The sequence below is a fragment of the Myxocyprinus asiaticus genome, chromosome 20 (assembly GCF_019703515.2).
Source record: "Myxocyprinus asiaticus isolate MX2 ecotype Aquarium Trade chromosome 20, UBuf_Myxa_2, whole genome shotgun sequence".
Taxonomy (NCBI): Eukaryota; Metazoa; Chordata; class Actinopteri; order Cypriniformes; family Catostomidae; genus Myxocyprinus; species Myxocyprinus asiaticus.
Window position 1 is genome coordinate 26215735 of NC_059363.1, and position 72089 is coordinate 26287823.

At 40.1% G+C, this 72089-nt stretch overlaps 1 protein-coding gene across 4 annotated transcripts; it reads right to left on the bottom strand.

Moving 5' to 3' along the window:
• Positions 1–331: 331 nt before the first annotated feature.
• LOC127410882 (prospero homeobox protein 1-like) lies at positions 332–42249 on the bottom strand. Of its 4 annotated transcripts, none has more exons than XM_051646110.1 (5): positions 40614–42249; positions 34208–35999; positions 30004–30109; positions 24186–24380; positions 332–4502 (listed from the first exon to the last, which is right to left on the bottom strand). In XM_051646110.1, exons 2-5 carry the CDS (start codon positions 35929–35931, stop codon positions 4317–4319), a joined length of 2211 nt encoding a protein of 736 aa, XP_051502070.1. In that variant the 5' UTR covers positions 35932–35999; positions 40614–42249; the 3' UTR covers positions 332–4316. The 4 variants fall into 4 exon arrangements, with proteins under 4 accessions (XP_051502070.1, XP_051502069.1, XP_051502068.1 ...); XM_051646109.1 differs by having other exon boundaries at positions 39130–42249; XM_051646108.1 differs by lacking the exon at positions 40614–42249 and adding an exon at positions 38253–38393.
• Positions 42250–72089: the final 29840 nt, after the last annotated feature.

Sequence of the window (72089 nt, forward strand, 5' to 3'; positions counted from 1 at the left end):
CAAGTCTTTTGTTAAAGATAACTTAATTGAGAAACAACTGCGATGAAATCTGATGAAGTGAACACACGCCAGGCCAGTAAGCCTGTGACAAGGAATAAGGAAACATACAAATAACAGGTTTGATCATGAATTTGATTTGCATAGGGAAAAAGGCCTACACGCATATGATGGTTCATATCTCTTCAGTTAAATTAAAGCAAAAAAGGGTTATAAAAAATATAGATAGAACACCTGTGAGAATATCTCTTCCTTCATTTTTTGGGCTCCTCTTTTATATCTAAATAACACACTGCTCTTAATTATAACAAAGGGCAAAAGGAAACACCTGATCTAGGACTTTATGTTTTTATTTTGCACAAGCTTGCATATATACTGCACATACATTCAGTTCTGAGGAGATGGAAGGCACACGAGGCACTTTGACTACTGTATTGTGTAGGTGGTAAAAAGCAAAGGTAAAAGTCTGATTAAATGATTAGAAAAAAAACCCAAAAACTTAAAACACAATTTTTTTCACCTTCCAAACAAAATAGAAGAAAAGTTTTGTTGAGCAATTTTTTTCTTTCCTTTTTTTCATCAAGCATCTGACTACAGTTTCTGAAATTACAATGGCTACCTAGACATAAGTGTCTCTTTATGTCTCTAGAGAGTTCAGGAGCTTATGAGGGCATTATGTTGTCTCGTTCTGCCAAATAGTATTACAGTACATCCCCAGAAATACCAAAATTGTACACAATCACCAAATAAATTATGATAAATTAAACCAATAAATTATGAAACTTCTGCATGACAAATTGACAACAAAATCCACAATGCTATCCCGTTAACAATGTATGTGAACAGATCAATTAAGTCATGAGTATCCATCAAAACATATCAAAGAAAATTGTAACAGTATCAGCTGGAATTACCATACTATATTCAAAGAATTCTCTCATACAAAAAAGCATAACAATGCTATTTACATCATATTGCTAAATCATGGAAAGGCAGTGTTTTTTTTTTGTTTTTTTTTTTTTCATTTTCTGTTCATATTTACATATATGTCTAGTGAAGTCATGTTTAAAACCCTTCAGGGAGCACACACCTCATAAATATAGCATCAAATCTACAAAGAGTCAAGAATCTTGTACAACACATTGCATTCAGTACAAATAATTGTCCCCCTCCCAGAAATATAATCATATACAAAGTGTCTTTCTTTCTCTTTGTAACTTGTCTTTTTTTGTTATAAAAAACAGTCCCAAACAGTGTTTGGCAATAAATTCAGATTTTTACAGATTTGTGATCACCACATAACATTTTTAATTTCATGAAAACAACTAAAAAGATTCTCCTAATATGTAGAATGTAAAAGCCCAATAGTGCAGCACAAGTGAGATGAAAGTGTGTATACCCAAACAAGAATCAAGGTTATTCAGAGAGTTGCTATTCTTTTTGAAACTCAAGTGTCCCGAACAATTGACCTTAATGGAGTGCGAAATATACACATCATCTACATTTATGATTTTAGACTAAAACAACGCAACACAGCAAATGACCCTGTGTAACAATGCAAACAAATTAATCTAATTTCTATTCTCAAATTAATGTAGGCTGATCGTGAACACCTTTGATGGGCAACCCTGAAGTGGTGGTGGTGAGAAGAAGGGGTGTAAAAATATTAACAACCAAACTTCACCACTCAAAACACTTAAAACATCGTAACACTTCTAGAAGTACAACAGCAATTACATGAATAAAGAGTTGAGATGTTGAACGTATTCTGCCTCTGGTTTCCTTCAAAGATGCAGTACAGTGATAAACACAAATAAAACATTTAAAAAAATAAACTTTTAAAAAGGAAACAATAGATAAAAGAACAAAAATCAGAAATGGGGAGCTAAAACTAAAGTTCTATCATGCGTATATTCACACACTTGCTGCGATCACGCACGTGCACAAGCACACACAGACACGCTTATGCTGACATATTGCCTCTGAGCTACGTTAAATGGTTTAAAGTACATCGGATTTTTAGGGAACTTTAATGTCATTCTTAAAAACACACTGCTTTTTCAAAAGGGCTGTCAAAGGTCTTTGTATATAGATAATTACCAAGAACATACTGCTGAGGTTATTTATTTATTTTATATCTAGAAAATATATCTTGCTATTTCAATTTGTGTTATATTTCACTATCGACATGATTACTTCAACACATATGAATCTAGAGTCAAATGACTATATTTCTATTACATTTTATGTTATCAATTCTTTTGGAAAAAATGTTTTTTGCTGGTGTTAACAACATTACGCACAGGCAATTATCGTATTTATTAAGTGTGTAAAGTACGCAATGCCTGTTTGTATAGAGATTTACACCGCAACAGCTGAATATGTAAAGGAGAACGGCACAGCCTTGCAAGAGACTTGAGAATTGAAAAGGGCCAAAACACTTCCTTTTTAACTCCTAACTTTGTTTTGGTTTTTCCTCCTTTTTACAATGCATAGTGAATAGAGTGCCATTTTGTGCGATGTCTGCGGGCTGTGGATGATGCCAGCCCTGGCGACAGAATGACAGCACCTCATGCTCTTTTGTGCCCATTAATCTAGAAGTCAGCAGGTTTTTTAAGGCATTGTGCTGACAATAATTGCCGGCCTGCGTTTTAATTCATCAGCTGGATTTGCCAATGCAAACGGCACAGGCTTCCAGAGCAGATCACATGTCCAGCCCTTGCCCTCTATTGCCGTCTCTTATTTATGAACTAGGGGTGGATGCACAAAGAGTCTGAAGGCCCTCTTTCTTTTTGTGGACACTAAGCATAAACTGTTATTTTTTCTTTATTTATTTAGGGTAGACTAATTGTTTCTGGCACATGTAACTGGGTACATTACATAGATTCCTTAGCAGGCTTAACTACTAAAATTAGATTCCTTTTACTAATGAATTTTTTCAAAAGCATATGGAGACAACTTCAAATCAAAGAACTAAATATGATTCATATACATGTACAATTTAAATCAACAAATAAAGACATGAAATTTTCTCTACTAATAAACTGTATACTGCCACAGCTTAATTGGATGATTGTAAATATTAAGCAAATCTGTACATTTCTAACAAATAAACTTTGAACAATCCAGAAAGTAGAAAGATTTTGTTTTATTAAAATCTTCGCTAATGCTCAAATTGTTCTCAGTCAAAATGGCTATTGTGTAAACCAAACTTTAGATAGTATTCCAGATTTACAGTCCAATTATAGAGGTGTTCCCAGCAAGTAGGTGGCAAAATCAACAACAACAATTCTCTTGTCTTGATGCCCTAGAGCACATGTTTGACTGAGTGAGTGTTTGTGAATTAGAGTGTATGTATGAGAGGGATGTGTATTTTGGTGTGTGTGTGTGTGTGTGTGTGTGTGTGTGTGTGTGTGTGTGTGATTATATGAGCAGTTGTGACAGTGTGCTTTTTATGAGAAAGAATGGTTTCTCAGTGGGAAGGCGTCCATCTTTTTTGTGCCGAACTGGCTTGCCCCACTATGAAATGGCCATGTTGCTTAGTTACAGGAGAGGCTGCTCCGTCAAGGAAAAAAAAACCTACGAGTAGGCCTCCCTCCCTAGAGCCAGTGCTATCAATGTGGACACAAAACACAAGAACATTGGACCCTTGCCAACATAGAAGAACGGCTAAACCAAAAAACAGTTAATGCTGTTCCTTTCAAGAATAACATAATATATATATATGAATTTCCCACATAAAAAAATTTATATCCCTCTTTATTATTATTATTATTATTATTTTGTCCAAAGAATAAATTATTTTATGTAGCATTGCCATGAGAAACAAGAATACCATATGTTATTTTTTGTATTGTCCTTTCTTCCTTTTTTTTTTTTTTTTTTTTTGCAGCAAGCATTAATAACATTAATGGTAATAATTATATTAATCATAAATAATAATTACATCTATACAAGCTACAAATGCAAGTCTTATTCAGCAATAGTAAAACCATCACACATTGCAAACATCCTTGGATAAAACAAAACCCTCAACAAAATGACCAATAAAAGAGAGAAATTTAGGGTGTCAGTTCCATTTGTTAACCATCATGTGGTAAACATAGTAATGCCCGTTTTAAAGGCAGGAAAATGGGGGAAGGGATTTAATACAGTCAAAACAATCAAGAATTTTATAGACTTTCCCAAAAAGAAGCACAGAAAAATGAACAGCTAAGTCGTTCAAAAGTAGCTGGGACTTAAAAATAGGAATGCTACCTCTTACTTCGTAAAGATTCAGGAAAAGAAGGGATGTTGATACTGGTAAGCAAATTAAATCTCTACTCATGCAGAAGCTCCTGCAGACAATTGGGAGATTTGAAAATGTCTGGGACCTCACTGTCCAGCTTGCAGATGACCTTGTAAATGGCCTTCTTCCAGGAAGGATCAACATCTTTGCCTGCCACAATGGCATTGAAAAACTCCCGTAACGTGATCTGTGCCACTTCCAGGAATCGCTCCGGAACCTGCTGATACACAAGGAGACAATGATAATAATAAACATATTATATTTCAATGCCAAGTCTTTATTTAAGAAAAAGAAAAGAAAAAGAAAAGAAAAGAACAGAATAGAAAAATAAGGGCCGGCACTGAGGCTCAAACAAGTCAGGGGAATAAGGCACTCCAAGAGCCTGAAGCCCTACTGGCAGAATCCATGTAGGGGAGTATCGGGCTGCCAAGTCTGGGGGGACACGCTGAAAAGCCTCAAACATCGTCACTACACTAATTCATCTTTGTTTCAGTTGCTGAAACACATTCTAATGGTGCTGACCTGAATACCCATGATAGAGTGGGACACTTCACCAATCGTAAAACAAAACATATATCAATTGTCTTGGGAGACTTGCATTGACCCGTTTAAAAAAATGCTACTTTTATGGTTACTTGCATGGTTCCAGTAAAAAAAGGGAAGAAAAAAACAAGACATCTCTGTTTGCATTGAAATGAGTCAAGCCACCCATCACACAACACCACCTCCCATTGAATAGTGTGGTAGGATTTTAGAACCTGGCAAAATTCACAAGGTAACCAAGAGGAACTCATTGGGTTAAACATTACCTGAGCTGTTCCTCTTTTATAGACTACTTCCTAGAAGGAACGAAACATAATTTGTTGACTTCCCCTTGTTTGACACAAGATTGTTAGCAACGTCTCATAAAATGCCTTTTCTCTCAATATGCTTCCACTTCTACATGGGGAAGAAGATGCTTCTGGTACTGACAGTGGCTAATATAATTCTAAATTCTGCTTTGCTGCTTAACAGAATCTGTAACAATCACATGGTTTATTGTTTGGGCACCATCTGAAATATAAGTTAAAAACCAAAGTCAAAGTGACTTTCTTACTTAACAGAGAATGCATTGGCTTGCCCATGTGTATTGTTCATAGCAAATCTTATAAGTGCTCTGGGACAAGGTCTGTACCTCTAACCCCTGAATGCCTGCAAAGCAATCAGGTAGTCAAGAGTGCAGTATTGAGGAGTTGCTCTCTACAACCAGAACACATTCTCTCCAGCATTGTTTTGTGAAAGAGGGCCAAGATCGGGGGCATACTGTAGACTGGCCGTGTGATCTCTTTAGCACCAGTGACAGTCCCTCTCTGCTAACACTATGGAGATGATTAGCCAAGCAAAAACTAAGTAACCTCCCCTACAGCTAGACAAGACACTTCCCAGGCATGGTGGCTTATTGTGCCACACACACTCACTCACTAACACCCGCACAGTCAAACACAGATGGGGAAGTAGGCATGCATACAGGTGCATCTCAATAAATTAGAATGTCGTGGAAAAGTTAATTTATTTCAGTAATTCAACTCAAATTGTGAAACTCGTGTATTAAATAAATTCAATACACACAGACTGAAGTAGTTTAAGTCTTTGGTTCTTTTAATTGTGATGATTTTTGCTCACATTTAACAAAAACCCACCAATTCACTATCTCAAAAAATTAGAATATGGTGACATGCCAATCAGCTAATCAACTCAAAACACCTGCAAAGGTTTCCTGAGCTTTCAAAATGGTCTCTCAGTTTGGTTCACTAGGCTACACAATCTGCTGATCTGACAGTTGTCCAGAAGACAATCATTGACACCCTTCACAAGGAGGGTAAGCCAGAAACATTCATTGCCAAAGAAGCTGGCTGTTCACAGAGTGCTGTATCCAAGCATGTTAACAGAAAGTTGAGTGGAAGGGAAAAGTGTGGAAGAAAAAGATGCACAACAAACCGAGAGAACCGCAGCCTTATTAGGATTGTCAAGCAAAATCGATTCAAGAATTTGGGTGAACTTCACAAGGAATGGACTGAGGCTGGGGTCAAGGCATCAAGAGCCACCACACACAGACGTGTCAAGGAATTTGGCTACAGTTGTCGTATTCCTCTTATTAAGCCACTCCTGAACCACAGACAACATCAGAGGCGTCTTACCTGGGCTAAGGAGAAGAAGAACTGGACTGTTGCCCAGTGGTCCAAAGTCCTCTTTTCAGATGAGAGCAAGTTTTGTATTTCATTTGGAAACCAAGGTCCTAGAGTCTGGAGGAAGGGTGGAGAAGCTCATAACCCAAGTTGCTTGAAGTCCAGTGTTAAGTTTCCACAGTCTGTGATGATTTGGGGTGCAATGTCATCTGCTGATGTTGGTCCATTGTGTTTTTTGAAAACCAAAGTCACTGCACCCGTTTACCAAGAAATTTTGGAGCACTTCATGCTTCCTTCTGCTGACCAGCTTTTTAAAGATGCTGATTTCATTTTCCAGCAGGATTTGGCACCTGCCCACACTGCCAAAAGCACCAAAAGTTGGTTAAATGACCATGGTGTTGGTGTGCTTGACTGGCCAGCAAACTCACCAGACCTGAACCCCATAGAGAATCTATGGGGTATTGTCAAGAGGAAAATGAGAAACAAAAGACCAAAAAATGCAGATGAGCTGAAGGCCACTGTCAAAGAAACCTGGGCTTCCATACCGCCTCCGCAGTGCCACAAACTGATCACCTCCATGCCACGCTGAATTGAGGCAGTAATTAAAGCAAAAGGAGCCCCTACCAAGTATTGAGTACATATACAGTAAATGAACATACTTTCCAGAAGGCCAACAATTCACTAAAAATGTTTTTTTTATTGGTCTTATGATGTATTCTAATTTTTTGAGATAGTGAATTGGTGGGTTTTTGTTAAATGTGAGCCAAAATCATCACAATTAAAAGAACCAAAGACAAACTACTTCAGTCTGTGTGCATTTAATTTATTTAATACACGAGTTTCACAATTTGAGTTGAATTACTGAAATAAATGAACTTTTCCACGACATTCTAATTTATTGAGATGCACCTGTACTAGCAGAAACAGACACAAAAACCACAAATGTTCTGTGGGGACCAAAAACATTTTTTAGTCTTGAAAATTTCACATTCAAATGTTACCATATCACTAAGAGTGCTTACATATTTGAGATGGAGGAATGCATAAGACATGTTTTGAGAGTGTGGAAAGAGCCAGTTCAGTTTGAAATCAAGAGGCATACAGCGAATTGGATTCCCAAAAGCACAACTCAACCAGCCTTTCTGAGACTCTCTAACACTAGAGCTTGCACGTCTATGCATTTTTACTAGTCGACTAGCCACCCAGGTATATGGTATATGTGCGGCTGCACTCTCATCACACAATGGAACAAGTGCAACTGAAATTATGTCATCCAAGAGTAGTCCGCTTGGACCCAACACATCGTCAACTAGTGGCAGAACTAACTGACTTACTGGCTTGTCAACTAATCTGTGCAACCTGTAGTTAACGCAAGCTTACATAACAGTGACTTGCAGCAAAAGTTACATTTTCTCAACTTTTGGTCATGTGATGGAGTGTCACTTTCACAAATCCTTGCTTTTTTCCTCCACGTCCTTGCGATACACCATACCCTTTGAAATCATTGGATCTTGTTCTCTGACACAGCATAAACTCTAGTGTGTAGGTGCTTTAACTTGTTTTTACTTTGATTGCTTCTAGCACCATACAGTATTTATCCTACCATGCAAGGTTAAAGTGCTGTAGTTGGTTTTATAAATGCAGCCCTCTCCCATGGATTGGGATCAGCGAATAGTTTGGCGTTAGTATTATCAATCAGCTCCTCAAAGGCCCTGCCAGGTGAGCAGTTGTCTGGACAAAGAATCTTGTCCATTTGACCCACACCATACCCAGCTCCCTTTTTTCCATTAAGTGTGTTAAATATACTGTCATCAAAGGCATAGCCTTGTCTGGAAAGCCTTGACTGCTGTGTATGCTTAAGATGTTTTACACTGCTGCCACAGTCAAAAGTGCCTGACTTCTGGTTGTGATGCAGCCTTAAATTAGAGTGTGGCTATAAATACGGAACTTATAAATGGTGTTAAACTAGATGTTATGATTCACCGGAGTGTAGCTAATGGCTTGATTAGCTACACCTCCCTTTTATGCTGTGCTCAAACTCTGTCTGTCTCGAACGGGTGACATTTTTGTACAGTGCAGTACAGTAATTTCTCCCCTCCTCCACTCTTTCTCCTGGGGCAAGATCATAGGGAGGGAGGGGGAAGAGAAGAGGAGATAAAAAAATCCTGCCCAAGTGCTTTTGGCCAGAGCTCTGTCTCCTTCTCCTTCTCCCTCCCCGAGGGGCACAGCCTTCAGGGGTCATTTGTTTGATTATGCTGACTGTCCCCAGCCTCGGCACTACACAATAAAGGCCTGACATAGCAGCCTGCTTGCCTTCTGTGTCCTGCAGATACTCATCATGAGTGTCAGGACATACCAAGGTTAGTGGTCACTGGGATGGCGCTCATAGGCGAAGGGCTTGCCAAATGCACTTGGCTGATGAATGAATGTCACATGGAATGGAGGGGGTGAGAAAGAAAAAGTGAAGAGAGGGAGGGGAGATTACAAAGGTTATAGAAACCCAACCTTTCCCAACACCCCAACTCTCAACATACCCTTTTCCCCATTTTTTACCATTTGTAAGTCTCCCGCCCCCTTCGACAATGGCCAGCAGCTCTCTGGAAAACAACTGAATAATGTTGAAAGTGGAAAGAAGGAAACAAACCGAGAGGGGTGCCTTTCTCAACTTCTAAGGGAGTCAGTACAGGTGTGCACACCTGTTTATTGCTAATACGAAGATTTTATAGCTAGATATCCATTTAGCATTTTTGGCTGAGATACAATCAAGGATGAAATCTAATTTTCAAGAATGGGGGGACCAAATGCAAAAGTTTAAGAATCTGTGATTAAAAAACTTGTATTAATCAAACCCCAATCTGAATATTGGGAAGGATGTGTTCCTCTCAATGTCTATATGTAGTTATGACCCAGGACATGTTCAAGTCAAAATCTGCTTCCTTTGTATCGTCAATGACTTTAACATAGGGTAATGCCAAGGAGTGCTGCATGGCTAAGTATATTCCTGTGAGGAATTTCTCCAACTCGTTTTTTTTTTTTTTTTTTTTTTACCATAAAAGGGCAGTAAAATGCTGACTGGGGAAGAAGACAATGTCAAGGAGAAAAGGGTATTGGTATTTTGGATCCTCTTGACTGCTTGCCTTGGAAAGAGAGAGATAGATAGATAGAGATAGAGAGAGAGAGAGAGACAGAGACTGAGAGAGGAAAAGAGAGAGAGGGTGAGGGAGAGTTATTCTTGTCACAAACCCTTTTGTCTGCATCTGCTGACTGCTTGCCCATAGCCAGCAGCATGCTTTAACTGTTTTGTCACCTTCTCGCCTCACATGGATCAGCTGTTGTTCTTTTGTTACGGCTATTGTGTAGGCTAAGCCTCTAAGGCCACTCTGCTGTGCGGTAAACACAGCTGAATCGCACGGCAGACAATTCCACATCAATATTTCATATGCCTTCTTTAGGACTCCTGATTCAGTCAGGTTGAGAGGAAAAATATGGAGAGAATGGTTTAAATGGTTCGCAGTGCCCTCTGAGAAAATGATAACTAATAAAGGAAACACTACACGTATCAGTGACTGCTGTGTTTTGTGTTTGCTGTTACACATCGTTTCGGTTCTTGGCTCTGAATGTTGTGAAAGTGCGAAAGCGTAAGTGATGTCTCAATTACTTCCAGCAGTTCCAAGTTCCGACCATCACTTTGCAATCTGTGTTAATGCGTAACATTAATATCATAATGTCAATGCAACAATGTAAATGACTAAAGAGACAATTCTGTAATCATTTACTCACCCATGTTGTTCCAAACTCTTTACAAACTTTCTTTCTTTTATGGAACACAAAGTGAAATATAAGGCTCATGTTAAGGGTGAGTGTATGATGACAACATTTTATTTTTGGGTGTATCACTTTAAAGGGGACATATTATGCTATTTGTTTTTGAACATAATTATGTGTCCCCAGTGTGTGTAGACAGCCATAAAATATGGTAAAAGACCATCATTTCTTTCCTGTCCCCATCAATAAAAAACAGTGTCTCCAAATGAGCCGTTCAGGTTTGCAGCCCCTTATGACGTCAAAAGGGGAAAGGTACCGCCCACGGCTGGCGAAGAGATCCGCCCAAGGAGCTTAGATCTGTCCTCATTAAAACCTGAGCGAGAATCGCACAGTCCACCATATTTATCTCCTCACTAGAGCCGCTTGTGCTAACTCGGACTGCTTCATCAACGATGGTCAACACAAGGCTGGATTTGCTTCAAAGCTAAGGATCAAGGATGGATCGATACCAACTCTCTGTGACCCAAGTCATAAGTTTCACACTTTATACTTTATTAATGTTTGCAATTTGGCTTTCTAAACTTGCTTGTTTACACGTTGCGTGAAAAACGCTTGTTGTGAAAACATTGTGCTTTGTGTAACGTAGCAACTAGTCCCTAACTACCTTATTCCATAACAATGAAGCTGTAGCTCTGTTTCGGTTATGATATAAACTGATTGGCATCCTCCACAGTCCTGCTTGAGTGGTCATGCAATGAAGATTTTCCGTATAATAAAACCGGTCATTATTTCAAAAACTATTATTTTCGACTATAGCTGTATATAACTATAGCTGTTTTTCATATTTCATAACTCGACCTTTGTTATGCACAATACAGTAAGATAATTGACTTTTCTCCGTGTTATTTATAGATATTTAACTGTTTAATTTCTCCTGCATTGTTGTCACAGGGGTTTCCATTTCACCAGCAGGAAAGGCACAGTCCAATTCCAGCTCCTTTGCATTTAAAGCTACAGACACTAAAACAGCCTGTTTGGAACAGGGCTACAAAACAGGGGTATAAAGGCATGGTAGAATAAATGATCTGTGAGTTATTTTGAGCTGAAACTTGACAGACACATTCTGGGGACACCTGAGACTTATATTACATTGTATAAAAAGGGGCATAATATGTCCCCTTTAAGACTAAGTTTAGAAGACGCATAATAACAAAAATCTAATTTGCATTGGTCATACATTTGAACGTGTGCCCTCTGCATCACTAAAAATCACTTAAGAAGGAGTTTTTCTATCATTTATTTGAGTATCTTTATGAATAAGAGTTCCTGCCCCACAGCTTGATCTATTTTCTGTCAGAACTGCTCCCTAAGCTCTGCTGTTGCCAAAGATGAGAGGATAGAGAGACCGTCTTATGAAAAGAGGGATATTATATCTCCCCTCCACTGTGAAACACAAAACAAGAGGTGAAAGTGAGGGGGCCAGATTGAGAGACGTGTAGAGTAGTCATGATCAGTGGCCCTGGTACTTCAACCAGCATTCATTCACCCCACTGTGTGTGCACTTGGACCTTCTAAACAAACTGCCCCCAAATCTACTCTGTTTGTTGGGCAAATATTGATTGAGGAGAGACTTACCTCCTGATAACTGCCATACAAATCAAGGACTACATGGGTAGGGGAAGGAGGGGTGAGTGAATATGTGTGTGGGAAATGTCATGGACAAGTGCAGCAGAGAAGACACGGTTTGTGAAACTTTTGTATCTCACAAGGCCACAAGCGTGGGGAACTGAAAGCCCTCGTTGACTCTGTGTCCCTGCTTGGAGTTTTTCCTTGGGAGGAAAGTCCTGGTTTCCTCACCTGAGTTAATCATTAAAGGGGAAGAGTCTACTTTCCCTTTCATTGCGGCTCCTGTTTGATATTTGGCTCTGTTTGGAGCTGCTGTATCTCACTGCTTGTATTTGCTCAGGCCAAGCCATCAAGTCAAAGGTGATAAATTCACCTGCAGGCCAGTAAGATTTCTCAGAGATTGTCTAAGAGCAAAAGTACCTCACAAGTCTAATATATTTAGTTTCAATGTTCATGATCCAGCATTATTCTTGATATAATATTTGACCTTAAAGGAATAGTTCACCAAAAAATGAAACTTCTCTCATCATTTACACACCCTCATGCCATCCCAGACGTGTATGACTTTATTTCATCTGCTGAGCTCAAATAACAATTTTTAGAAGAATATATTAGCTCTGTAGGTCCATACAATGCAAGTGAATGGGTGCCAACATTTTTAAGCTCCAAATTCCACATATGGGCAACATAAAGGTTCTCCAGATGACTCTGGTGGTTAAATCCAAATCTTCTGAAGCTATATGATAGGTGTGGGTGAGAAACAGATAAATATTTAAGTTATTTTTCCTTCACTTTCTCCTTCTTCTGTTTTTGGTGATTCACAGTCATCGTGCATATCGCCACCAACTGGGCAGGGAGGAGAATATATGACAAAAAATGACTTAAATATTGATCTGTTTCTCACCCACATCTATCATACAGTTTCTGAACACATGGATTTAACCACTGGAGTCATGTGGATTACTTTATGATCTCTTTATGTGGATTTTGGAGCTTCAAAATGTTGGCACCCTTTCACTTGCATTGAATGGGCCTACAGAGCTGAAATATTCTTCTAAAAATCTTAATTTGTGTTCTGCAGAAGAAAGAAAATCATACACATCTGGGATGACATGAGGGTGAGTAAATCCTGAGAGAATTTTCATTTTTGGGTGAACTAACCCTTTAAAGTAAATTGACTAATATGCACCGATTAAGAATACTTATTTATTATATTTGCCATTTCCCCATATCGACCTGAAGTTTTAAATCTGCAAAATTAACACTTCCCTTTCACTACAATTGTGGCTCCTAAAAAGTTCAATTTGTAATGGAATTTGTGCATTTAAAATGTATTATACAATAAAACATTCTAATTTTTTGTCATCTGTTTTTATATATAATAACAAAAAATAGCCAGTAATAAATATTTAAATAAATTATTTGAATTTTCTTTTAAATAAACATTTCGGAAATTAACTTACATTGTGTGTGGGAGTAAGAATTAGACATCTAAACATCTACAGGCAGGAAGGCAGTGCAGGAGGTTGAGGTTTTTTTTCAAGAGATAATGGATTGACAGAGAGAAAAAAAGTCTCAAGGCCAGGGGGCTGAAAGGATAAGAGTCCTCTCCACTCGCCACCCACCCCCTCACTCACTCCCTCCAAGTTTCTCCCTCTATCATTCCTTGCCTAGAGTCAGGGTACTAGACTGAACTTAAAAGAACAACATCCCATTAAACAAGAAACATTTAATGGAACGCTAGTCATTCAGCTCCAGCTAATCAATAGCACATAGAAAGCAAAACCTTGCAGTTTGATAAACTCTTGGCTGAAGTGTCAATCAGGCAAACAGATTGCATGTTTCCCTCTCTGATAAAGATTCTTTCAAAACCCACTGTGATGCAACTGAGCCTCACAAACTGTCCTGGCAACCTTGAAGCACGGTGCAGGTTCTCGTTGCAAGTGCTGGACAAACATACGCACGCTGCTGCTGATTCTGCATTGGCCTTGATGAAAACTATTTTTCATACTTAAGAAAATTTGAGCAAGCACCATATGCCCATTTCTCAAGGCACTCTGGCACATAGTGTGAGCAGCTATATTTGCACTCACCTTTAATAAGGTTATTTGGTGGTTTGTTTTTTTTTCCACAGAAAACAACCATGAAACAAGCTTATTAATCAAGAACTTTGATTATGCCTAGTCTTATTTGCCACCTACATGAGTGCAATACTTTTTAACCATAATGGACATTAGTCAGGGTTGACACCATATTTAATTAGATATGAATAAAAACGAGGTTGTGAAGTACAGTCCAATTGTTCCGCCAATGCTACATTGAAAATACATTTTTCCAAACAATTTCAAGTGGACAAGATGACATGACCTAGGAACAGAGGTGGGTAGAGTAGCCAAAAACTGTACTCAAGTAAAAGTAAAATTACTTGAAAAAAAGAATTACTCAAGTAGAAGTAAAAGTAATTATGTTAATAATTACTTGAGCAAGAGTAAAAAAAGTATCAGATTAAAAGAATACTCAAGTGGCGAATAACTAGTTACATTCATATGTAACATAATGGACCTTTAATCTCCAATATTCTATTACATAATACACATTTAACATGTATTACAGAATAATAATAATAGTAATTACATCATTATTATTATTATTGGAAATGATTTCATCTTTCACCCTCATGTTGTTCCAAACCTGTATGACTTTCTTTCTTCAATGCAACACAATTAAGGAGATGTCAGACAGAATGTTATCCTCAGTCACCATTTACTTTCATTGCATGTTTTTTTTCCATTCTTTCACATCTTTTAGGTTCCACAAAATATAGAAAGTCACGCAGGTTTGGAACAACATGAGGGTGGGAAAATAATGACAGAACATTAATTTATGGTTGAACTATCACTTTAAGGATGTTTGTCAGATTTGGACGAATCTGTCAATTAGAAGAGAAGTTTGGAAACCAGTTTCTAGTAATTATTACGGTGAAAAACGTGAACGATATCCCACAGGACCAATCATATATAATGCTGAGTAAAAAGAAACAATATCATTATTAATGGCTACCTCCGCTATTTCACAGCTTTTTAAAGTCCTGAATGGATTCTTAGTTCAGTTACAATATTTTCAGTGTAGAAAGAATTTAGATCATTAGTTCTGTACAGTAAGGGTAAACTGCACCTTATCTCTGTATTTGGAAGCATGTTAGGCTTATTTAAGGTCAGAGCTTGTTCTCTGTTGTCCATGAGAGAAATGCGCCGCATCTGTCAAACGCAAAGTTGCTGTGCAGTGTGCACGCACAGAGATGCGCTCCAGTAGTCACGCACACGCGATAGGCATAGCAAAAGGCATTTACACTTAATGCGGATGTTTATATGTATTTATACAGTAGGCACTGATACATTTCAGCACTGATATAAAAATGTATACTTAGAAACTGAGGTCATAAGAGTCCACAGTTACAGAATCACCCTGAAAATGATCATCACCACAACACAGACACGCTCATGTATCACAATTGCCAAACTCACCACAACAAGTTTTCTTAAGTTGGAGCTGCAATTCTAATTTTGAAATATCCACTTGTCTTGGTGTAAAATGAAGGCATTGCATGATGACAGTGTTTGTTTGGTGCGCTTGCTGCTGCTGCAGTCATGAACTGGACTCGAGTGACAGAGCGCAACTGTAAATTTCCGCTGTCGTAAAAGTCCCATTCAAAAATCTCTCAATAAATGATGCATTTATTAAAACGTATTTAATTAAAACCAGTAATGTAACGGAAGGAACTTTGCCCATTGTAACGGAGTAAAAGTTACACATTTTCATTAGAAATTTATTCGAGTATGAGTATTTTCTCCAAAAATGTACTCAAGTAAATGTAACGGACTATATGTAGTGTGTTACTATCTGCATCTGCCTAGGACTTTAAGAGGCTGTTCACACAGGACACATTCTTATGTCCGCCTGCACTGGTTTTAACTGTTTTTCAATGTAAACATGAACTAGATGGACATCTTCCACAGTTGCAATTCTGTTTTGTAGCGTCTTGAGCATGATCGGCACATTTTTTGACAACATGACAAATTCAGCTCAACTTTTAAAAACTTTGAGAACTATGGAGTTTGTTCCATTATGTTGCACTCTTTTTAGCTGTTTTAAATGCATGAAAGCATTTTGTGTAAATGGCCCCTAAGACTGTACAACCTACTGAACAGACTACCTGTTTATTCCTCACAGCCTAGCTTTCATTTTAACGTAATATTAAATATAGTGTCTACCCTGACTATGGTCTATATCATTGCGTTTACTAATGCAAACAATGCCACAATGACATGTGCACTTCAAATTCAGGGGCAGTAGGTCTCTGACCTAGAGGAGGGTCTGGGCTCAGGTCTGCTTGGGCTTAAGGTTATGAAGTCATTTGTCTCAAATTGCAGTTGAACCCCATGAAAGAAGAGAGTGTTTGAGGGAGGGAAAGAGAGAAAGAGGGACATCTGGAGAAGAGGGAGGAGGGAGAGGGAGGGCAGAATGGCCTAAGGACGGGAGCAGGCAGGAGGAGGAAAAAGGCAGCTTGGAGTTGGGTCTTTCTTGTCTGGCTGAAGAAAGGATCTGGCACCGAGACTAATGACAAGAAGAGGGAGGGAGAGACAGACAGGGTGGTGGTTGGGAGACATGCCAGGGTTTGGAGAAAGCCATGCACGAGTGCTACAGATGTGTTCGAACCCCCTGGTGCAAAATAATGACATAATCACAAGTAGTGTCACTGAGCAGACTGCACACAAGGTGACATGGGAGAATATGGATAGAGTCTGGGCGAATAAAGGAAGCCCATCGTGTCCGTCAAATAACTTTCCATCAAGAGCTATTTGTAGAGAGCTATAAAGACACACACTGGCAGGCATTTCTCAGATTGTGCCACTCTGGAAACTTATCTTTAGGAGGAAGGAGTTCTAGTGAGCTAGCAGGCCCTTTAGGAACTACTTAAAGAACTGTTTATGTTCTGTCACAGGTCCCTTCATGACAACAAAATTCCAGCCCATGGCAGCCACCATTTAATGCTGAGAGGCAATTAAAGGAAGTGGATATTCAGCAGCACAATGTCACTTTAGGGCAGGGAGCATATGATGCTTGTTAGTGAAACACGGTCAAGTTCATTCTGTGTACTTAGTCCAAAAATACCCCTTAGCAGTACTTTCTTCCAAGATGTTCTATAATGAAATCAAATTAATGATTTATGTTGTGATGATTTCTGAATCAAAGCTTGGATGTGTAATAGTTTCCTTTGGCTGGTGCTGAAGTCTACAGGGCTCAGAGATCCCTCTGTGCAACTTAGTGACCATTAATAAGTCATTTTGCTTGGAAAAAAAACATTGCCTGAAAGCATCACACACACTTATCTATTATCTGTTTCTGTTTCTCTGAGTAATAGGGAATATAGTGTGCCTACAGCAGTTTGGCTTTAAGTCCCTTTGAACTGCCATTACCAGACATTAAGGGTAAAAATAAATATAGAATTAATTTAAAATGTGCATTGAATATGTAGATAACTACAACTTCTTATTGCTATTTGTGCTATTAACGAACAGTAGAAAATACTTTTTTAATGCAAATTTGATGGCACTGATTATGCTGTTCTTTGCAAAGTACAGTGAAGGCCATTGGATGTAATGTGTTGTACTGTACATTTCTCCAGGTCACCTCCACTAATGATTAACCAACACGCCAAGGAAGTTCAGTTCCCACAAGAGCAGCATGAGAAGAAATCACACAGCCCCTGCTAGTGATCTCATCAACAGAGATATGGGAATAAACTACAGATAACACGGAATGGTTATCTCCTCAAATGGGAAGATTTTTCATCTCCAGGAGAAGTATTAGGCCTATTTCAAACATGATTAATGTTAAACATAGCCTGTCTAATGTTAAAAGATTGCCTAAAGTGCAACACAGTGCATTCGATTAAGACATAACGAGTGTGAAGGCTTATTCTGTCGGTTGGCGCATTGGGAACAGAAGCCAAGTGTCGTCCTATAACTAGATTACTGGGGCTCCTCTGACGTGAAGCATGGTAATAACTAAGCTAATATGACGGGAGTTTGTTTTCATAGAGCTCTATTATGTTCGGCTGGGGACAGTTCAGTGTGACAGCAAGCTGCTAAGCATGACATTTATAGCAAAGCGGTAGTGAAAAAGAGGAAACACATTATAGTGTCCTGTCAATCAGCTCTTCAATGATGAATTGATTCAACACTGAATATATGCAATATGAGCCTGTTAAATTTAATTGCGCAACGCTAAACCAATGGAGGTTATTTTACTGTCAAATAATGAAAGTATACTATAAGTATTTTTTAAAAACTGTATTATTAGTAGTATTTTTGCAATTGTTCTAATGTTTACATTTGTAATTTGACATATTTTTTGTCAAAATATTCTACAAATATACTGGTTTTTACAGTAAAATGTCGTGATTGTAAGTGTCAGTCCATAAGACAGTATGATCTAATTAGACAGAGGAAGATGATTGTGACCCAAGAGCCCTTGAAGACAATAGTCTGCATCATCTGACCAGAGTGACTCTCGATATCACATGACAGGCTCAGGGATCACCACAGAACACTTATTGTGAGGGGTGCCATCCCAGCTGCATGTGAGCTTGCCATACAATGGGGCACCAAGTCAGACTATGTCTTTGAGGCTTCTCTCCAGTTTCATTCACCACTTAGATGTTTCATCTGAGAGGACATTTATATACTTTTGCTATCGGAACATCTGCTTAAAATGTTCACAATAGATTAAAATCTTACGTAATTGAAGCATTATCAATTTCAAAGTGTGCAATTAATTTCTGCTGCATTAGTGTAATATAAAGTTTTTAACTGTTTGTTGCAAAAATAGTTACTATAGATTTCCTAAATGCTCCCCATCTGCCATGGATTGTATTAACAGTTGTAGTCTCAACATAAACTCACACCATTAGTTGAAACAATGTTGCTGTGTCAAGGTGGTTTGAATGCTCAGACAAACAGAGCAATATTTAACAGCACCACAGAACCACAGTCACTACATTTACATGCACTTTAAAAGTATGATTTCAGTCGGACTCAAACAATAATGTAATGTAAATGCTTTTGTCCGACTATAATATGTACTAGTTAGATTTTTGAAAAGTTGGACTAACAGACTACAGCAAAGTGCACCACAACTCTCCAAAACTGGTGGTGCACATTCACTGGAAAACAAAGGTGACTACTGATTTGTGTTTAATCCGGCAAATTTGATGTTCTTCCTTCAAATATTTGATTATGCATTGTGTCAAGACTGTTGCTCGACTGCACAAAAACCTTGAATATAACTGTGCATGTATTTTACAACCTATGAATTTTGTACTTTTAATTGTCTCTGCATACTAGGCTGGGATAGGATAAAATCTTTTAACATTGAAAAACTTACACTACACCTTTAAATCTAAACTGGAAATGATTGGACAAATATATGTGCATAAGCTAGGTGGCCTTGTAGATGTCCACCAGAATCTACTGAAGTAAATTGCTTTGTTGTAATTCCCTTCAAGCACAAATGTCATGTTTAGTTTTTGTTCGGAAAGAAAATCAGATTTAAGAGGTTGATAAATTATAGCATGCTACAATGTTACAGTATATAAAACCAAAATATTAGGCTAAAGTTATCACATATTTATCCTTTAAACATCCACCGTTATCTCGTAGCATTGTCCATAGCTTTGAGTTGCGTTATAATGGGAGCGTGAGGTGAGCTGGCAGACCACAGCGCAGGTCAGAGTGAGGTCAGAGAGAGGAAGAAGTGAAACCAGAGCCTGTTCCTAAGATGTGCTAGTGTAGCGTGGCACAAGCTAGAAGCACAGAGATAAACAGCAGTAAACTAGCCCTCTGTGGGGAGTCGTGTGTGGACTTGGGAGGCCAGGACCTCCTGGCAGCCACGATGGCAGCTCTCTACACTCTTATTGATAACCTTCTTTTCTCATGAGGCAGGGGAGATAATACACTCCTGGAACAAGGGTAAAGGGAGATGAATGTTAGACAATAGACGGTCACAGTAAAGGGAGCATCCGCACAGTCTTTGAACTTTTCCCTGTCTCCAAAGGACAATTAATAATGAAGGCCTTTGGGGTAGGTCACACCAGGCATGGACAAGAGGAGCAGCAGACATAAATGAGAAAATGAGAGAAGAAACAAAAGAAAAGGGAAACCTGGGTAAGAGGGGGACATGTTGGATGTTTGATAATTCATCTTTTTTGAATGGTAGAATGGTACTGCTTGTCTTGTAGATATTTAAAGGTGATGTGTGTAAAATGTTTTAAGTTAAAATACTTTATCCTATCCCAGCTGAATATGCAGAGACAACTGTAAGTTATTTGTTGGTTGAGTCCCCTGAGAAGTATTTGAGCATTCCAACCTGCATCATTGGCTCCACCAATGGCATGAATTTGGGGTGGGACAACCTGTTTGTCTATACAATGCAAGAGAGGGGGAGTGTTCAGGAAACCTATTTAAAAAAATTATATTTTTGCAATTGTGTTTGGTGACACCACTGCACTTTAGTGCACTTTATCTTTAAGTATTCTTTTGATAATGCTATCTTGCAATCTTTTTAAGGGAGCAAAACAAGTACTAATAAATGAGTGGGAAATATAGGAAAGCAAACAATGGAAATTTACTCAAGTCCCAAACTTTCATTCATAAAATATGTGAATAGGCATGGACACCTAATACCTCAAAGATACCAAGACAAGCTCTTGAAGTCAAAGGAGGTCTGTGTGAGTGTGCTGTGGCTGTACGGCCACCAACACTTTTTCAAAAAGGCTCAGAGATCACAGGGAATAGGGACCAAAGAAAGAGGGAGAGACTAAGCCTCCTCTATGCTCTCCTCAGATGGTCATGGGAGGAGGGTACGAGGACTTATGACAAGGCAGGTCTGAGGCAAAGTTAGGGGGAGGACATTCAGGGGGGTTTGACAGAAGAGCCTTGAACTATTTTGTGGGCGAAAGATGAGACCTTCCCAGAGCTGTCATAAAAATGTCTCCTTATCCCAGTGGAGCCCATGGACCCCACCCCTCTTAGAACTCTTCAATGGTGCCTGTGATGTGATACAGTAAGTGTGAAGATGGCTTCTGAGAACCAGATGTCACAATTGCAGGGCCAGGAAATGCCACTTTGACTAACAATGCTTTTTTGTGCTTCAGGAATTAACAGGTGTTCGCTTTCTGTGTTCCCTTTTACTATCCAGTGCTCTGCCACATTTTTGAGATTTTATAGGAATAGTTCATCCAAAAATTAAATAAAAAATTGTTGCTCCAAACAGGTATACTGTTATCTCTTTCAAGAAACACACCAGGAGAAAATTTGGAGAATCACGATTATTTTCAATAAAAGGTAGTTGATAAATACCATGGCTCCAAAATGAATAAAAAGCACCAAAAAATCACCATAAATGTAGGCAATGCAACGTGTGTGCTGCATAAGCCTGCTGAAGCCATATTCTTTCCACAGAAAGAATATAAAATGGTTATGCGCTGATAATCATCCCTTCAACCGAAACTCTGAAGAGTAATTTGTGTTTGTGTTTAGTTTTTTAAATTCTGGGGGGAATTCACTAAGAATTGTGCGCTGTTTGCACTGGTTTAGCACCAAATTTACTAAAGTAATTATGCAGATCAGGCAATAGCACAAATGTACTCTAAAAATCTGAGCTGAATGCAGTTTGCACAGTGATATTTCCAATTTTGCATTCCGGTTTGGAGTGCTATATAGCAGAGGATGCAGCCGACTAAAATGATCACTCCACTGATGTGATCCGGACTCCTAAATCATATTTTTAACAAGCCGTAAGTGCGCTTGACTACACCACACATCTACATATACGCATGCCAGGTTGTAACACTCGTCTTCATCATTTGATCATTATTTGATGAACTACTGCTGCTATGATTGCCAAAAATGTACACAAACATTTTAGAGATAAAATTCAGTTTACCACCTGCTTTCCTCAGGTGGTAATAGCATGATGTTAATTGCACCAGTCAAATACCACAGAGTTTTGTACATGAAGCACAATTTATAATGAGCCAATTTACATAGAAAGGAGACGTGTTTATACGGAAAGGAATGACAATGACTTAATTTAAATACTCAGCGCTGATTGCGCATGCTTTACCCCTGTGTGTTGATGTCACTGAGGCCAAAACGCAACTGGTTTTCGTGTGTCACCAAACTTTTGCCACCAAATGCGATGCACCATTTCGAATATGCGGATAGGAAAATGAGATTTAAAAGCTGCAGTGGAGGGGAAGATTTTTTGGGGAATAATGCCCAATATTTTATTGTTCTTCTTCAAAAGACTCACATTATAGCAGTTAATTAGTAAGAAGTTACAGGTTTGCCATGACAAATAATGACAGACTTATCATTTTTGGATGAACTATTCCTTCAATAAAAAATTATTTTGATGCAACTATTTAGCTTGGAAGGATAACAAATAATGTTCCCAAATGGCAGTTAATCAGGCCTGTTAGGTGTGATCATGTCTGGTTAGTACATACAGAAACACCTTTAGCTAAGAGATAACACTTTGAACACATTTCTGGCAGCTCTATCAGAGACTAAGTAGAGGAAACTCGTCTGCTTTGGGAACCTTTCAGGGTTCGGACATCTCAGGCTTTGTCTATGCAAATGTCCTTGATTGTGTTCATTTGTTGCATTGTCCAGCGAAGAAAAACAGAGCAGTAATTAGGAGAGAAACGATGGTGCATTTAGACAGTATGGTGGAGGAGGAGCCGGATGAAGGATAAACAACTTGAAAGAAAACAGCAAGCTTGGTGATCACAACACAAGTGCATTGAAGGCAATTAATAAAGCTCCTTTAATTACAGCCTCTGCTCATTCCACCATGAGCAATGTGACAATTATGTCATTAAAAAGTTTGTAATGGGAAAGAGAGGGGCGAGTACATTCGAAGAGGATGAAAGACACAAGAACAGCGAAAGGAAGTGGAATGAAAGAGAGGGAAAGAGAGAGAAATGACAGGGCCTAACTACAAAAAAGAAAGTCTCAAAGGAGGAGGAAGCACATTACTGGTGCACATTGACAGACTAGATTAACATCAAACGATCAGCACAACAGAGGGTATATTCATTCAGGAGGAGCTAGCAAGGTGGAACTTTGATGATGCTAAATTTGGCAGAAAGAGCGACTTGCTGAATCGGCGAGGGTTCCAATATCATGCCTCAGTCTGACAGGTGGAGAAGAGAAAATTTAGTACAAAAAGCCTCAGCATGAAGTGTCCCTTTGCACCGCAAAAGGTTAAAGAAAAAAAAAAACACTGAAGTTGTGTGACCTCTTGCTGCTGCATGTAATTACTGTGGGATATTGTCTCACGCTAGACAAGACACGCAAGCCAACCCAACAGGAAAAAAGGGAACAGACCGTGCCGGCTTTCTTGCTGAAATTTGCATTAAAGATCGAGTTTTCCTTGCATGGAAAATGAGCATTTGGGAAAGTCTTTCAGACAGTCCTGCATGTACACCTGCGCAGCCTTTGTGGCTCTTGATATGCAAAACAATCTCTCCCTCGGTTCTACTTCTCTTCCAACAACAGTCTTATTCATGGTGCCATGCACTTTCTTCCACAGCTATGCAAATCTTGCATTTATGTATGAAAATATGGATCATGTCCCTAAATATGTTCCTGGTTGCAAAGGTGTGGCACACTGCCTTCTCCGTACCTGCAATCACAATAAACCTTGGCATTGACCTGAACTAAATGAAAGGGAGGGAAGGGGGAGGGGTGGTAGATTTTTGCTAATAGTCAGCTAAATGATGATGATGTTGTAAGGATAGTGTTTGAATGACCATAGTCCCAGTGGGCAGATATTGATAGTGAGCTGAGCGGTAAATGTGAGCTCGGCAAATTGTATTTGACAAGGACACTTGGGCCTGAAGCATTGCTCTCTGTTTGCCTCATCAAACAGACAGATGCATGACTGTGTTTCAGACAAAAAAAGAGCAAAATACTTGTTCACTTCTACACCCCAGGAGTACAGGGGCGTGGGGGTTGGGGTTTGTAGAATGAACAGCTTGCCGTTCATTGTCTAATCATATAAAGAGATCATTTAGCTGCATTACTTTTAATGTTTTGAACTGTTCTAACATTCACGGAAAGGAGTCAGAATAATACCTTATGCATCGCTGTGTGAATCTCACCCGGTCACAAAATGAAGCCAGATAAGGTGAATGCAGTTGCTTAGTAGCATAAAACATACACTGAACACACACACAAACACACACACACTCAGAGAACCATCGGACGAAGGCTCACCTCAAAATCGTTCGCCTTGTTGTAGTGCATGTTGAGAGCGCGGAAAAGCTCACAGTCACGGCTGATGCTCAGCTCTTCTGATCCTGCCACACCATCGTTGATGGCCTGTCGGGCGAACTTTTCCATCTGGATGTAGTAGAACTCACGGAAGTTACTGAACCACTTGATCAGCTGAGATGTGATGCAGCGATTGAACTGTAAGGGAGAAATAGAGAAACTTGTAGGATTTATTGCTGCCAAAATACAAGATGAATTTTATAATCAGGGAGTACACTGTAAAAGTGGTCATCTGCGATTTCTACCCAATCTAACCATTGGAGTTCATTTAGTTGGTGTGACCTAATTTATTCAAGTGGATTTAGTGATGTTAAATAACATTTTTGACTTGAATAAAACAAGTTAATTTAATACCACATGAGGCACATTTTTTAGGTTTACAAGTTACACTTTAAAAATGTTTTGTAAGTTAACATTAAAAAAATATCTAATGTAACTCAAAAAACCTGCCATCATTAGGTTACACCGACTTAAGTAAATTGTATTGGTTAGATCAAGTAGATATACCTCCTTAAGGTAACAACAGCATGTATACACTTGTGTAGGTAGTTTTTTTTCTGCAAATAACTCCAAAATTCAATATTTTCACTGAAAACTAATAAATTCAAGTGTGACTAACCTCTAATCTGGTTAGCCTGTGAGACCCTTAAATGTCAATGCAACAGATAAGACATTTGTTTCCACATACGTGTTTACTTCACATTGTCCTTGAGGATGATTGGTAAGCAAACATACCGGCAGCTGAGACAGATTGGTCAGGGTTTTTTTTTTTTTTTTTAACGAGGCTTACATGGTCGGTGTAGATATTTGCTGTTGTGCACAAATGCAAACAGTTCAGGCTCGAGTAGATGAAATTATAATTGTGTCAATAGCCTGTAATGCAGTGACAGCAAATTTACATATCAAGTAGCGGAGTTAATTCTGATATGCCTCAGGGCTTTTTTCCCACATTAATAATCATGTGAAGTAAATTATCAAGTAACGGGTGAAAATGAGCGCAAAAATTTAAAAAAATCAAATAAAAACATTGCAACAAGTTAGCCATTAAAGACAGCTGTTTTCGCTAAATGGCTCTAGTTGAACAGGTTAGCTTGGCAGCTCAGGACTGGCCTTCGCAGCTATATTTGGAGCACCTGATCCTAGATCAGTAAATACACAGGACTCAGTTTGCCCTGTGTACTTGCCCTATGACCTTAGCAAATGACCTGTTTGACAGCCTTTGGTTCTTGTGTGTGTGTGTGTGTGTGCACAGCTATGTGTGTACATGCATGTGTGTGCGAAAACTACGGCTGCCAAAAGTGTGAATGTACAGGACAGCTGAGTTGAATGAAGCCAAGTTAAAAGCTATAAATCCGGCTGGCTTTTCTGTTGGCTTCTCTGACATGCAGTCTCCTGCTTTTTGTCATTACGGGTGTTCATCAAGCCTTCATTGCCTTTGCCTCCCCTTCCAACCCCTCAAAGAGCATTAATCAAAAACCAACAGTGAACACTTATCTATCTGTGGCCATAAGAACATGCAGGCCTCTGTTTAGATGACAGCTGAGGAGAGAGAGAACGAGGAAAAAAAAAAGAAGAAGAGGAAGGACAAAGAACAAAGAGGGGGGAGAATGGCCTTGTTTTCTGAGGGTACATGTAATTACCATGTAGAAACTTGTCTCCATGCTTGCACATTTAAGATAATGACTTGAACGAGACTTCACAGCAGCGAACCCAAGGTGGAGACAAACTCAGAAGCCACGGTGGGCTGATAGGTTTCCCCAAAAGGGAGGATAATTACTGCTAGGTTTCTTCTCCCATAATTCACCATTTGATTAAGTCATCATCCAAAGACATCAGTCTGTAAAAGTTCAAACATACACTTAACCTATTCTGGAATTATACATTTGGCCTGTGTGTCGCCTCTACCTTCTTTCAGCCTAACAGCAAGCACAAATAGAGGTTTGAAAAGAAAGAAGAAAAGAAAGAAACGAAGAGGCAAGGCTATCTGATCTCACAGTTACCCTGGTTTCAATAGAAGTTAAACCTATTAGGATCTACTGAACTCGAGGGGGTTCTTTTTTCCGCTTGATCTGCGCAGCGAAATGCACAGTCCAAATTTTCAGACACTGAGATAAGGACCCCCGGCCCCTGTGACGACTTACTCCAGCCCCCTGACCACCCTCTTAATTCTTTTAGAATAAGAAACAAAACATTACAAAATGATAGCAGGCTGTTCACTGGGGAATGAAAATTGCTTTGACATGGAGATTAGGCTCTGCCATTGTCATAAGACATTGTCTCATATGAGTGGGGCTCACAGAAGAGACGGATAAAAAGTGAGAGAGGGGGGACTTTTTTTTCGAGAATGGCTAGTGGATGACATAATGGAGAGCACAGAAAAGTAAGTCCGCATGACATCGTTTGGCAGAGCTGTATAAAGGGAGATTTAAAAAGCATTGTTGCCGAATAGAAATACCAGAGATTCGCAGGACAATGAAGCCGCGTTGCTGGAACGTGACAACTCAGCAATTAAGGATCATGTCATCTGCTTGTCAAACAAAAATAACCAGTCTAGCTCTCGCAGCACTCAGCCACCCCATGCACAGAACAAAACACTGAATAAGTTGCGAAAAAAAAATGAAAATGCAAATGCTCGCAAATTCCAATTTTTCTTAATATGAGTCGACTTTTCAAATAATTAAAAAAAATGTTTTATGAACTTCTGATGTCAGGTCTTGTATTGTATATCACAAGTTTTCACAGGATAATCAAGTTAAATTTAAAATATAGTTCACCCAAAAATAAAAATTCTGCCATCATTTACTAGCCCTCATGTGTTCCAAACCCATATTACTTTTTTCTTTCACAAAAGTAGATGTTAGTCTCAGTCACTATTCACTTTGATTGTATGGGGAAAAGAGCAATATCAACAAAAGTATATTCTAAAGTATCAAAAGAAAGAAAGAAAGATATTTTTTTGGGTGAACTAACCCTTTTAGTTAAAGTTCTTTCTTCCATGGAACACAAATATAGATTTTAGGCAGAATTTAGGGCTGAGAGCCTCAGTCACCATTCACTTTCCTTGTTTGGAAAAGAGCAGCCTCAACATTCTTCAGATTTCTCCTTTTGTGTTCCACAGAGGAAAGAAAGACATACATGTTTGGAAAGACATGAAGGTGAGTAAATGACAACAGAATATTATTTTTGAGAGAACTAACCCTTTAAGTAAAATAAATAAAAAAATAAAAAAATAGAAGAAAGAAAAAAAATAAAAAAAATAAAAATTCTCTTGACATCATTTCCACTGCAGTTCTAAGAACCCCAAACTCAATGTTTCCCATGGGACACTTCATCCTGTTATTCTCTACCCCCTCCAAAAACCTTAAATATCCAGTGGGCACGCTCAATAGATTTATAAAACAAATCAGTCTGTCGCCTGTAATGTGTCCGGGCAGCAGTTGACTCAGAGAACAAGGGTGTACGTTCGGCTAGAGCATTTCACACACTCTTGCTCACGGGCCTGTGAAAGATTTTTCCTCTAGTGACAGAGATCCCTCTTTCCAAGACACCGGGGAAAGACTTGACCTGTCACTCTGCACGTTACCTCTGTTAGCCATGGACAATACAGGCTTTCACACATGCCTCGCCAGTCTGGTGGGGACACTACTTATATGGGGTCTATACATTTAAGCCCATCCAATACACACAGCATGCACTTAGAATGTGAATATGGGAAAAGTTGTGCTCAACAGGGGGAAGTAAGAGCTAAGTGCCCCAGTAGGTTATTTGATATTCAAGCTGTTAATGGTACATGGTATGCTGTATGTTTTAAAGAGAGCCTAACAACCCAGTGACAAACCTGAGTGGCTAAAATAGTTTCCCTGACCTATGGTTGAACTTTCTGGAGCTGTACTGCTGAAATGTATGCCTTGATCCTAACAGGGTGACATAAAACCCTGCTCACAGCTTCCTTTACCTGATTGAGCAACTAACTAACTGTAAAACAATTGACTGTTACATGTAAACACATGTAAGCATGAATATATAAATTTTTTAATATGAATATATAACATTATATGAAATATATTTATATAATTATATATTTAAACTTTTAATTACAGTATATATTATCATTTTTAAATATAATATATTAAATATATTTATATAATTATGTATTTTAAGTTTTAATTATATATTATAATTTTTATCCATCTTCTTAAATTTCACCTACATTATTTCATTCTATTGCCAATACATTTTTTTTTATTGTTGCCACAAATGATTCAGCATTAATGTAACATGTTGTTTGCACACTGATTTTATTTTATTAAAAGTAGAATAATTAATAGTAGAATAATTCTATAAGATTTGTTTAATTATGGCATTATATAGTCATGTTGGTCAGAAAGGGCAGAAGGGTTATTTTTTTAATCATCCCATTACAAACAATTTCAGTACAACAGTTGTCGAATCAACCTATTTCCCACAGTCATTATTTCCTTTTTAGATCCCATCATTATGGTGCCCAAACATCTTTAATCACTAATTCCTGTAACTTTTGTGGGCTTATTCTGCTGTAATTAGTCAGTAATTTATGCTTAATTCCCTTACATACATACTAGTTGATCCAACAAACACATGCCACCCATTGTCCCTTCTGCTTAAGCAGCCCTGAAAAACCATCTCTTCCAGCACACTGACCTTGTTTTTGAAAATGTTAATTTAATGTGTTCAGATTTGCCTTTTCAAAAGGAAAATTGTAATTGGGACTTCGTTAAGGGTTCTTTAGGCTTTGATTAACTTTTTCTTTTGAAAAAAAGTGTCACAAAATTAGGTTATGGGGAAAATGTGAATTTGGAAATCATTTTCTTTGAAATCTGAGTGGACTAAGCTTTTTGAATTGAAGACCTCAAAGGATTTCAGTGAAGGACTGTCCCACTGTTAAGATGCATTCTCTGAATATTTCATGTCTATTAAATTCTAGATATTAAATTATCTCAGCACCTATTGGAGTGTAAGCACTAATGGTGAATGATGAATGACATTCCCATTAGTATTACACTGACGGCAGGTTGAGAAGGCTCAGAAGCATGTGAGTGAGGATGAGATGGTCACCCTGGACCCGGCACAGGGGCAGCTGGGAGTGAGAGGACCCTACTCTCCTCATTTAAATAATGTGGCCTGAATCTGTCACATTATTTCTCCTCCGTATGCTCCCTGCTTGACTCATCAACAACAAATTAAGTTGTAAATAACAGACAATCGGCACCATTGTTTTGTTTGTGTTGTTGTGCTCCTTTTTGTTTGTTGTCTCCTCCCTCCTCTCCCTTGCCCCCTCCTGCTTTCGTTTGTCGTTTCAGCCGAACCTCTAATTTTCTCAGCTCTTATCACCCTTCTGTCTCCCACTCCCACAGGTCAGCGGCAACAGTTTCGGCTGGGGATGGGAACTCTTGGAAATTATCGTCCCAACAAGTTGACAGAGACAGAGACTAGTTGTCTATGCCCACTATCCAATAATGACAAGATAGAAAAACAAGCAAAAACAGGAAAAAAGGTAATCGCATAATTAGTATTTAAAATTAAAGTGTAAGTGAGTGAAAGGGAAAGTGGGACTTGCGCTATGTCGTGTTGTTCTCTTCTAGGAGATTAAGGCCAGTTACTTTAATTGGGGGGTGGAGGGGTGGGGTGGGGGTAAAGCTGGCCGTCTGTTCGGGACCCATCTGGACTAGTGGGACAGCGCTACTTCACACGACATAGAGTTAACGGTCAATGGCAAGCTCACCTTTACGTCTGAGAAGAACATCTTCAGCATGTTGGAGCTGGGGTAGCGGGTGTAAAAGAACATCAGCTTGGCCTTCTTCAGATGGTTTGGAGAAAGCCCCTCTTGGATTTGGAAATTTGATGGTCAAGGAAAAATTGATCTTTTTAGAACACATGTAATTCTGTAATTGTTTCATCAAATAAGTCATCAAATAAAGACATTCACAGGTAATACACCCCAGACTTAACAATATCTGCAATAATTACTACTTACTTTTAATGCCCATAATGTTGACAATAAATTAAAAAGTCACATAAGTACCACTCTTAGTAATGTATTTTTGATTCACCACAGAGCAGTAATTATTCTATGACAAACAGCATGCACCTAACTATCCTTAATAATATCGTATTTCTGATGAATTCATAATAACACCTAAAAGAGTCCCATTCAGTGTAGCATCATTTGTCAATAAACGTCTGCTTATCCCAATAAAAACGCTATTTATCTGGAGGTGGCAGTGCCCTCTAGATTGGTAAACAGAGGGCAGCTGAGGGAGGTCCCAGGAGAGACCATGGCTAACCAGAGCCTTCTACCGATTACAATTAGCCCCAACCCCCAACCCCCAACCCTCCACCCCGTGAGCCTCCTGGCACGGCCCCCACTCTGCCAGTTAGGCCGGCTTTAGCCACATCTGCGCTCCAGACTGGCCCAGCCATTTCCTCTGCAAATTAACGGCTTTATAATTTATCAAAAATGAAGATGCATGTGGGACTAAATCAATGGGCCCCCACAAGGTCAATTAAGAGGCTCATCCAGTACTCCCCCCCCCCCGGTAAAACATGGCACCATCACTTCATCTCACATTCACTAAAGTACTGTACTATGTAAATGCTATTTGCTTTAACAGTTGGTGCATTTGTAACTTACACATAGAGAGATTAATGAAATATGTAGTTCAAGAGCAAAAAACAAATGAATCTAATTTAAAGAGACTACACAATTAGACTGTCTATGGTGCATCGTTGCACCTCTGTATTAATGGTGTGTGTATGTAGATTGACATGTTCCTTGTGCCAAAAGAGGAGGAGAGGAGGAGAACCCTAAGTGACCTCCATTAGACTGATAGGGAAGACCAAAAGAGCATTACTCTCTTTCCTACCATCTGTCATAATGCATACAGCAAATAACAGCAGTGAATGACAGAGAGAGAGAGAGAGAGAGAGAGAGAGAGAGAGAGAGAGAGAGAGAGAGATTATGTTCATAATGTCTTGTTAAATGCTTATTTTATTTTATATTGTATAGTGTATATTGTTATTATAGTTTTTATTTTATTTTTATTCATTTCCTGGCACCTTATTTTAATTCTATTTTTATTGTTATTTGTTACTGTTTTATTATTATTATTTGTCTTGTCATTATCTGTTTTGTGTATTAATGCTTTGACAATATTGTATGTAAACACAATCATGCTAATAAAGTACTTTAAAATTTTTAAAAAATTGAGAGAGAGAGAGAGGGAGGAAGTCAAGCTGTATTTTTCACAACAAGTCCAGTTTTTCAAGAACCAAGAGAAAGAAAAAGCCCAAGAAGTGTACCCTCTTCTCAAAAGTGCATCTTCATGAAATGGAGTGAATAAAAGGCCAGTAGAGGGCTGTGAGTCTAAAAGAAAGTGTTGGTAAACACCTTTTTTAAGAGATTAATCACACTGAGATGCTCTTTTTATGGGCATCACATATAAAAAGTGCTAAGGAAGTAGTATTTACAGTTGAGCACAAAATTGCTTCAACAAAGCCGTGGCTGCCACTGTTCAATCTCTTTGCATTATTTACAGAGCGGTGATCATCTCAGCTTATTCTAACTTCTGTCTGCTCTGTTAACAGCATTCATAAATCCCAGGTATCTCATTACTCAATGCCATTAACATTCAAGACATTCACGTTTAAAGAAAACAAACATTCTCCGATCTTTGGAACAATACAGGAATATGACTCGACTGGCTTGACTTACCGAACGGACATTTCCTACAAGTTAACGTCGCTTCCAAGAAAACTACAGCTGTTTCTAGGATACGTAAATATGCAAAATGACAAAATAGATCGAGTAAACACTGGCCCACTCGGTGTGTAGAACAAGCCGTTCACAGTCAACGTCACTGAAGGGCATAATGTAAACATGAATATGAAGCATTTCAGGGGAGGATAAAAATTAGGCAGCTGTGGTTTATAGCCAGATACTACATAAACAACACCACCATAGATGCAGTGCATCATCTGACTTTTTAGGTTTGGTTTTGTATTAAGCGTGTTGCATGTAAGAGAGACAATAACTACTAAAATGTGATCCAATAGCCAGGTGGAAGGAGAGAAAGCAAGAAAAAGGACATAGGGATGATAAATCCATAAATTAATGCTAGACATCTGTTCGGCAATATGAAAGATTAGAGCAACAAATGTACTACAGCTGAGCCTTGAGCCCTTGTTTAGAAAAAATAAAAGGAAGTTCGGAGCATTTTCAGATTGAAAAAGTATTTTTGGAAGAGTCTTTTAAAAGTCTTTTGACATAAACATGTACAAATCATAAATTATAGAATTGAAGTTGTTGTAATACTACCAGTAGAATGATTCTGAAATAGAGAAACTCTTTTATCAAACCACTTTGGCAATGTCTTTATAGAGCAAGTTTTGCTGCAGTTTAATTGATGAAACCTGAATCTACGTGCAATAGCTGCCTCAGCACTTGAGCATGGAGTTAGTGCATCCATGAACCTCTGTCCTCGTCTACTATATTAGACATGCAAACTGGCTTCACCTGCTGCCCGCCCCCACCCCATTCTTACAACAGCCTTGTGCCAGAGCTGTTTGGTCTCTCTATATGCAAATGATGGGGGAAACTGAACAAGGCTATTTTTCTTGAGATGCAAAGAGAGCACGTGACAAGGAAGATCGTGCTGGCCATGGCAGAAGATAATTGGCTGCTTGTTTCTTCTAGAATTTGAATAGAAATTCATATTTGATTAAACACCCTATTTTGCAAATATTGAGATGTTGTTTTTCAGGTCCCAGCTGTGCAGGTGTGCAAGTATACTTACAGAAACTCCCTCTGAGCATTTAATTTGGGAATTTCCTTAGTAAAAATTTGGATAGATTAGAAAAATCTTTAACTATCAAAATAAATAAATAATAATAATTATACTTCATACCAAACTGCATTGTCACATTTGGTACAAGGAGGAACAATTTTAAACGTTAATAAAGACATTCAGTGCTAAATTTGCCTTAATTCAAAGCTTTTTAAAGATCTAGTAGCCATTTGGCAAAAGGTTAAAAAGATGGAAGGGGATAAAAGAAAAGCAGCTACCTGCAAACACCTGTTCACACCAGAGAAACAGGATAAAAGGGAAAGAACTACTGTCAGGCAACAGCTATTAGTGCTGGAAGTACCTTTACCTACAGCAAGCTTGTTATGATCATAAAGAAATATGTTATTGTTTTCTGAGTTAACATATGTAAACTAAGAAATAATATAGGGAAAGGATTATTAAAAAAAAAAAAAAAAAAAAACAAAGCTCCACACTTTGAACATTTTATGCTGGATTAACTTCCAAGTTTCCTTCACTTCACATTGAATGAGAACAAATCCTCCTAAAATAACCACAGACAGAGATCTTTTACCATCTTTCTAACACAACTTTCTATGGCCTCTATAAGCAAAGGATCCCACTTGTCCTTTTACTTCCTGGCTTTGAAATGTGATTTGCTTTGAGCATTTATGTACAAAGTCTTGCATGCGCTGTGATGAAAGAAGGTTTTTTATTGTGAGTCTCCCTGTGATAGTGTGAGAACAGAGAAGATGGGAGGTATCTTAGCCACGGCGGGGCCTTTCAGCACTTCTCCATATAGTGCACACTTAAAATCCTCCAACCACTGATCTCTTTTTAATCTTCAGACTACTAGAGGAACACAGGTTTTGAAATGGGCCAATTAATGTAAATTAATTTAAATTAAGTTTCTTCTTGAAAGTTTTGTTTCTCGCAAGACATATGGCATAAAAGACGTTTAAGCTGTACTCTCACTACAATTGTCTAAAAATAGAAAATTAACCATTCATGCATGTGTGGTTCTTTTTAACATCTCAACAACAACAAAAAATAATAAAAAATAAAAAAAATAAAAATATGTAAAAGACAGCAATGGAAATATGGTTTTCTCTTTTGTGAAAGGATATTGTACTTCCTGAATATGGAGAGATGTCAGACATGTCCTGCAAGTCTCCACACTCTGACTTGATGAGGGACAAGGACAAGCCTTCATTCCCTGGGTGTGTTGGTGAGATGGAACGATGGTGGCTGAGGTGGCTGGATGACATCTTGGTCCGTAGGCTGGTGGTCTCTCTGGACAGATCCAGAGACTCAGGAGAAGACCTGTCCTTTCCGGGGTAAGGCCCTGTTGGGGCACCTAAAGGGCCCTGGAAAGGGTAGCCCATTAGAGGAAGGGGGAAAGGATGGCGAAAGGAGGGCGGACTAAAGCCCATAGTGGAAGATAAGGGAGAGGGGTGCAGTGAGGGATGGTGGTGACCCCCAGGAGTGGGCAGAGACCCAGTCTGATCTGAGGAGCTCTTTCTCACTACCAAAGGCAGGGCCTCTGTTTGGTCATTTGAACTGGGCATCTGCATACTAGTAAAAGTGTCCAGGGGATTAGGAATGATGACATCACCAAAACATTGCAAGCGCTGGTTGGCAGTATGGAAGTTTGGGTTTTCTCCGTTGACTGCAAAACGATCACGGGGTATCTGCAGGGATGGAAAAACCTGAGGAACTGGGCGTGGAGGCTTAGCAAAGACCTTCACCACTGTGTCAACTACCTGTGACATTGCTGTGTTCAGCTCTTGTTTTAGTGTCTCGGCTAACTGTTTACCCTCTGCATGCATGGATGTTGGTCCCTTCCCTCGTGACCCATCGCGCTTTGGCTTGTCCCTTTCTGCCATCATGGTCTGCTCACGAAGAAGTGCGCGTGCTCGATTCAGGAAGTGCCCTGGATCCAGGTCAGACAGCTCATTGTCGGAGCGATCTGGGACAGAATCGTGGGCACAATTGTCCATTCCATCGGAATGCATGCTGTCTTCTGAGATGTTTCCATCTTCGTCATTCTCAGAGTCAGTGCTGTCATAAATCTGGTAGAACTTCTCTTGTAGTTGCCGAAGTTGTTTCTGCATGTCTTCAAGCTGCAGTTTCAGTTGCCGGCGTTCCTCGTGTTTCTGTTCTTTGCGGGCCGAGATGAGCTGCTGGAAACTCTGCTGCTGCTGCTGTGGCAGCTTCTGCTTGCGCTTGTTTTCCCGGTAGTTCTCACGAGGACTTGGGGGCTGGGCTACCCCCTCGCGCTCGTTATCACCTGCGCGGAGCGTGACACTCGGAGAATGGCTCATCCCACGGATGATATTCTCCACGCGGGCTCGTTTGGCCCTGAGATGCTCATCTGTTAGCCTCTCCATTTCAAATTGGGTCATCGTGGGCCTATTGAATGGTGAAAGGCACCCCTGAGGGCTTCCCCGTGAGGAGTTGCTGCAAGCGTCCTCTTGCTGTATCTCTGAACCAGTGCTTGAGAGGGCGCTCCCCTGGAAATTAGGTTCACTGCCACCATTTTTGGTCAAATTGTTTTTCAGAAGCTGAGAAATGATGGTCGCCCCCGGAAAGGGCATCATAGCATCTTCGTAAGAGTTTGCCCTCTTCAACAGCTTGCGAAGCACGTTGGACTTCTCACCGTCTGCGTGCTGCACCACTGAACACTCAACATCCTGCTCAGAGCTGTGGGGATTCATGGCACTAAGAAAGGTTGCTTTTCCTCTGGTAATAACCACAGATGCTGGCCCAACAGTCCTCTTCACTCCTATGTCAACTCTTCTTCTCTTGGTTTGTCTGTTTAAGAGGGCTGAGCGTTCATGGTCAGGCATCACTGGAACTGTTATTGTGCCATCTTTGAAAGCCTGTCAGCTGGGCACAGCTCGAGAACCCTGGGAACCTGGCCAAAAAAAAAAAAAAAAGGACCAATGAATAATTTTCTTTGTATATCTCCAAGTTTCTTGTACCCAATCCTAAATACAATCTGAAATAGACCAATGTCTTTGGGAGCAAAACACAATGCACTAAATAAATGCTTCATGCCGGACTAGAGTATTTTAAATAAAAACTGACAGACAGCTTAAAAGCATATTATATATAAAAGCAATATATATATATTCAGAACATTTGATAATAATTAAAAGAATCTATCCAAAACTTAAAATGAGGCGTCACACTTGAGTCTGTGTAAAGCTGCATGCCAAAAAACTGTTAGACACGGTAAAAAAACCCTGCCATCTAAATCTCATGTACGAACCAGTTAAAAATCATACTGCAGTGTTTAGCCAAACACATCAAACATCTAACACAGACAACTTGAAGTCTTTGTTCACTTTGAGAAGTTTTGAGTAACAAGTTAAGCAATATTAGTTTTACATTAGAGATTTGCAAATAAACTAAGCACACATTACATTATCTTTTAGAATGTATCAGGCATATAAAAACTGTTTTTAATTTTCCTCATCAAATTGAAACCACCATCAAATACTGTAACAAGCATAATACAACACTAGTACACTCTGGCTCGGCCAAAACAATTTGCTTGTGGTAGATCCACTGAATTTGAAGCTAACCCCTTTTTGTGGATAATACAGTGTGTTAGTTAAAGCTAATTGCACGTTTTACAAGTTTGTTGACGGGTGATATAGAAGTCAACGTCATTCACTCATTCAACATCAACTTATCAGACGATAAAAAGTGTGAGTTCTCGGCACATATTAAAAAACGCAAATATGTACTCTCTTTAATATGAATGCAACACACTTTGAATAGACTGTTTCATCTCACACTAAGCTTGACTAAAGTGCACTATTTTGCTGAACAGAAATTGAAAGCGGAGAGAAAAAAAAGTCATTTTATGGAGAAAAGAAAAACAATGTAGCCTAATGTGATAATGTCCTCACATTGACAAACACATTGAGCAGCTACAGTCAAATGAACAACCAGCAGTTGTTTTCATTTTTAGAACTTTTGTAAAATTTTGTAATAGACTCCATGTAAGACATACAGCATCATTATTAATATAAGATTTTCTTCAAAGCGCAGCGATTAACAAAGTCAGAACTTCACTTATAATATATATAGGAAATAGAAGGGAAACTACAACTTTTGCTGTCCCTGAATAGACATCTGACAAACCAAGACAACAAGTCCACAATCAGTTCATTTTCAGTAGCTTTAACATCATACACCCACCCAATGCGTCCAGTGCGCACATCTTGTCTCCTAAAATGTAAATATGCGACCTGTGTTCAACGTAGTCGACATGGAAAGAAAGTTCGGCTGAGAAGACGCTATGTCTGAACACAAGACGCGGAAAACACCGCTTATTTTAAATAAATAAATAAATAAATAACCAAGAACATCTAGTTGGTGACCAGCAAGTTTCTGTTCGGAAAGTGTAATTAAGGATATCACCTCAAACGTAAAAGATTTGTATTTACTTGAGCCGCATGAGTGATTTTGAAAACTTTGACACAATCTAAAACAGACTTTACAGCACTGTATCATCGGCAATTCCGTCCTAAACAAATAATGTTCCTCCACCCGCAAATCTTTCTTGGCGAAGCAAGGCTTTGATGCACCTGGCTGTAACGACAGAAAACAATGATATAGTAACGCGTCAAGCTGGACTGGCAGTGCAAGAGGCTCAGTATAAGCCTAAGGTACATTCAGCGAGCGCATCTAGGCCTGTATAAGTGGCAAGAAAATTTGCTATCGGCATAAAAACCACCGACGAGTGACCAAAAGAAGAAGAAGAAGAAGAAGAAGAAGAAAAAAACAATAAAGATACAGAAAAGCTAAAAAAATAAAAACGTTAAAAAAAAAAACTAAAAGAGAAACATCTTACAGTTAGAATAAACGTCAAGTTCAGACGTGAACGTAAATGTTTCACGCTGCGTCTCCGAAGTCTCCAATCAATATTATAAGAGCCTATTTAAACTTACTTTATGACCAATTTCGTATAGCATAAAGATGCAGTCCCTCAACAATGACACGAATTTACGATAAAGTTTGAGCTAATGTCTGCGTAATAGCTACCAACCGGAGCACGAGAGATAAAGCGATACAGCGCATCACATCAAAAGTCATCTGTACAGAACAAAACTCAGCGCGAGCGCATTTGGAGCTGCGCGAGGACAAGGTTACTTACTCTGAAGATGAGAGCGAATTGAGCCTCTTCGCAATAGTGTAAGGGGAGAATAAACAGGGTTGTTCGCCCCGTGATGAATATTGTAATTTCTCAGGACAAGCGAGAGAGACGAGAATGAGAAGAGAGAAAGAGCTCTTGTGCGCCGCTCCTCTCTCTAGATGAAAACTGTATGTCTCAGCGCACGCGGCCAGGAGGAGGCTGAGAGAGCGCGCGCTCGTACCAGCAAGATTCACTTTAAGACGCGGCTGAAGGAAGCAGGAAGACGGCGCGTCATAATCACTGTGATGTAACGTTCGCACCTACCAATAAGAGCAGTCCGCTGGATTTAGAGGAATACAAAACGACTGAAGTTCCGCGCGGCGTGCTTGAAGACTCCGCTCGCGAGCAAAATAAGAATGATACGGGAACCTTTCCTGGCATCAGAAAAGATGTTGGCTATCTGTAAGGACATGCACGTTTTAAACAATATGTGTTCTCTGTGTGCCTTTTGTGCAGTCCAATATAGATATAGATTTTTTATTTTTTATTTCATGCACAAAAGCACTGATATCTGATATCGTTTGTGCTAATTGAAATGTAGCCTATATACACTCATTGTCTGTCTAGCAGCTCGTTTCAGCATGACGCATCTGAAATAGAATAACTCGCAGCATGTGCATTAAGTGCACCATATTAAACCCATTGGAATTTGCTGCGAACAATTCAATTTATATTTTGAATATATTTTTAGATGATCTAAATTACTATTTAATTAAACTAAATTGCTTTTATTACAATTACTAAGTAGCCTACACATATATTACTATATTATATGATCATGCAATTAAATGCAAACAGTATATTTCACCACTATGTTTAAAAATAAGAGACAACTTACAACATTCATGAAATGTGGTACGCAGGGCCCGTGAAATGACCGCAGCCTCGACCTCGTGCGTGCCTGTGAAAATCTGGCTTCAAGAAAATAGTTTCGCCTGCCAAGGTTGTAGTTGGGCTATATGGGCTTCTTTCTACTTAAGACCTTGCTCTTACTTAGATCCCTCCTCCTGCTCACAGGCGACGACACAGCCAACAGATGACGAAGAAATATAGACTACTTTAGCTTTGGCATGTTTTCACAAATGTTTATTTGAATAAGGTTAAAACTTCTGTGTTGTTCTCACAGAGACAAAACTGTCAGATTATCACAAAATGCTTAAGAGGTTCTTATTGTAAAACATAGTAGGCTACATATCCCCGATATTTGCAGGCTACATGAGAAATCAGTCACACATTATAAAAGAAAAATAACATCTAATGTAGCCTGTAGTGTTCATTCCTTGCTTTTGACTATTAATAGGCTCTATCAGTTTAAATAACAGAATAGAATAGAATAGAACAGAATAGAATAATTTCGGTAGGTTTGGTAAACTTTGTAATTCACAGAAAACTTTGAATGTGTGCAAATCGAACATAAAACGATTTATTAATTTGTAATCACTATACAGTGTCTGAGCAGGTCATAAATCTGTGCTATGCTAAAATAAAGTCCGTTTAATGAAGAAGAAGAAAAAAAATATTTGGCACATTATGTAGAGAGCCATTAGCCAATGAAATGTTGAATGCTATCAGGTGCCTCGATATGTAAGCAGATTTCTCAAAGCCTTAACCTACTTTTCTGTATAGTCGCTATTTCTGTAATTCTGTTCTTTGTTTAAATTCATAACAGCATATTCAAAACACCCCATATTGCTCTTTTCCGCAGTAAATTTTTTCTTCTTCTAAATTCTAAGTTTTTCTCTTTTTATTCTTGTGCTTAATCCCACTGTCTCTGATGTTCTAGCACATTAGTATGAAATGTGATATGACCCTACAGTTTCAGCGATTAAAATACCTTTATTGATACAAAACAAATCATGGTACCATTATGTTGCATGTAAAATGAACCAAACAGTTAATGTGTTTTCTCTTGTGATATTCCAAAAAAAAAAAAATAAATAAATAAATAAAAAAAAGCAATCCCGCAATTTCAGAATCCTCCAAAGCGCATTTCACTGGTCTCATTCATTCCAAAGCACGTTTGGGCTGTCACTGTAAATGACAGCACCGCAGCTGTTTGACCTATTAATGAGATTATTTCCTGTAACAATATTGATAACACTTCTGTATCAAATTTGGGCTAGAAAAACCATCTGCAATTATATTTAAAAATAAAACATTGTCAGACTCAAAGATTATTTATACTTATATTTATTATTATTATTATTAACAGTAGCCTATGTTATTATTATTATTATTATGATATTTATTAGTAGCACTAGTCTTATTATCTTGGAATATAATCTTTGATCTTTAACGAGATTAGTATTTCAAGATTGTTACCTGATTGCGAGTGTTTTTTCCGTGTAATACGCCAGTATTCCTCAAACACCATGCACAATCTTTAGGTGGATTATGTTTTTTATTTATTACCGAAAAAAAAAAAAAAAAAAAAAAAAAAAACTTTTCTTCAAGTTTAGAATAGGATTCTCTCCCACAGCCAACCAGCTCTTTTCTTTTCCTTGAACGAGGACAAAAGGAAAGGCGTGTTGCTCAGTTAGTTTCCATGTCGCAAGCAAATGTTATTGTGGGTGTATAAATGACTAGGGAAGGCAGGATTTTTGCTGCCATGATTTGCTTTTCCAAAACAGGTGTTCCAACTTATTTTGTTACGTGCAGCATCTTTCCCCAAAGGCATGCTCGGAGTGCGAGCTTAGTGGAAAAATACATTACAACATTAAAGCAATAGTGTTTGGAGAAGGAAAACGCCTCTTAGGTGTAGAGGAAACCTGTTTATTAACACCGCCACCTCTGATCTCTCTTTCACCTTTCTGCTGGACACCCGCAATCATTAAATGTCTTGGACTCGCTTGCGTTTCGTGAGGCTTACAGGCGCAGCGCTCAAATTTAATAACGAATATCACATCAAACCTTAGATGCCCGCAGAAAGTCTTGATTTGATTGTCGCTGTCAATGACCATAATTAAAAATTGGATGTGGAAAAATAACAGGAATGCATTTACAAAAAGACCGCAAAAACTTTTCAACATAACAAACACACATTGCCATTTCTCGATGACGAAAAAAGGCTAAATGCCTGCTAACCTTTTCTTCCAAAGAGTTTGGAAGAGTTTTTTTCTTTCTTTCAGAATACAAGAATTACGGTGAAAAAAAAAAAAAAAAAAAAATAAAAATAAAAATAATAATAATAATAATAATAATTAAAAAAATAAAAAATAAAAACAAAATGAAAGAGAATTGTTACATATTAATTTCATTTGGTTAGATTGGCAATTAAATTCAGATAATTTTATCTTTATCTTGTTAGCTGCATCTGGGTAGCCTATGACTTACTTAGCTCATATTCAGCATTCCTTCACCTCTTTCATCACTGCAATGTACAGCTACATCATTTAGACCTCACTCTTTGCCTATATAGTAATTCCAGTAGAGTTTGATTTGTGATTATATTTAAAGTGATTATTAGGCTACGTGCATATAATAGCACTTTGTGGAGCTAAACTCATTTTGAGTTCAACTTTTTTCCATCAGTTCTTAGGAGAGAGTGTATTTCAACAGTTTTACATACCTAATTGCATTGCAAACACTTTGTTTTTTAAGAGCTCAAACTGACTATTTTTGTGGCAACATGGCACTTCAGTAGGTAGTTTTGTCTACCGGAAAGACAGATGACACAGAGGTGCAATTCTATTCTATCTAATGTGTTTTGCTAAGAATAAATTCAGGCAGGGCTGTTTTCAAGATGTGTCAGTCATTCATAAGCTGCTGCGGTTTGCATAACTGACTGTGAGAGGTTTGGATAACTTTAATCCGTCCTGCAGTTAGAGCACACATTTATTCAAAGGACCAAAGTTGATGGCCCAAATAAATTAGCAATTCAGATGAAATATCAACAAACAAGGCAAAAAAAGAAATCAACTGGGCTTCATATGTCACTTCTGTGGATTACAGATGTCCTGGGGGCTAGCAGTAAAGAGAGGATCAGTGGGATAGACTGCCAACAGATAAACAGTATCTAATGCTGTTTGGACACTGACGTCGCCCTTTCATGCTGATCTACGACCTGCTACCTGAACCCTATAAACTCAGACGCTGCAGGAGAAACTTGTCTTAAATGCACATAAAAGTTCTTGTTGTAAAACATGTTGCCATAAGTGTGTGCTCCTTTAGCTGCGTTGGCAATTATTTACACAAAATCTATGCTGATATCGCAAGAGTATTCGTTTCTTTGTCTCTCGTTGGAAAGCACTGCATAATTGTATCAGACTTGTTCCATAATATTCCATCACGTCTCTGAGCAGAACAGATAATATCCTCCACCTTACTAATCATGCTAAAACTGAAAGGCCATATGAGGCAAAGCGAATAGAAGGGGAGAGATGTAATAAAATGAAATTAGAGTTGGAAGCACACAAGAATGGGTATAAAAAGGGGAATATTACTGCACTGAAGATGTTGTTGTGCACAAATTCAGTCAGCTTCCAGGGGCCATCAAGATTCAGGGAGTAGCTATTATTCTACACATTAGCACAGGCTAGCTAAAAGCTCTTATGCTTGAGAAGGGTCTTGGAGGTCTTCAGGAAAAAGGATGTGGCACTTAGAGTGGGCAGTGTTTAAGAGACCCCTGGTACTCAGCAAAAATGGGAGGCTCTCGATGTGGCAATGTGACATGCTGGATTAATTTACAAGACTGTCGGAGCAGGGAATCGAATATGGTATAGGGGCATGGAAGCAATGTTACGACATATAACCATTTCCATGAGCCATCCTTCAAATGAACAGGCTGATGAGAAGATGTGAGGTAATTGAATCTAATGGCTTCAGAAGGTGTTTAAAGTGTGGCTGGTTGGCAATAGCTGAGATAACAGCTCTAATGCTGTAAAAATAAGCTGGAAATCAGTAGGACTCTTGTGGGACTGATGAACCCCAGTCTGTGCTATCAGATACAGGCTTAATTCCACAGAATTATACCTACTGTTTACCATTCCTGCTAAACACTAACAATCAATGCAGTTTCGTGCCATGGACTAAGTGAAGCCTTAATGCAAACACATCGCAGGTTGAAAGGTCACTTTCTACAGCATAAAAAAAAAATAAAATAAAAAAAATAGTGGGATTGAAAGATAGACAGAAGGATCTTTATGAAATTGGCAATTTGTATATAAATCATAGCATACTATTTGTTAGACACGGATAGAATGAATGAGAATGCAAACAAGTAGCAAAGAATGTTAGAAAGCCATATGCTGCACAAACACATCACCCTTAAACTAAGCACTTTCCATATGGGTATTAAACAAATCTATAGATCATAGTGACGTAGGATGTTTAAATCTCAGATTGACTCCATCCACAAATACTGAGCTTAAGAAACACGAGCTAAACTTGCGTCCACTCTCTTAATTTGATATTTTGAAATGGTAAGACTTTTTTCATGCCCATTTTTTCTCATATCCAAGTTTAAACAAATCGCAGAATTTTCCTCCGATTCCGTTTGTCTCTAGGCACACACAAAGCAATTTAGAAAGACTATTCATTCATGCAACCTCCAAAAGCAATCCAGTTTTGTAAACAGTTGCTTGTTCCATGGTGTCCATGTGTATTTATTCATTTCTCTGCTATGCTTTTTTCCCGCTAAATTCATTGCTGAGGTCTTAACTTAACACGTAATTACACAATCGCGAGCCCTGCCTGTGATAAGCTTTTGAATGAATGAGTAGCTACTGAGACTAAATTGCTCTCGCTCCCCTGCTCCCTCCTGTCGCGTCTGGCCGTTAGGTCAGTGTTTGAGGCGAGTTGGCAGTGCAGAGAGAACCAGGCCTGGCCCCGTGCCTCAGTGCCTGCGGGACCCTACCCAGACCCGCACGGCCCCTCTGGCCTCCAGAATGAATAGAGGTCTTCAGACACCAGTGCACTGAACTGAAGCAGCCTTTTCGGCAAACAATCCTATCAGCCTCTTCTCCACTCCTCCTGCAACTTCACTGAACTCGTCCAGTTTTTCAGGGGCTTATGTTTGTTTTTTTATTTCCATGTTTTCCACTCTGTGAAGAAAAAAAAAAAAGACCTTGAAAGCTGGAAACGGCCCGAAAAAGCACTGAGGGGAGAGGACCTTTTGAAAGGGTTGTTGCATCATGGTGTGAGCCTTGATGAAACTGTCAGCTCATGCATGTGTTGGGTGTCTGAATAAAATGAAAATAAACACATTGGTGCTATTTAATGGACTGTTTTAAAAAGCAAATTTGTTGAGGTAAAAAGGTGAGGTAGAAATATAGGTGGAGACATACACAAAACATGACATTCTTGTTTTACAATCTGATCTCTTCTAACTAGTATGGAAAAATGTTAACGTTTACTTGCTTCTACATTTCACAAGAGATGTCTAAAGTTTGTTTTTTTTTTTTTTTTTTTTTGGCTTATTCAATTGTATTTAAAACGTGCATTTTGCACATTAGACACCGCCCTGCCACTTTTAGATTTATCGTAGTTTGATTTTTTGTAATGTAATTTTTATTAAAAATGGCCAATATGTGAAAAAAGAGTGAATTGCTATACTGTCCACATGGAAAGAGAGTGCAAATGATGTCACAATATGTTATTCTGGGTGTTCTGCACACTTCAATTGTAAAAATGCATGACAGAAATACAGAGTATGAATGATCATAAAAACAATAGACAATTAGTGTTCATCCTCTCTTTTTTATTATCAAATTGCTGAGCACATAAATCATTACTGGGACAGTCCTTAGGATTTTTTTTTCCTATTAAAACTGGGATAAGGGATTAATTCGAACGTAGCAAAAGTAGGCCAGGCGTGGGCTCTACAGCAGTGCACTTAATGAAAATCAATTAGGATTATCCTTATTCTCCCCTCACTGAAACCACAATACACTTAGCCTCTTTCTTCCAGTAAGCACGTAAAGAAAAGCCTTAGGCTGTTTGGACAGTAACAAGGATATTACGCTGACATTATATAGTGAAAATAAGTAAATAATTACTAATTAGGGTTATGCTCACTCTACCTGAACAGAATTTGTCTTGAAGGAGGACATGATACCTTACATACTGTACTGTACATGCAATGGTTAAAGACTGATTATGTCAATGCAAGTACTAATATGTCTATTTCTGACTCTGAATCAAGTAATGTACTGTTCAAATTGACTCAAGCGGTAATCTCTTTGATTAGGGGTGGAGCCAGATCAAGGCACGGCTGTAAACAACAATCTGCATTTGTTTGCAGGAATCCCTTAATGGGAAATTTTGCCCCTTAGGAAGGTTAGAAGGTTAATAGGGTATGCGATGATTGTTTTTGGAGTTGTTATGAAGATGATTCAGGTGTAGATTTTTCACAAAAGGGATCACTATAACACATCTTATAGAGTTCGAAAGCCAAATTTGTATTTTTATTACTTAGATACAGCAATTTTACACGATTAATGTGGCATTTAATCTGCTTGCAGTATATAGAATGTGATGGGTACCATGCAGGGGTGATGGACTGAGTTTATTTACTTATATATTCAGCAGGGATTGGCCAATAGGAACACTCTTTTTCAACTCCCTAACTAGGAAGCTGAATATATTCAGGGGCAGGTTTATGATTTCTGAGGCCCCAAGCAACCGACCAACCCAGGGCCCCATATAGAAAATTTTGCTTAAACAAATTACATAAAACTGATTTGAAATCATAATTTTAAATTCATCCTATCAGCCACTGTAGCCAAGTACATTCAAAATGTTTAATGAAATAAAAATCTAGTTCAAGATAATTAGTGCATGTTTTCCAGTTTTTTCGACATAAGTGATGAAAAAAAAGCTATATTTACCTATATATACTGTATGTATATATATATATATATATATATATATATATATATATTAATGAACAGGGTGTGTAAAACCTACTACTTCACTGACTAACATTTTGGAATTCAGTTGTTATTTATTATTATTATAACCCAACAATTATTTATTGTTGTCCAGTTTTTCATTATAATACAGTGTGATACAGTAGTATTATTATTACTTTGAGGATTTGTTGTATACAATAGTAATATATTTCTGTCTTATTTACTTTACTTTCACCAGGAGCTTATATTCTTATGCTGCAGTGTTGTTCGTCATGTTGCCAAAGGCTGTATTTTATGTTAGCATCTTAGGCAACATTCGTAACACTATTGTAACAGTAAACATACAAGGCACGTTGACCCCTCAGCACACTTAAACAGAAGGGATAAAAAAACATTGCCGTTTATAAAGCGCTGAAATTTGCTTGGTGCAGAACAATCTGGAATAATGTTAAACAATGTAACAGTCACCTTTTTTCAACCTGAACTTGTTCAGAACATTAAATCTTTGTGAAACATGCTAAAAACAATCTAGACACAGTGCTACGAATGAAACAGAACGCAAGTGTCTTGACGTGCGTTTTCGAGACCTGAAGTTATTTTTAACTTGACACAGTGTCTAAAAATGTGCCGGTTCTGCGTGAGACACTGAAGAAACAGTGAGACACAGTGCAGCAGTCAAGGACATTCATCCAGCGTGTGTTTACATAGGGAAACAATGGGAAAACAGAGCAGACACATGCAAAAACGTGTTCAGTGTGAACGGCCCCTAACTCATGGGCGAAACAAGTTTGGAAGTCCTGTATATTTTTTCATAAATTACAAACCCGAACCCAAAGTCCTACTTGAAAAACTGACCCGAACCCAGCGGACCTCTAACATGAACAGCGTATATGTACGTGTACGCACAACATCATGTCACCCCTCAAGCGGTTTTTGCAGAGCTTTCCTAACGGGGCGGGGCCACGGAGGCCCACCCAACATCCAGGGCCCCAAGCAATTGTGTGATTAAAACCGCTACTGAATATATTCACAACTAAAGTGCGTTATTAGGCATAATGATCATTGCAGTGCCTGCAGCCCCTGTAGATGTAACTATTCACAATATACAGTAGCACAGCCTAAAATACCACATTGCTATTTTAAAATGATTTCTACATAATACAAATATTTAGGATAATTTTTTTGTTAAAATGCTATTCAGCAAAAATTGGCATCCTTCTGCTAGAAGATGAATATTGCCATGCAGTTTTTAGCTATGTACTCCTTTTTTTAACTAATTCATTTCTGGTTTAATAAATTTATTATGTCTAATAGTTTTATTATGTTTAGCTTTTTATTTCATGGGACCTAAAGAAGCAAGTAAGCTTGTGCTGCAATTTCTATATGTAATGCATATCTTTTAGTCTTTCAGCTATGTTTTTGCACTGTCCCTACACAAATAAACTAAATAAATAAATTCAAATAACACTTAGCTATTGGTGTTTTGCATCATAGCCGTTACTATACCATGGATTATAGTATGGCTAGAAGGCTGTATTGACCAATCAGCATCCAGGTCCATAACTAAAGCTTTTATGATTATCAGTATGTATTTGGTTAATAGTATAACAAAAAAGGTAAGCAGTTTAATATGCCCAGCACAGTTATGTCATAATATTATTTTACAAGATGCACCAAATGCAATGACTATCAATCTGATGTCCTTACACAATTGGTATTATAGATCAGTATTAGTAATATCAGTAGTAACAGTATCAAGATCATAATACCCATTTGTCACACATTACCAGTCAAAGGGAAAAACCTGAGACACATTTAACTGCATGGTTTTACACTGCTGTATTCATTTGGGTCATTTTTCATGGCTTGGCAAATGGAGAGGGTTGTTTTTGGCCACCAATCCACCATATAAGCACCCCACCTGCTGATGATTACACATAAACACTTCTTTCTGCTGAGATGTACCTGGCAATTAGTCTTTGAAATGCCCCATGCTTGATTTACCTTAGCAGTACAGGTGAATGGCGATGCACTCAAACTGCTCAACCTCTCGTGGTGCTTTCCGGTTTGTTTATATGCTTGTTTTTTAAGCGGTGAAATTAAGGGAAAGAAATGGACAGGAACCCTTTACAGTATATTACGCTCACAGAAGATCACTACTACTCTTCGATAATTACAATGTGATTTGGCAAAATGTACAGTAGCAAAGATGTCTGCCTTGAGCTGCCATACAGAATATGAATATATGTGATTATTGTGTGTAAGATGTCTTGCGTCATAGACATAGCTATAAGAACAAATGACAGCACAGTTCTTCAAAGCAGCATTTTTTTCATAAATATCAGTGTAACATGATAAAATCTATGAACAAGCAGGACCTTTGATACAGTGGCAACAGGTTTTGTTATTTTTGAATCTGTGCTAGTAGGCCTGACTGATTCTAATTTCACCTCTGCTACTACAAGGTATAAGATCGTGAAGCGTTTCTGTTTCAAATTACAATAAAGGGAATATTCATCAGTAAGCAAAGACGCAAACAGAATTATATGAACATTTTTATACACTGATGTGTAAAGCAACGTAATCGAGAGAATATTGAAATGTGCCTGTATATTTGATCAAACATAACTGTAGAATGACAGTATCATATAATGACCTATTCATTATCACTGACTGATTTGGTTTAGAGTTGTAAACCTGTGTCTTCTAGGGAGAGGTGATACTGGATGATCGAGAGAGAGAGAGAGAGAGAGAGAGAGAGAGAGAGAGAGAGATAAATTAAGCGTGTGATGTTCCTTATGTTAAGGTGATGTGTTGTTCTGCTCATTACCAGTGTTTGACCATATGACAAACATCATCTGAGAGTAATGCATTATCCATGAGCTCAGCCTCTCCAAGGAGCCAATCGACTTTCTCAACCTGCTCCTTATGGAGAAAAGTAAACAACAGGTGCGTGTACCATCTCCTCCTCTCTTTTACGTCTTATTCTGTCACCTGTAATTGTATGAGTTTTAGGGGCCGCATTGTTGTAGCAAAGAGCATTAATTGCTTGCAGATTTTTTTACTTAAAGGATAGCTTTTAAGTTGTTAAATGAACTATACTTTTATTGCACCTTGTTTTAATATCTTACTGTTTCATTTGCTTTGATCTTTTTATCTGATCCTAAACTACTTAATCTACACAAATTTCCTCCCCATCCATTTCCGTACACCTGATTTATGGGCTTGCAGACATGAATTCTGCTCAGGTATAAAGGAGACCCCCCCGAGTCATAAAGCTGCATCCTTCTTTAGAGCTCTCAAAGACTTCCTAAAGGGAAAAAGTGGTCATTTCTGCTATAAATCATTGCAGCACATATGTGGAGGGCAGTGTGCACCTTGTCCGCACACCTCCATGAAGCGTTAAGTAAACCATAACATCCTGCATATTGAATGTCGGAGCCAAGAGAGGTCACTTCCGTTTGTCTGAGTGTATAAGCACGTGCCTAAAGTCTGTCTTGAAAATGAGTCTGTCCACTTAAGCCATTTCAGGAAGAGCTTTTTGTTCCCTCAACTGACAACTTCCTGTCTAAAGTGTTAAATAGGGGAAGTGGTCATTTAACAGAAAGATGGGTCTCTCTCACTCTCTAATTTTGTAACTGCTTTGTCTGGTGCGGCACGGGTACCTGGGGACTAATTTTGGCTTGAAAAATAGTCCCTGCAGGCAAAGTCTTGTGTTTTTGGAACAGAAAATATGTGAAGACTCTCTAATTACTATGCTGTGATGCTTCATTCTGTGGGTAAAGAGGCATCGCAAAATGAAAAACGTTCTCTGATAGATAAAAGTCAAATGTTACTGCAAGCAGTTTTGAACTTAAATAGTTTTATGCACCATGAAATTTTTTAATGAATGATGTTTGAAAATCAAAACTAAACACAAAACGCTTACAGTTAAAGTGTGTAATTTTTAACGCCACTAGTGTCACCAAACAGAATTGCAAAAATAATGATTGTTTTCATACAGGATGTCTGACAACATAGTGTCATGACAACTTGTTATAATTTGTATGAGATGGCAAAATCATAAGATATCATAGGACTTGGTTCGTATGAAAAAGTACGACCTTTAGTCCAACCCTTACAAAAATTAAGAGTTCATTGCAAATTTGCCGCAAACTTGCCGCAAATTCGCCACTGATCATTTTCACATGCAAATGAGCTTTGTGGCAAATTGCGGCAAATTGTCCATTGTTGCCAAAGGTTTGCTGCAGGATCACCACTATCGGTGAAGAGCTGCAAACTTCTGGCAAACATTTGCGGCCAGTCACAAGCTCATTTGCATGTGAAAATAATCAGTGGCGAATTTGCGGCAAGTTTGCGGCTCTTAATTTTTGTAAGGGAACAGAGAGCGACCAATCAACAAACAGAATTTAAAAACGATTCAACTTTAAGCAAGGAAACATCTCTGAACAAATTTTTGTTTCCACAAAAGCATCGTTAGACAACTACAGTTGCAAGTTCCATCGTTACCAACAATTTAGTGTTTTCTGAAACCGCAGTTCCAATTAACATTGTAACATAGTATTGCAAAGTTGCGTGGTGTGATTAGAAGCAAAGTTTCTTGTTTGTTTATGATTTCAATGACATTTGACTTCGCTGAGGCTTCTATATCTTTCATTCCATATATATTTTTCATTCTGTAAGACTTAAGACCCCGTTTACATACACTTAAGAAAATGGCTAATTCCATGTTTTTTTGCAGAAAGTGGCGTTCTGAAACGGCATGCAAGCGTGTCCGGATTCCATACACCAATAAAGGGGTTAAGAGAAAGCAATTTAACACACCTAGGTTTCTGTCAGAGAACATGCCTTATGCGGCCATATGCATATGCGTATATGCATATGGCTTATGCAGCTTTCTAGCAATAAAAGGCTTTCTGGTTTCCATGTAAATGTGCTATAATTTGACATCTATTCAATCTCTGCTGAAATTATTACAACACCCACTGCGGAACATCATTAACGACAGCTCTATATTGTTGATCCAACATGGTCGAACAATGGATGTGCGTCATAGTAACTACGGTTTCTGAAAAACGTGACTACCTAGTTAATTTCTCCAATGATGCATCGTCCTATGGTAATTAAGCAGTGAGTTACGTCATTGTACAGGAAACGCACCTCTCGTCAATCATTCCATATTTATTTATGCAATAATTATGTACTGTATGTTAATAACCTGTAATCCTCTGTGGTACACTAAAATGATTTTCCTATTAAAATTATGGTTAGGTTTAGGGTTTGGGTAAAGGGTCAGACTCTCTGGTTAAGTTTAGATTTGGGTTAGGGGTTAAACTTTGATTTAGACTTTGATTTCTTTCAATTTCATTTTCGATTTATACGATTTCGCCATCTTGTACAATAATTATGACTCGACATACTGTAAGACCAGGTTGATAGATAGCCCCACCCCAAACTCACAATGGGGTGCGTTTCCCATAAGCATCGTTAGCCAACTATGGTTGCAAGTTTCATTGTTACCAACATAGTTCAACAATTTGTGCTGCGTCTGAAAATGTGTACTGTCACAGTATATACTGTATTTGATGAAGGAAGCACATATCCACCGCCAAAACAGTACATTCTTTTAGGTATGCATGCGAGTAGTATTAATAGATTTCGGACAACAACCGCAAGAATGATCTGCTCTGGTTTTGTTAAATAAGCACCATTTAAGCACAAGGAAGAATTATCTTGGTATATGCAGTAGTTGAGAAGAGTCGTCTGACTCGCGGTTCACCGTCGTTCTTTTAAATCCAGCATTTTGAACGTGATGTTGCCTCAGCTCCTGAGGGCTTATGGGAACGTTAAAGTGTCCAGTTGATCCGCACTTCAGCATCTCGCTGGAAATAGTAGGCCATCCGGTATTTCTTGCTTACTGCTTAATGAATACTGTGTATTCGGACATACTACTCCATTGGCATACTGTTTTTGGCCTAATATATAGTAGGGAAGTATGGATATTCGGACGCAGAGCTGGTGATTTCCTAAAGCGTAGTTCTACAGCTCTCCACCTGTGGTTAGAAGCATAGTTCCTTGTTAGTTTGCTGTGTGGGCATCATTTGACTTCGCTGAGGCTTCTGTATTTTTCATTCCATATATACCTTTCATTCTGTCATCACTTTGACCACATTTACATGCATTTAAGAAAACGTCTTATTTCGGGGGTTTTCAGAAAGTGTCGTTCTGAAACGTCATGTAAATGCGAATGCAGCACTTTAAATCAGGGGTGGGGAAACTTTTTACTATTAAGGGCCATTTAAGTCTTTTAAAAAAATGATCCTCGGGCCATACAATTGTTTGCAATTTCTGATTGTGGGTTGAAATTAATGAAACCATTCCATTACGTGCTCACGCACCAAGAAAAAATTTAATAAAAAGGTAATTCTATCATACAATACTATTCTGTGTTATATTTATTTATTTATTTAACATTTAATGGATTCAAGGCCATATTTTTGCTTTTCAAATTATTTCTCAAATGGCCACGCCGACCAGGTAAAGTGGTCTTGTGGGCCTTAACATCTTATATTGAAGAGTGCGCATATGTGTATGTGCTCAAGTGCACCAAGGGGAACAACAAAGTCTGGTGTAGAGGCAAACCCCACTATTGCAGCGGAATGCATTACACAGTGCACGCTGATTTCGTGTCTTCAGTAGTTTTCACATATTAAACAGCTTTGCTATGTACGTGTAATTTAGCTATTATAATTTGATATCCACAGAAGTTAAAGGTGTTAAGAGAAAGCACACCTAGTTTTCTGTCAGAGAACGCACCTTATGTGGCCATATGCAGCTGGCTTAAGCAACTTTTTGTTATAAACTAAACGGTTTTCTGGTGTCCATGTAAATGTGCTATAATTTGACCACTATTCAATCTCTGCTGAAATTATTACTCCACCCCCTTCATAACGTAATTTACAACAGCTCTATATTGATGAACCAACCTGTTCGAATGATGGATGTGCGACATAGTTACTAAAGTTTCAGGAAACAGTTGTGACAAGCTTGGTAATTTCTTTAATGAAACATTGTACTATGGTGGTTTAGCAGTGTGTTACGTTATTGTATGGGAAATGCACCCATAGTCGGGATTCAAAAACAAACAGCAATGTTTTGAAAGTGTCACAGTGTTCTCACTTTTTTAGAGAATCAACCTACCAATGGCTTACTTATAACTGCCTCAGCATTCAGAGCTGGGAGAGGAAAAATAGTTTTGAGATGGAAAAGCATACACATTTCATATGTGATTCCCTGTGATTATTATGTATTTTGGCTTGCGGGACATACACAAAAGCTCATTGGAAATAAACTAATTCTGAAATGGATCAAACTCCCACTACCAGCTGTAAGACACAACTCACTTTTGAGGAAAAATATTCTTTAGCACTGAGTAGATCAAACTTTGAAGCAAGTTAGAATTATTTCACATTGTCCCCAAAGAGGAGATTTCCCTTGATCCTTAACTATGGGTTGAGGACAGTCACTTATGTCTGAAGTTGTGACAAGCCATAATCCCTGGTGATCATATCTCATGAAATAGAACAGAGAGAAGAGGAATCATTTTGAAGCATTTGCCCATCTGCCACAATCACCCCACTCCAAATGACTTGGCATCAGCATTCTCTTTCAGCTCACAAAGACACAGAAGTGCCCGATATCTTGACCCACTTCATTGGTTTTGCCTGTATGTAGATGTCAGCTGAAATGCACTACATAATCAATTGCTGTTTGACTTAGAGCCTGTTTTTGTTTTATACTTTTTTTTAAAGATTCTGGGGGGATGCAAGTGCAGTGAACACAGGACAGGAAGGATGTTAGAGGGGATTATGTATGTGTGGCATAATGCGCTAGCTTACTCAAACAGACACTGGCTTCTTTAGATTCAGTCAGTCATTTATAATGGGGATGACACATAGTTTGTTTTGGATGATGAGATAATTTTGAGCACTGGTCTAAGAAAAGAGCTGATAGATTAGTGATAACCTCTTTGTTCATGCTTTAATGGGGAAGTGTTGGCTAGTAAACACAGAGGAAGAACCTTGTGTCTTCCTATTATTGTCAAAGGGAATTAAGGCCACATGAACATTATGCCATGAAAATGAAAATTGAAGATTACCGTGTTTCTCTCTCATTCTCTCTCTTCTTTCTTTTTCTTAATTTCTCTCTTTTTCTCTCATACTTCAGTTTTTTTCCTCTATATACTGTGGCCAATTCTGTTTAATCTTTGGGAAATGCAAAATATTTAATTATAATTAAATTGATCATTTTAAATATTTGGGTGACCTCCCTACCCTGACAGTAGGTTTCACCATTCTAATTTTGTGGTTAAGCACAAACTAGTTTTAATTGTCATGTTTTGATATAATAAGTAAACATCTGTCACATCAGAATCATTAAATGACACAAGGGAGGCACAGTGCATATGGCTCACATAATGTATATAAATGAATCAATAAGCACATTGTACATAATGTTTAATTTATTTAATCTAATATTTCAAATTTGTCATTAAAGTCTTTTTCAGCTAATAATGCTTTTGGTAATTCTGTGTAAAACCTTTTATTAAATGTGTATAAGTAATGTGTATTTTTTTTAATTATTGAGAATATTCCATAAATCTATAATTGCATATGTTAAAGTGTATGCTGCTTGTTCAAAAGGGCATTACAAATTCAACTTGTTCTGAATTCCTGTTTTTCTTCTTTTTTTTTTTTTTAGTGTACAATTTCCAGGTGTAAAGTAAAAAAAAAACAATAAAAAAAACATCACTAAGCAAAATAAAGATTAGCACATAAATCAGTGCAGCTTGACATTAATTGTGATGACTGTACGAACACAAACACCATATAATTACAATAATGTTCCTTGTGTAAAATCAAGTATTTGAGATAAGTTACATACTAGATTGATAATATTAAAATATTATGGCTTTTCTCCATTTTCTCCATTCTATAAAAACTGTGTCAAGGATGCAAAGGATCTCTTGAGCACAGCCAAAATGTTACTTCTCAGCAAAGTAAATGGATTGTGCCAAAAAGTGTCAATTAATAGACCCAAAAAAGCCTGCACAATGGCCCTCTTAATGTATGTGAACTACACTTAGCAGATGTCCTTTTTGTTTCAAACAGTTCCCTTGTTTTATGTGAGATTGAACAGTTGGAGTGGTTTAGAGTCTCTTTCCCAACCATTAGTCATGGCTAACTCATTAAAACAAATACTTGATTCTTCACCTTTAAACCCATTCTGGTTAAAATAGATAAAATAACTGAGGAGATTCAGCCATCCAGAAAGAGTCTGTAGTGGGAGGAAGAGACCATTGGCCATTTCTGAGAATTAGCTGTATTGCTTCCTCTTTTGTATTGTATCTATTGTCTAAAGGAGAAATATGGTTTGTAAAAGCCACACACAAACTTACTGAAATTATTTCACACAAAAATGAAATTATATAACACCTTGCATTGTTGTAGGCACCGTGATGTTGTATTGGTAAATGTTTAGAAGGCAGTAAGCACTTCCATCATGGACTAATCTTTCACAGCAGTGAACTGAAAGTGCGATGTTTTCCCAATTTCCCTGTTTTGCTTTCTGAAAGTACTTAATAAATACAGTTTGAGGGTCAAGTGGGTAATTTGCTGTGGTCATAGACCTTTATATATATTAGACTGGAATGTACATTCACAATCTGTTGGACAATAGAGACTTCCCATCTCTCAAACTCACGCCCTGATGTCTGTACACATCAGTGCCTCACAATGTACATGCATAATGTTTTTTCTTTTTTCCATAAAACGATAATCACTCAAATCCTGATTTTCAATCCCTTGGCTCAAGCCGACAGTTTAAATAAAATCACTCCAATCCCACGGGTAGGAGAAATGAAAAGGACAAGGATTAAAAATGGTCAGACCCCTTTCTTCTCCCCTACTCTGCCTTGCTCTGGATTTGATCACGACCCTTCTGTGTGTGCGGCTTAAGAGCAGACGGTGAGCTTTCACTTTTGTGTGTGTGTGTGTGTGGAGCAGGAATGGGCTTACAGTATTTACTGAGAGACTGGGAGGAGTGTGTGCAACATGGAGCTTTAATTCCATAATCCCTCATCATTAGGGTTAATAGGAGACTGGACCACAGGAAGCAGGAGCACAGACATTTTTTCAGATGCATTGGAAACATAGTATGGCCGTGGCTTTAGTATCTTAATATACAGAAAGGGAAATCTTTATACCGGAACAAAAAGGACACAACTAATACAGAACGCGTTATTTTGGTAAAAATGTACAGCTGTTACCATAAAGAGTTATTTGTACCTGATCTAACCCTTAGAAATGTCTTTAGTTGGTTTTACTTAATGTAGTCAGGTTGATTTAATTGGTTTTACTTAATGTAGTCAGGTTGATTTAGTCATGTTAAAAGAATGTTCATGATTTAGTACAAGTGAAGCTCAATTGACAGCATTTGTGGCATAATGTGGATTACCACAGAAAAAAAAAAAAAAAAATTTAGACTCATCTGTTGTTTATTAAAAAAAAAAAAGAAGTGGTTACATTAAGTCTTACAATGAAAGTGAATGCGGCTTGTCCATAAACATTAAAATATAAACTGTTTCAAAAGTATAGCCACAAGACGTAAACATAAAAAATGCTACCATCATTTTAGTGTAGTAAAATCACTCACTAACCTTAAGTAACATCCTATAAAACAATTCTGTTGTCATGAAGATGTAACGCCAGTAAACCCTGTAATCTGTTAAACACCATAACGGCACTAAATCTTTACGTCTTGTGGTTGTACTTTAGAAACAGTGTCTATTTGAATGTTTATGGACTATCCCCATTCACTTCCATTTTAAGTGCCTTACTGTATCAAGGTTTTGTTTTGTTTTTTAAATGAGAGACTACATTATTTAAGTCACAAATGCTGTATATTTAGCTTAATTTGAATTGAACCTGGAACATTCTTTTAAATACACATGCAAAAAAATGTTTTGGCACTTAACCTAAAAAATGGGCGTCATGTGGTAGCATCTAAATTAACTGTTTTTATTTGTCAAAAATATTTTTTAATATGATGAAATCAACCTGACTGCAATAAGTTTCATCAACAAAAGTAATTTTCAGGGTCAGATCAAGTACATTGTAAAAACGTTTTGACAGGTAAACTAAAAAATGTGTTTCATGTGGTAACATCTAAATTAACTGGCTTTGTGCAAGTCACAAACATTTTTTTTTTTTTAATATGACCAAATTAACCTTACAAATTTGTTTAAACCAACAAAAGTATTCTTTCTTTCATGGGTAAGAACAAGTATAAATAGATCCTTAAAGGAATATTCCAGGTTCAACACAGGTTAAGCTCAATCGAAAGCATTTGTGGTGTAACGTTGATTACCACAAAAATGAATTTTGACTCATCCCTCCTTTTCTTTAAAAAAAAAGCAAAAATCTGTGACAGTGAGGCACTTACAGTGGAAGTGAATGGGGCCAATTTTTTTATGGTTTATAGGCAGAAATTTGAAGCTTATAATTTTAGAAAAGCACACATGAATTCTTCTGTTAAAACGTATGTATTATTTGAGCTGTAAAGTTGTTAAAATTAAATATTTTACAGTCATTTTAGGGTTATAGTGTTTGTTGACACTGCATCATCATGACAACGAAGTTGTAAAATTGGCTATAACTTTACACAGAAAAGGTTATTAAGTGATTTTATCACACTAAAATCATGTTTACACAAATATTATTCATGTCTTGTGGCTATACTTTTGAAACAGTGAGTATTTAAATCTTTAAACATTCTCCCCCATTCACTTCCATTGTAAGTGCCTCACTGTAACCTAGATTTTTGCTTTTGTTAAAGAAAGCAGGGGCAAGTCAAAATGAATTCTTGTGGTAACCAATATTATGCCACAAATGCTGTTGATTGAGCTTTACTTGAATTGAACCCGGAATATTGCTTTAAGGTTGCAGATTACCACTTTTTTTCCTTAAGGTAACAACTGTAACTGTAAAAAAAAATTACAGTAAAATATTCTTGACTGGAATAAATCAAGTTAATTTAGATGTTACCACATGAAGCATCTTTATAGGTTACCTGACAAAACATTGTTACAGTGTAAGATGCTTTAGAACACATAGTTCTATACATTTATAAACACAGTTAAAAGGGTTTACTTTCTTCAAGCTGATCTGCAAACAACAGATTATTATTTGTTTATTTATTCCATTATTGCAGATCAGTCTAATTAAAAACTTTAACCGTAATCTCCAAGCCTAATTTACATATCATATAAATAGAGCTTTGTCTTGAAACACTGTCCTCATCAAGATACAGTTGAAAACAACTAAGTCCTTAAGACACTCATTGTAATTAAAGGTTAATTAAATGCTTTGCATACTTTAATAAAAGAGAGTGTGTGAACTAGTTCACACTGCTAAATCAATAGAAAGGGGACATAAGCGGCCCAGTTTTAAGTAATCAACACACAATATATGGGTTCGTAAACAAACACGCAAATACTCCATATCTGCCGAAGTAGTTTTTAGGTTATCACAAGATAATCCAATGAAGCAGAATGTACACGTCCTTTGTGGTTGCATGATTTACTCTAAAAGGTAAAGGATGTATAAGTACTGTCCTCTCCCAGCTTCAAACGCAGCATAGATAGATGGATCATAGGGTTGCTGGGGGAAGTATGTGTTTGGGGTGGGGGTGGGGGGGGGGGCAGGGTGGTGTCCCAATCTTCGAGACATCTGTCACAATTTGCAACTTGTATGCTTTTTTCATAAGCTGCCGATTTCTTGCATGACTGCCCAAGAACTGTGATGTTAAAATGTAGCCTACATTGGACAGGGCCGCTCCGTATGAGAGTAATCTTCCCCCTCCCTCTCCCCTCACACTGAGAACTTTATCAGGGCTGTATGTTGTGGCAAAATCCCTTTCATCGCATCCCCAGATTAAGGCATTATTCAATTTATAGATAATACAGTAAAACAATGAAAAAAGCCCCTTCAGCAAAGGGCAGTGAGTCCTTCAGGATCTAGGCCTGACGCTTGTGAAACTTTCCCAGGACAGTCTCCCATGGTCTACCTTATGTAGGCCCTAGTACTCACCCTCTGATAAAGGCAATAGAAATAGGGTTCATTTTAGTAATCGTCTCAAAATACTGCCTGAGATTAATTCTAATTTGGATATTTTCACATATATCCAATATATCTATTTTGACCGTAGAGTAGTTTGGAAAATGAAAGATGGGAGTTATAGAAAATGGAATACAAAGATGCAAAACGAGAGTATAAATGCATCTGCACTATTACATGCGTTATTATACTGTCAATACGGTAAACACTATCGTCAGACCTTAAGTCTGCTTAGAAACAAACATTGCTGAAATCCTTATCTCTCTCTCTCTCGGAATCTGTTTCATGGCCATCTGTGCTTGTTTCTCTGAGAAGGATCTTGACGTTCAGCACGTTCATGAGAAAGTAAAAGCCTTTTTTTTTTTACTGTAAATCTGCCGCGGCTGAGTACGAGGGTCATGGCTTTAATATCCTCCGTAGTGGCTCCTCTTACTCTTGGGCATATGTCAGGAAAAAGTTAGCATCTGTTTCTTGAGCAAGGATCTGCGATGGCCTTCTGTGCCAAGGATGCACACATACAGGCCTGCCAATGAAGGTTAAAGTCTGTACGACAGCCCTTGAGAGGCTGGTCAAGCTTTTTTCTTTCTTTTTTTTTTCTTTCTTTCTTTCTTTCTAATTAAAAGTTGAAGTGTGCAATTCAAAATGAAATGTAAAAAATAATGTTTCCTAAAAGGTTTCCCCGAACACTGCCCTGTCATCCATTGGTCAGACAAAATTGTAAAAATGTTCAGGAAAATCAATCAACAAATGGCTTAACTATAGTTCCCCTTCTATCACTCATTCGACGTTGTGTCGATGTAGTGACACTAGGGGTCTCTCTTGAGAGCCCCGAACACCTCTATTCTTTTGAGAAAAGGCCAATGAGAATTGGCGAGTGGAATTTGCATGCCACTCCCCTGGACATACGGGTATAAAAGGACAAGGAATGCCCACTCTCATTCAGATTTTTTCTTCGGAGCTTTTAATGATTTAACTATCAGCGAGCTGAATGCTACTGCTGTTCCATTCACCTCTTAAGAAGCGTATGCTGTTGGATATATGGTGCATTTCCAGCAGCTTTCTCTCCTTCTGCATGACGAGTGCAGATTTCGCCCCTGGGCGCTTCGACAGCGCTAAAAGAGTGTATATTCCTGCAAAAGAGTATATTTTCTCTATTAGAGCACACACATTGATGTTGAACGTCTTTTTAAAGATGCATTTTTATAAAGATGCCTTTCTGTCTTTGTGTGATTCCTGGATGCAGTCGTTATCTCTCCGCCTCTGATGGCCACGGGCGCCGCCTCACGTGTCTGGGCAGTGATCACATTGAGGCAGCATTTGTGGATGGTTCATGTTCTCATTGCGAGAATATGACCATGGCAAAGTTGTGGTCGCGGCTTTCCTTCTTCCGAAACGGGAAAGCCACTCTAGCCGCCCCCCACGCTGTGCCTTCTACCCACGGGTATGAGGCCGGCTCGGCTGGCGCTGGAGGCTATTTGGGGAGTTCAGTGGGCGCGGTCTCGCTGGGTAATTCTCCGCGGACCTCCCGTTCCCCAGCATGCTCGTTTGCTCCTGTTCGGTTCTGAAATGAGACCAGCCCACCTCATGGCCAGCTTGACGTCTCTTTCGGCGCCTGCAAGCAGGATGAGTCTTTGATCGCTGCATCGGAGAGCGCACTGGCAATGTCGGACGCTGAGGACTCGACTGGGCTGCCACCTTCGGGTCTGCCCGCCCAGTCTGAGGTTGACGCAGAGCTGACTGCCATGCTTGCCCGGGCTGCTGTGAGTATCGGGTTGGACTGGAACCCTCCACCCTCCCCTGAGCGCTCACGGCTTGATGATTGGTTCCTGGGTTCGGGGTGCCACTCACAGCCACGCCCCCCCGGTTCCTTTCTTCCCGGAGGTGCACGATGAACTGACAAGGTCATGGAGGGCACCTTTCGTTGCCCGAAACAGACTTCCGGGTTCGTCCGCTCTCACTACCCTCGACGGCGGGGCGGTCCACGGGTACACAGAGGTCCCTCAGGTGGATAAGGCGGTTGCGATGCACCTGTGCCTGCAAAACGGTGCCACCTGGCGGGATCGTCCGGCGCTCCCCTCCAGAGCCTGTAGGACTACGTCGTCTCTGACGACCAAAACCTACAGTGCCGCTGGACAGGCCACCTCCGCCTTGCATGCCATGGCCCTCCTGCAGGTACACCAGGCCAAGGCACTAAAAGAACTGCACGTGGGTAGTCCTGATCCCGATGCGCTGCAGGAGCTGCGCTCGGTGACCGACCTTGCCCTCCGGGCGACGAAGGTCATGGTGCAAGCACTCGGGCAGGCGATGTCCACCTTGATGTTCCAGGAGCGCCACCTGTGGCTGAATCTGGTCGAGATGAGGGACGCCGACAAAGCACGCTTTCTCAACACGCCCATCTCCCAGATTGGACTTTTTGGCGACACCATTGAGGACTTCGCCCAGCAGTTCTTGGCGGTGAAGAAGCAGACGGAAGCCATCCAGCACAACTCCGGCATGATCCCAAGATCCCACACCCCGTCTGCTTGCCAAGGGTGTCCCCCTGCGGCGGTGAAAGCCCAGTCGGCTCCGCCTGAGCCCAGCTCTTGGCCCCAGCATAGAGGCCCCTGCAGGAAGCTGACGCCCCCATCTCACAGGCCGGCACGAGGACCCGGAAGGCTCCTAAGCGCCCTTGAGACAGATGACCCAGGGAGTGAGACGTCCGCTACAGAGCTGGTATCCAGACCACTCCATCCCCCGGTGGAGGGCCGGGAGGTAAATCTTTTGGTTCTTTCTCTTTTTTGTTCGCCGCACCCCGAACAGACTGCGGTACCCAAATTGTCAAAAGAAGAGCGGTTTCCTCACTCCTTGGGTCAAATAATCGGTGTTCATGACTGCCGTTGTCATGGCGACCAGACACCGAGCACTCGCAGGCAGGGACTTGCGAACGCAGTGCGGCTGTGCCATGCCTACGGCCAACCGGTTGTGATGAGTCTCGAGGACGACCCGAGAGGTCCTCCTCCTCAGTCGCTAACCTGCCCTATGCCAGATACGCAGAGCAAGGTAAGTGCTTCGAGGTCCCCCTCAATGCAGCCACCTTGGGATGGAGCAACGCAGGCAAACAACGCATAGCTATCACGCCACTCTGCCGCCACTTATTCAGCCCTTGGACAGACCTCATGTTTTTGCGGGCAGGAGATCCCCTACAGCAGGTGTCCAGATGCGTCGTGGTCACCACAGATGCCTCCAAGTTGGGCTGGGGCGCCGTGTGCAACGGGCACGCAGCCACTGGTTCCTGGACAGGACTGTGACTGGGTTGGCACATCAACTGCCTAGAGTTGCTGGCTGTACTGCTCGCCCTTCGGAGGCTATTGCCATTGATCCGGGTCAAGCATGTGTTGGTCCGGTCGGACAACACAGCGACAGTAGCGTACATAAATCGCCATAAATCGTAAATCCTCACATGTCGCAAATCGCCCGCCATCTCCTCCTTTGGAGTCAGCGGTGGCCGAGGTCACTGCGGGCCACTGACATCCCGGGCAGCCTCAATGCTACAGTGGACACGCTGTCGCGGCAGGCGTTGCTCAGCGGAGAGTGGAGACTCCACCCCCAGGTGGTCCAGCTGATTTGGAGTCAATTCGGCAAAGCACAGGTAGACCTGCTCACTTCCCGGGAATCCTCCCACTGCCCACTCTGGTATTCCCTGATGGGAGCCCCCCTTGGGACAGATGCACTGGCACACAGCTGGCCCCGGGGGCTGCGCAAATATGCGTTCCCCCAGTGAGCCTACTTGCACAGACCCTGTGCAAAATCAGGGATGAACGAGTCACCCTTGTGGCCCCATATTGGCCCACCCAGACTTGGTTCTCGGACCTCACGCTCCTCACGACAACACCTCCCTGGCAGATTCCCCTGAGGAAGGACCTTCTTTCTCAGGGATGGGGCACCATATGGCACCCGCACCAAGACCTCTGGAACCTCCACGTCTGGCCCTTGGATGGGATGTGCAAGAACTAAGTGGCCTGCCACCAGCAGTGGTAGACACGATCACTCAGGCCAGAGCTCCCTCTACGAGGCAGCTTTATGCCCTGAAGTAGCACTTGTTTGTGAATTGGTGTTCTTCCCGAGCCGAAGACCCCCAGAGATGCGCAGTCGGGTCAGTGCTTTCCTTCCTGCAGGAGAGGCTGGAGGTGCGGCTGTCCCCCTCCACCTTGAAGGTATATGTAGCCGCTATAGCGGCCCACTACAACGCAGTAGACGGTAAGTCTCTAGGGAAGCACGACTTGATCATCAGGTTCCTCAGAGGCACCCGGAGGCTGAATCCTCCCAGGCCACACCTCTTCCCCTCATGGGATCTCTCCGCAGTCCTCCTGGGCCTTCACAGAGCCCCCTTTGAGCCGCTAGAGTCAGTCGAGTTTCCTTTGGGAATATGAGCACACTCTACTAGGAGTGTGGCATCCTCGTGGGCACTGGCCCATGGCACATCTCTAGCAGACATTTGCAGAGCCGCGTCTCTTTGGGCAGGGCCCTCTCTGCCCCCGGCCGCTGTGTTTGTAGAGCTCCTCCCCTTTGAGGCAGGACATACCACCACGCCCCTTTCATGTGCGGCTGGTTAGCCCATGTGTCGTATTGCCACATGTTGACCTCCCCTTTGCGCAGAATGTGGTCTCCATGGGGTCTTTTCCCCCTGAAAGAATACGAATGGAAAAGAACACCTTCCCCGATGCATATAACAACATTAGATGGCCCCAGCCAGATCTAATACTCTGTGGAGAGAAAACATAGAGAAAAAAGGCTGTGGCTGGCGCGGCCTGCTCCCATGCTAGTTACGTCACTTCCCCCCTCAAGGATGTGGGGAACTACATGATGTTTTTTGGTGGCGTTGGGGGAGGTTACGTGCAGACTGATGCACCTGCTATTACGCACACAGCAGCTTGCTTGCACCTGCATCAGCAGTTCACATAACACAGTTCACCTGTTGTGGCGTTTTTCTATAGGGACCCCTAGTGTCACTACATCGACACAATGTCAAGTGAGTGACAGAAGGGGAACGTCTTGGTTACTGTCGTAACCTCTGTTCCCTGATGGAGGGAACGAGACATTGTGTCCCTCTTGCCACAATGCTGTACTAGCCGCTGAAATGGCTGGACCTTGTCTCGGCTCCTCAGCACAAAACCTGAATGAGAGTGGGTATTCCTTCTCCTTTTATACCCGTATGTCCGGGAGAGTGGCATGCAAATTCCGCTTGCCAATTCTCATTGGCCTTTTCTCAAAAGAATAGAGGTGTTTGGGGCACTCAAGAGTGACCCCTAGTGTCACTACATCGACACAACGTCTCGTTCCCTCCATAAGGGAATGGAGGTTACAACAGTAACCAAGACGCTGACTCTGCTTAGTAAGCTGGGATAGAATAGAAGAACACATTTTAATATTGGAAAAAACTACACATTTTACCTTTAAGACAACACTTGAAGGACTCCAATTTTAACACTCTATTACATTTGCTGAATGAATACTCTTTTATGTAGTTGTATGCAATTGAATTAGGGCTTTAAGGAAGGTAATTTCTAAAATATGTATATTATGTATACAGACCCAAGTGTGACTGCTGTGTGCATTTTCCATTTCCCTTTTTGATTTGTAACTAGTAGCACCTAATAAACATAAACAGAGCAAATATTTTTCCTAAAAATGTATGTCCTCATATGGGGACAGTGAAACTAAGTTATGAAATTTTAAATAATATCAAGCTATAGAAAGTCAGATTTTTATCATACTGTTTATTATGTCAAAATCATAAAATCAAATCACTTTTATTGTCACACAGCCATATACACAAGTGCAATGGTGTGTGAAATTCTTGGGTGCAGTTCCGATCAACATGTCGCAGTTGTGACAGTGATGAGACATATACCAAGAGTGCTGGTTATTCATGTTTTTGAGACGTTACAGACATTACAGCTGATTCTCTGTAAAGCTGCTTTGGAACAATGTGTACTGGGAAAGCACAAATAAAAAATATACAAATAAAATTATTTGACTTGGTTCGACTTATATGTTACAATTTTTTTTTTTTTTTTCTACTTTGGAAACAAAATCTCCATGTTCTCTGATTGCACTGTGAAACAAACAAGTGACAGTCAGTGCTGAAGCATTTTACCATCAGAAATTTTATGCATCAGAAATTAGCATAATTAATTCTGATTCAAAGTAATGGCCAGCATCATCCAATCACTATCAGCCATGTTAAAATAAAATGACACATTCGAAAGTCTGAATCTAAGTACTGATTACCATTGTCCCATGTCTGCCAACCGTGTTGAGTGGTCCAAACATCAACTGCAGCCTGAAACTGAACCTTTGGACAGATTTTAGGAGTGAATGCACTTAGGATGCTATAGGATGGGAATAGGATAGGAAGGCTATAGGATGCTCCCTTGCTCCCTATTTAGTGAATGACTTAACCTCCAGTGTGCTGTCTGACTGCACTGGTTTCAGAACAGTTCGAAATGCACCTTATTTTCATCCTAACTCTATATATAGCCTCTGAAAGCAATATTTTTCAGCTTTTGGATGAACCCAAATAATGCACAGTAAATATAGGATTTATAAGGGAAAAATAGCACTATAGTCCACTAAAGTGGTCATTGTGTTTCACAGCGTGCCGTTTCGCAATAAATCAATCCAGTTTTTAAAATGGCATATCAGATGAAACTAGAGACTCACCCTTTTTACTACAAACATAACAATGGTCATTATGGCCAAACAGTAAAATTTTTGGTTCATCAGACCAGAGGACATTTCTCCAAAAAGTAAGATATTTGTCCCCATGTGCACTTGCAAACTGTAGTCTGGCTTTTTTATGGTGGTTTTGGAGCAGTGGCTTTTTCCTTGCTGAGCAGCCTTTCAGGTTATGTTGATACAGGACTCATTTTACTGTGGATATAGATACTTGTCTACCTGTTTCCTCCAGCATCTTCACAAGGTCCTTTGCTGTTGTTCTGGGATTGATTTGCACTTTTCGCACCAAACTACATTCATCTTTAGGAGACAGAATGCATTTCCTTCCTGAGCGGTGTGATGGCTGCATGGTCTGATGGTGTATATACTTGTGTACTGTTGTTTGTACAGATGAATGTGGTACCTTCAGGCGTTTGGAAATTGCTCCCAAGGATAAACCAGACTTGTGGAATTCCACAGTTTTCTTCTGAGGTCTTGGCTGATTTCTTTTGATTTTCCCATGATGTCAAGCAAAGAGGCACTGAGTTTGAAGGTAGGCCTTCAAATACATCCACAGGTACACCTCCAGTTCAGTTCACTTCCTATCAGAAGCTGAAATGCATCCACAGGTACACCTCCAATTGACTCCAATTAGCCTATCAGAAGCTAATTGGCTAATTGCCTAAAGGCTTGACATAATTTTCTGGAATTTTCCAAGCTGCTTAAAGGCACAGTTAACTTAGTGTATGTAAACTTCTGACCTACTGGAATTGTGAGATAGTCAATTAAAAGTGAAACAATCTGTGTGTAAACAATTGTTGGAAAAATGACTTGTGTCATGCACAAAGTAGATGTCCTAAACGACTTGCCAAAACTATAGTTGGCTAATATGATATCTGTGGAGTGGTTAAAAAATTAGTTTTAATGACTTCAACCTAAGTGTATGTAAAAGGCTTATAAAGTGGAAGCTGTATTGTGATTGGATGATATGCCTGATAGAATGAAGCTTCCCGCTAGAACTATGCTTACGCTCACATTACCTGGTTTTATTCAAATTTTTAATATAGGCTCACTGAATCAACCTGAATACATTAGGTTACACCAACAAAATTAATTTGTAAGGGTTCAATCAAGTAGAAATATATCCTTAAATTAACAATTGATAACCACATTTTACACGGTATCCTCTAAGATTTATCAGTTATCTGATAGACATTTTATAGAAGATTTAAAATACGATAACATGCTTACAACTTCCACCTGTTATTTAGTTCACCACCTTAAGATGAACTCTAAAGAGCGTGAGGAAAAAAGAAAAGGCAACAAACATTGCCCTCTGACCTAACCTTGACCTGTCTGCAGCCATTAGCAATGATCTACAAATGAACCCAGACCTGAGGAAATGCTCTTCAGTGTGTGTGAGTCACGGGCAGGAGGAAGAAAAAACACTGCACATAATGATTCTGGGAAGTTCAATCTTTAAAATGCCAGCTCTGAGCAACAAAATAAATAATATACAGTACATAGAAAAATGACTATGATGTTAATTGTTGGTTTCCCAGAGGTTTGATACCCTAATTTTATCAGGAAGTGTACTGTAAGTAAAGCTTTCAGAAGACTTAGGCAAATTGGCTTTGTGCAAACAACAGGAAAATCTTGCATGTCATTGGCACAAAGTCCTCAACAAAGACAAGCATCACTGTTATGGACAGGCTTTGAGCTCAGATGGAAAAATCACATGAAAGAAAACTGCATCTATAATTAATAATGAAGAACTTAATTATTATGCATGTTTGAGGGAAATAAATAAATCCATTAGACACAAAAAGAAAAAAAATCACAGTTTGAGCTGCTTTTTAAAAGTCTTATTACAAAGACATGAAGAGAGGGCACTTTTGCTTTTAGTCTTAATTTAGAGAAGTCCTGTTAAGGGTCTGCTCCTTATGTGCGGTACTTTACCATCATTGTTCAAGCCTCCATTGCTTTATGCATACATATGAATCCTGCCTGAAAACATAATCTAATTACCATAAATGGCCTTAGATTATGAAGGTCACTTTTCCCTACAATGAGCAAAAAACATTTCACATTTACCTCGCAACAAAGACGTAAGGAAAAATAATTCAAAGAGGAGTGAGTGTGCTGTGGTCTTGCCAAGGCCACTCAGAACTTGCTGACTGCAAGTAAGTTGGTGTTTTATTCTTCATTTTGTACATCTCAAAATTTTCAGCACTTAAAGCTCTTCTGGAAAAATGTTCCATCTTTTAAAGTGCGTACCATTTGTTTCTATAACTGATGTGGCTTTTTTAAATTGAGTGATTTAAGAATCATTAAAGAAGTCTGTGGCTGCAAATTGTCCATAAAAAAAAGAAAAGTTTTATATATCGTTGGGGAAGCTACTTTGAAAACTTTGTCAAGCTACAAGCTACTCATCAGTAGTCAGTAGTTAAGCTACAGGCAAGCTACCCTTTTGGAAAAAGTAGTTAACTACACAAGCAAATAGCAAACTGGCAGTTTGTTACTACAAACATGGAGACTGGGGCAGAGGGGCTCTGCCCAAGGAAGACGCAGTTTGCCAACAGGGAAACGAATTAGCGGAAGATATATATCGCATGGGGTTAGCCTTACAGGGAACCACCACATGCGGAGCACCTACCCCAGAACAGAACTCTTAGTTAGCATGTGTACTGGGCCGGCAGCGAATCTCTCCAAAAACTCGACTGCCACAGGGCTCGGAGGAAGTCAACCAGGGAACAAACTTGTGAACACTACTGGGAATTAATGGCGCACGTCTTCAGCTCAAAAGGTGGTGGAAGGTGCTATGTGCAAGCGATACACCCGGCCGGCTATCCCAGGCTCATCCGCTTGTATTGCGTGCCACTACCTGGAAAGAAACCGGTTCCACCCAGAGGTTGTAGAACCTTGCAAAGGTGTTGGATGTTGCCCAGCCCACTGCTCTGCAAATGTCTGTTAGAGAGGCACCCCTGGCCAGGGCCCAGGAAGCCGCTACACCCCTGGTAGAATGGGCTGGTAGCCCTACCAGGGGCAGCATGTCCTGGGCAACATATGCCATAGTTATGGCATCAATGAGCCAGTGGCGATCCTCTGCTTGGAGACAGCGCTTCCTTTCCGCTGTGCACCAAAGCAGACAAAGAGCTGATCAGAGGTTCTAAAGCTCTGCGTGCGATCCAAATAGCCAAAATTGCCAAAAACTCGAGGCAGTTGATGTGCCAATGCAGTCGTGGGCCCGTCCAGAGGCTGGCGGCTGTGTGCCCGTTGCAAACAACGCCATAGCACGTTTTGGAGGCGTCTATCTTGACCACGATGTGCCTGGAGACCAGTTCTAAAGGAACACCTGCTCGTAGAAATGAGAGGTCGGTCCAAGGGCTGAAAAGATGGTGACAGACCGGCGTGATGGCCATGCGATGTGTCCCGTGGTGCCATGCCCATCTCGGGACTCGAGTCTGGAGCCAGTGCTGAAGCGGTCTCATATGCATCAACCCGAGCGGGGGTTGATGCATAGGACACCACCACCGAGGACACCATATGCCCCAGGAGCCTCTGAAAAAGTTTCAGTGGAACCGCTGTTTTCTGTTTGAACACCTTCAAACAGGCCAGCACCGATTGGGCACGCTCATTTGTAAGGCGCGCCGTCAAGGAGACTGAGTCCAACTCCAAACCGAGAAAAGAGATGCTCTGAACCGGGAGTAGCTTGCTCTTTTCCCAGTTGACCCGAAGCCCTAGTCAGCTGAGGTGTGATAGCACCAGGTCCCTGTGTGCGCACAACATGTCTCAAGAGTGAGCTAGGATTAGCCAGTCGTCGAGATAGTTGAGAATGCAAATTTCCACCTTCCTTAACAGGGCAAGGGCAGCCTCTGCGATCTTCGTAAAGATGTGAGGAGACAGGGACAGGCCGAAAGGGAGGACTTTGTACTGATACGCCTGACCCTCGAATGCAAACCGCAGGAAGGGTCTGTGTCGAGGAAGGATCGAGACGTGGAAGTACGCATCCTTCAGGTCTACCGCCGCGAACCAATCTTGATCCCGGACACTCGCCAGAATGCGTTTTTGCATCAGCATCTTGAACGGGAGTCTGTGTAAAGCCCGGTTCAGTACTCGCAGGTCCAAGATTGGCCGCAACCCACCACCTTTTTTTCAGTACGATGAAGTAGGGGCTGTAAAACCCTTTCTTCATCTCGGCTGGAGGGACAGGTTCTATCGCGCCCTTCCGTAGGAGGGTAACAATCTCTGCGCGCAAGGTGGCAATGTTTTCGCTCTTGACCAAGGTGAAGTGAATACCGCTGAACCTGGGCAGGCCACTGGCGAACTGAATCACGTAGCTGAGTCGGACGGTCGCGATGGATTGGAGAGCGCGAGCCACGCGTCCAAGTTCTGCGCAAGGGGGACCAAGGGGACAACGTCGTCAGACGTACCGGCAGGTGGGGCCTCGCAGCGGGGCGGAGCTCGAGGTGCCACACCACGTCGTGGCCATGCTAAGTCTAGGGACATCGAAGCACTTACCTGGCTCCTTGTTACCACCCCTGGAACAGTCTGGGACGGGGAGGAAGAGGCCTGTCCTCATAACCCGTGGAGACTGCCACATCGGGGGTGGCTATGTGCCACAGCTGGGAGTTCAGGGGCGTAAAGGCCACTGCTGGAGTGCCGATCCTGCAAGAAAGAACCCGTGGACGGTAGTCGTGGTGATGACCGTACACACCAGGTATGTGACCCAGGGAGGAAGGAAGCCGCTCTTTCTCTGAACTGTTGGGTACCGCAGCCACTTGGGCATGCGACGAAATCAAACAAAAAGGCAACAAAAGATTTTCCGCCCGGCCCTCCACCGGGGGATGGAGTGGTCTTTCTACCAGCTCCACGTGAGTGGGTTCCCTCGTCCCTGGGTCGCCCGTCTCAGGGGCACTTTAAGGACCTCCGTGGGTTCTTAGGCGCCGGCTGTGAGACTGGTGGTGTCTGCTTCCTGCAGTGGGCTCCACACTGGGGCCGGGCCGAAGGGGCGGGCTGCAGCGGAGCCGGTGCAGTCAACGCAGGGGGACGCCCTTGGTGACGAGCAGACGGGGTGCGGGATCTTGAGCCACGCCGGGGCATGATGTGCCGGATTGCCTCCATCTGCTGCTTCACCGCTGAGAACTGCTGGGCAAAGTCCTCGACGGTGTCGCCAAATAGGCCCGCCTGGGAAATGGGGCAGCAAGGAACTGTGTCTTGTCGGCCTCACCCATCTCGACCAGGTTGAGCCAAAGGTGGCACTCCTGGACCACTAGTGTGTCCATCGTCCGCTCGAGAGCCCGCGCCGTGACCTTCATCGCTCGGAGAGCGAGGTCAGTCGCCGAGCGCAGTTCCTGCATCAAATCTGGGGCGGAACTACCCTCGTGCAGTTCTTTCAACGCCTTGGCTTTGTGGACCTGCAGGAGAGCCATGGCGTGCAGGGCAGAGGCGGCTTGTCCAGCAGCGCTGTAGGCTTTAGCCGTCAGGGACGACGTGAGCCTACAGGGCTTGGACGGGAGCTTAGGGCGTCCGTGCCAGGTGGCGGCGCTCTGCGGGCATAGGTGCACCGCGAGCGCCTTATCCACCGGGGAATCACCATATATAGCCCCTGGCCGCCCCGCCATCGAGGGTAGTGAGAGCGGGGGAACTGCGGCATCAGGGCCGGGCAGTAAAAGGTGCCTCCCACGACTTCGTCAGCTCCTCGTGCACTTCTGGAAGAATGGCACTGGAGCGGGGCGTGGCTGCTTTGAGTGGCGCCGCGAGCCCAGGAACCAATCATCAAGCCGCGAGGTTTCAGGGGAGAGCGGAGGGTTCCACTCTAACCCGACGCTCGCGGCCGCCCGGGAAAGCATGTCCGTCATTTCGGCATCGGCCTGTGACTGGGCAGTCATCCCCGAAGGGGGAAGCCCAGCTGAGACTTCCGCATCTGACTGGACAAGCCCGCTCTCCAATGCTGTGCTCGAGAGCTCATCATCTTCGCGGGCTCCAAACAAGAAGCCAGACTCGCCATGAGACGAGCCATCGAACTCATCCGGAAGCCCGATTGGGGCAGATGAGCGTGCTGGGGAATGGGAGGT

Coding starts and splice junctions, on each gene's coding strand:
- LOC127410882 (XM_051646110.1), bottom strand. CDS start 35,931: ATGCCTGACCATGAACGCTCAGCCCTCTTAAACAGACAAACCAAGAGA. Junction 24,381..30,003: donor TGTTCTTCTCAGACGTAAAG/GTGAGCTTGCCA, acceptor TCTCCCTTACAG/TTCAATCGCTGCATCACATC. Junction 4,503..24,185: donor ACAAGGCGAACGATTTTGAG/GTGAGCCTTCGT, acceptor GTGTATCAGCAG/GTTCCGGAGCGATTCCTGGA.